The sequence below is a fragment of the Bombina bombina genome, chromosome 4 (assembly GCF_027579735.1).
Source record: "Bombina bombina isolate aBomBom1 chromosome 4, aBomBom1.pri, whole genome shotgun sequence".
Lineage (NCBI taxonomy): Eukaryota > Metazoa > Chordata > Amphibia > Anura > Bombinatoridae > Bombina > Bombina bombina.
In genome coordinates, this window is record NC_069502.1 from 803,530,636 (window position 1) to 803,602,724 (window position 72,089).

Here is a 72,089-nt window from a genome sequence, read left to right on the forward strand (position 1 = left end):
GAGAAACCAGCTTTTACAAAGCACTTGCAAATGGTATCAGCAGAAATAGACTTGCATGCCATAGAAATCCAGTTGACAGCATCAAGGACTGTTATGGACTTGGCAAGCTGGTGTACATTTTGTGTGGTAGAAATGTTTGCAACCAAGGACTGTAGCAATAATTTTCTATAGTGTGTCTTCATCGTGTAGATAACACCTTGGTCCATTGGCTGTGTTACGCTTGTTGTGTTTGCAGGGAACCAGGCTAATTTTACATTGCTAAGTTTCAGATGTGGATGGCAGGTAGCGTTATCCAAAAACAGGATGACTTTATGACCTTCTCTCTTCATTTTTCTGTCAAAAATCTTGAGCCATTCAGACATTAGTTCTGCTGTCATCCAGGCTTTTTTATTTGCACGCCAAATAACGGGAAGCTGTGTAGTGTCTATGTTTTTGAATCAACGTGGCTTTGCTGCCTTACCAATCACAAGAGGCTTCTCCAATCTCCCATCCATGTTTCCACAGAGGAACACCGTCAATCTTTCCTTGGATAACTTTCCTCCTGTGCATTTTTCACGTTTAACAGCCAGAGTTTTTGAAGGTAGCAACCTAAAGAATAGGCCAGTTTCATCGCCATTGTAGATATCTTTTGTAGCGTATGGTTCCTTAAGCATTTTGAGCTTTTCTTCCCATTGGCTAACAGTTTCTTGATCTACATCCTTTGCTTCTCCACATATTTCATTCCATACAATGCAATGCCTCCTTTTAAAACTTTCCAACCAGCCATTAGATGCCTTAAAATCTGTTTTGCCTAATTCTTTGGCTAGTGCGAGGGCTTGTGTTTGTAGTATAGGACCAGAAATTGGTACATTTTTAGAGCATGCGGCTACAAACCATTCCCACAGGAGCTTGTTTAAATCTTCATTTCCAGTTGCCTTCGCTTTCCTCTTCACTTCGCCATTGCCAGCTAACCATTCTTCCATGATTTTCTCTTTATTTTTGATAGCTTCATAAATTTGTGTTTTGCCACACTTAAATTTCTCAACACATTGTTTTACAGACAACTTATCTTTTGTGTAGGCCTCAATCACTTTAACTTTCATAGCAAGAGTAAGAGTGTTGCACTTTCTAGGAGCCATTCTTTGTCACACACCTCTTAAGTTTCCGGGTCCTTCCAACACCCCTTCCGCTTCGTTCCCACACCACTAACGTTTCAGCGTCCTTACAACACCCCTTCCGCTTCCTTCCCACACCACTAACGTTTCTGCATCCTTCTCACATCACTTCCGTGTCAGCGTCTGTTCCAATACCCCTTCCGCTTCCTTCCCACACCACTTAACACCCCTTCCGCTTCCTTCCCACACCACTAACGCTTCTGCATCCTTCTCTCATCACTTCCGTGTCAGCGTCTGTTTCGTCGTCTTGTTCTTACCTCACTTCCGTTCCGCGTTACATTTTCCGGCTTATCCAGGTTTTCCGGCTTATCCAGGTAAGTGAACCAAATGTATGCGTAATTAACACTGTGACCACTTTCCGTTTCCGCGTTGGACAGTTTCCGGCTTATCCAGGTAGTAAAACAATGAAAGTATACACTAAGTGCCGGGACGGAGGGATATTTCCGACATGGACAGGTTTCCGTGTTATACAGGGTCCGTCTTGGACAGGTTTCACTGTATATGTTATGTATAGGAGCTCAATTTTGAGATCTATCTCTCAGTGAGGAGTTTTCAAACTAATGTTTATTGCAGTTTTTATATAGGTGTCTCTTTAGAACCCAATATGTTGTTTTCATCCTTTCAATTTTATGCGCATGGCTGCAATATCATGATCTCTTCTTTAGGAGGAGATTTTCAGTTTGGGTTGTTGCAGCTTGTTTTTGTTCTATGTAAAATATTCATTTACATAGCTGCTTCTTTAGAGCCCAACATGTTTAAATTCATATATACATCTTTAGGTACATGGAGACATTAACCCGATCTCCCTCTTATTGAGGGGATTCTCAGCTAATGCTTGTTGCCGCATGTATCTATTTTATGACAAATACCTTTTATTTGGGTGATTTTTAAGACCCTAATATGTTTATTTTTATGCTCATATATTTTATGATTTATGGGTGTTTTCTCTTTAAAGATCTCGCCTATAAAGTGGAAATTTTTCATCTTGCACATTTTTTTTATTTTAATCAATATAATTTATTCCTGTATGAGATCCTCAATACATCCCTTTTCTCTGATGTTATTGTTTTTATTTTTTATTATGCAATTACTGATCTAGATATATGTAGCTTAGGACTCTCCAGTATACTTTTATACTCTGCAGGACTTTTTTCCTGACAGTATTATATTGGTAATCTATGCTGCTTGGAAACTTGAAGTCAAGAGTTCAGCTGTGGCTGCCTGTTCTTCACAGTGCATTCCTGTTCTCTGATGTATTACAGACATCCCGCCTAAATCAGTGTGTTAGATGTTGCTGTTTTTAACACTCTCTAGGATTATACTTCTGTGTTTCATAACTTTCAGTACCTGTTCTTTTTTTAAGTGACCTCAATTTAACATTTCTGATGTTATTTGTAGACAAGCCTGAGGCTCAGAGGTATCTCTTAGCTGCTCAGCTAAGAGGTCCTGGGTTCATTACCCACTCAGGAAATGGCAGGAGGGACAATGGATAGGGGAATTTATATTTATACTGTCTGTTATTCTCCAGGTTTACCTTCCATGGAAACCTCATTTGTTTCTTCCATTTCCATTTTTATAGATCTGCCTCTGATCTATCCTGAGGGCTCAAGGACCTGGTCGCTGGAGGAGCCCTTCCTTCCTATCATCATTCTGAAATTGTGGGCCATCTTCCATACCAGGTGAGCGTGGCCTCAACTTTGTTCTGTCAGGTCTCTCTTATACTATCAGACAATTTTACCTTTATCATCAGGGAGGAACAAGGAGTTTCTTTGGCCATGAAAGATGTCTCTCCCATCCTTCAATGGCTAGAGGTTCAATTGTCGCATTTCGGCCTTCATATCCCGGTAGTGGACATCTGTGAAGCGGACTACATGATAGACAGACGTTCCTCCCAGGGAGCTCTTCTTCCGGACGCATTCTCCTAGATAACCCTCAGGTGGGGTGTTCTGGAGATAGTCCTCATGACATCGCACTTCTACCTCAAGCTGCACAGATTGGGTCCAGATTGAGAAACTCTGGCAGTGCTGGCGGATGCGTTAACGGTTCCGTAGTTGTTTGATCAGATTTTTCTGTCATACTCTGTTTGCTCCAGCTTGGCTTTGCACTTGGGTTGCAGATCTGGTGAGGATGTTATCCTCCCTCCTTGGAGGTTACTGCTGTGGTAGGACCTTCTACTTCTAGATCCGTTCTTTCTTCAGTTTTTTTCAATTAGGTATTCTAAAGTCTGGCGCACCTATCTCTCCTGGTGCAAGTCGCGAGACTTCCCTTGGCTCGAGGTGACAGTTCCTCGAATTCTGTGGTGTCTCCAAGAGGTTTTGGAGAAAGGTTTGTCAGTTAGTTCTCTAAATGGTCCGATTTCTGCCCTTTCAGTTTTGCTACACAAGAGGTTAACTAATCTTTCAGACGTTCAGTCCTTTGTCCAGGCAAATCTGTTGCTCCTTCTTTGGAGTCTCAGTCTAGTTCTTCGTGTTCTGCAACAGGTTCCGTTTGAACCTATGTTTCTATTGATTTTAAACATTTTCTTGGAAAGTTTTTGTTTTTCTTAGTCTTTCTTCTGCTTGTAGGGTGTGCTATCGTTATCTGCCTAAGTGTGATTCTCCATATCTTATGTTCCATGTGGATAAGGCTGTTCTCCGTACTAAATTGGGTTTTTGTCCTAAGGCGGTCTCTGACCGCAATATCAATCAGGAGATTTATAGTTCCTTCTTTTTGTCCTAATTCTTCTCAGAGGGAATGTCTGCTACTCATCCTGGATGTGGTGAGTGCTTTAAAGTTTTTTCTCCAGGCTACCAGGGATTTTAGGCAACCTCTTCCTTGTTTGAGGTGTACGCCTGTAGGCTCAAGGAGCAAAAAGTCACTGCAACCACCCTTTCCTGTTGGCTGAGGAGTGTCATTTGTTTGACTATTGAGGAAGCCGGACAGCAGCCTCCTGAGAGGATTACGGCTCTCTCTACCTGTGTTGTATCTTCTTCTTGGGCTTTTATGTTTGAAGCTTCTATGAAACAAATCTGTAAGGTGGCTAATTTGTCCTCTTATTTTTCAACAGGCAGCAACGGCTAGAGAGTACTGAAAGTACCTCAGAAAGGTACAGTGATTATAGGAATTCAGAAAGCGCCTTATGAATAGACTCTACCAGGATTCTGATCAATTTTCCTGAGAGTATTTTGTGTATACAGCGCTCAGTGTTTTGTTCTAACTGTGTGTCAGTGCATTTTCAACTCAGCGCATTTGCGTTTCTGATATCTGTGTCGCACTGAATGTTTCTGCGGTCATGTGATGACCAAGCGCAACTGCTTCCTGCTTCAGCGTCATTTCTTAGCGTAGTCAGTTTTTTTCTTTTGTGATCAACGGTGTGAGCAAAACAAAATAACCCCTCTGAGTTATGAGTTATGTAGACACAGACATACCTAATCTTCCTCCTCAAGTGTCCCTGCCCCCTGCGGTTCCACTCAGTCTGCACCTGGGGGAGTATTTCTACCAAGTGATTTTGCAGCGCAGCTTACCTCTGCAGTGTCTGCAACCCTGAGTGCCTTACCTATCTCAGGTAAGAGGAAGAGAAAATGTAAGAATATTTCCTCTAAGTCAGAAATTTCTGATAACCCCAAAGCTGCCTTTGTCTGTTTATCTCTATTATCTGAGGATGGCTATTCTTCAGTAGCTTCTGAGGGCAAAATCTCGGATTCTGAGTCTTCCGTAGTTAGTACAGCGGATTAAGAAGAAGTTAGTTTTAGATTTAAGCTAGAGCACCTCTGCTTACTACTTAAGGAAATTTTGGCTACTCTGGAGGATTCAGAATCTACCGTCGTTAAGACTCCTAAAGTCAATAAACTGAAGAGTTTTTGATGTTATGGCTAGATTAGTAGAAGTAGTTCCTGTTCATATGTCTGACATTATTTCTCAGGAATGGCATAAACCGGTTGTTCCCTTTACCCCAAAAATGTTCCTGTTGCAGACTCTGTGTGGGACCTTTGGCGTACTGTTCCTAAGTTGGATAGGGCTATATCCACTCTAGCTAAAAGAACTATGATTCCTCTAGAGGATGGTACCTCTTTCAAGGACCATATGGACAGGAAGCTGGAAGTGTATTTAAGAAAAAAATGTATTCATTAAGGACTGCTATGGCAGCCAGTTGCTAGCATGGCAGCGGTTGCGGGACCGGTCTCATATTGGTGCAACTCCTTATCTGAAATAATTTTATAGGATACTACTGTGGAAGAGAACAAAGACAGGATCTCAAGGCTTTAAACTGGATAATGCCTTCATATGTGATGCCAATATGCAAGTAGTTTGTTTGAGTGCAAAGACTTCTAGTTTTGCCATTCTATCTCGCAGAGCCCTGTGGCTAAAATCTTGGTCGGCAGATATGGGTTCCAAGTTTATACTTCCATCTCTGCCTTTTAAAGGAAAGTCCTTGTTTGGTCCTGGTCTGGCTGACATCATTTCCATGGTCATGGGTGGAAAGGGAGCCTTTCTTCCCCAGAATAAGAAAATTAGACCTAATGATCTCCAGACTTCTAATTTTCGCAACTGCAAGGGTCAAAATTCCTCTTCTTCTTTCAAAACTGAACAGACCAAGCCCTCCTGGAGTTCCAACCAACCTTGGGATAAGGGAAAGCAGTCCAAGAAGCCTTCTGCTGAGAACAAATCAGCATGGAGGGTTTGCACCCCGATCAGAGTATGGATCAAATAGGGGGGCAGACTGTTCTGTGGGATTTCAGTCTGATATTCCTGTTTCCACCGTTTGCTCTCGAGTTTGCTCTTCCTCGAGTGATATCCGTATCAAACAGGAGCAGGCTTCGTGATTCTAATTGCTCCAGCTTGGCCTCGCAGAATTTGGTTTGCGGATCTGGTGAAGATTGAGGAAAGACCTTCTACTTCAGGGTTTAGATTCTCGGAAGCTGATTGTGTGGAGATTGAACGTCTAGTCAGGCTCGTAAGCTGGTAACTCTCAACATTTACCATAAGGTTTGGCGCACATACCTTTACTGGTGCAAGTCTCTGGGTTTCTCTTGGCATAAGGTGAGCGTTCCCCGCATCCTGTCTTTTCTCCAGGAGGGTCTGGAGAAGGGTTTGTCAGTCAGTTCACTGAAGGGACAGATTTCTGTCCTTTCTGCTCTGTTAAATAAGAATTTGGCCGACTTACCTGATGTTCAATCCTTTGTTCAGGCTCTGGTCAGAATCAGGCCTGTGTTTAAACCTGTTACTCCTCTGTGGAGCCTTAATCTTGTTCTTCGGGTTCTGCAGCCGGCTCTGTTTGAGCCTATGCATTCTGTTGATGATATTAAGTTGTTGTCTTGGAAAGTTTTGTTTTTACTAGCCATTTCTTTTGCTCGTAGAGTCTCAGAGCTTTTGGCTCTACAGTGTGATCCCCGTTATCTTATTTTTCATGCAGATAAGGAGGTCCTTCGTTCTAAATCAGGATTTTTTCCTAAGGTGGTTTCAGACAGCAATATTAATCAGAAAATTGTCACTCCTTCGTTCTGTCCTAATCCTTCTCAGAAAGAACATCTGTTACACAACATGGATGTGGGTTGTGCTCTAAAATTCTACCCCCAGGCTACTAAAGAATTTTGTCAATCTTTTGCCCTTTTTAGTATTTACTGGCAAGCGTAACGGACAGAAGGCTGCGTTCACTACCCTTTCCTTTTGGTTGCTGAGTGTTATTCGGTTGGCTTATAAGACAGCTGGACAACAACCTCCTGAGAGGATAGCGGCTCTTTCAACCAGGGCTGTTTAAATATAAGGCTTTTGTGGAGCAAATTTGCAAGGTTGCATACTTTTTCTACATTTTACAAATTCGATGCTTGTTTTTGCCTCAGCTGAGACTTTCTTTGGGAGAAAGGTTCTTCGAGCGGTGGTGCCCTCAGTTTAGGTCCGCCTGTCTTGTTTTTCCCTCCCTTTCCATTCTGTGACCTCTAGCTTGGGTATTGGTTCCCACTAGTAATTACAATGGATTTGTGGACTCTCCATGCCATTGGAAAGAAAACAAAATTTATGCTTTTACCTGATAAATTATTTTCTGTCCTGGCATGGATAGTCCGACGACCTGCACTTATCTTAATCAAGACGGCTTATTATTTTTTTATTTATTGAATTTTTTTTTCTAAACTTCAGACACCTCTATACCCTTGGTATCTTCTTCTCTTTCCGTATCCCCTTGGCTGAATGTGAAGTGGGAGAGATACTTAAAGCTTTGCTGGGGTGTTCTTTGCCTGCTTCTGATGGCCAGGAGTTGAATTCCCACTAGTAATTAGAATGGATTTGTGGACTCTCCATGGCAGGAAAGAAAATAATTTATATTCTGTAAGCATACATTTTGTTTTTAAACACATTTTGTAAAACTAAGCTATTGGCAGATTTACAAAAGAAAGGTGTTTTATTCCTTAATTGCTATATACTGTTTAGTTGACGTTTTTTTGCTAATATTAGGATAGTGGTCTGTAAGAGATTTTGTGTAAGTGATTCCTATGTGTTTTGCTACATCTGTGCAATATTTGGATCTAAGATCTTCTGAAAATATATTTGTTACATGATTTTATTAGTTTGCTGTAAAATAAATAAATATTCCTAAATGTCTAGTAAACTGCATTAAACATTAGCATTAAGCTAGGGAAAGGTGTAGGGGTCATAGCATGTCCCTTCACTCATTCATAGCAGTGAAAATGTCCTCAAAATATAAATTATGTCATAAATAACTATCATTAATACCATTGTATTTTTTTATCAACAGATGAATTTACAAATTGCAGTAATCCTAGTCTTAGCCATGGTGAAAATTCAGATACTTGTTTCAACCTTCTTCAAAATCAAAGAAACCTGGGACATTTATGTTCTGAATATGGGGAAAGTTTTACCAGGAAATCAAATGTTTTAAGACAACAGAAAATTCATACAGGAGAGAAAGCATTTTCATGTTCTGAATGTGGAAAGTGTTTTGCTGTGAAATCAACTCTTATGACACATCAGAAAATTCATACAGGAGAGAAAAACTTTTCATGTGCTCAATGTGGGAAGCGTTTTTATCTGAAATCGCATCTTATTAGCCATCAGAAAATTCATACAGGAGAAAAAGCCTTTTCATGTGCTCAATGTGGGAAATGTTTTACGCACAAATCAAATCTTATTAGCCATCAGAAAATTCATACAGGAGAAAAGGCATTTTCATGTTCTGAATGTGGGAAATGTTTTAGTCGGAAATTGCATCTTATTGCTCATCAAAAAATTCATACAGGAGATAAAGCATTTTCTTGTTCTGAATGTGAGAAGTGGTTTACTGAGAAATCAAATCTTTTTAGACATCAGAAAATTCATACAGGAGAGAAAGCATTTTCATGTGCTGAATGTGGGAAATGTTTTACTCTGAAATCAACTCTTATTAGCCATCAGAAAATTCATACAGGAGAAAAAGCATTTTCATGTTCTGAATGTGAGAAATGTTTTAGTCGGAAATTGCATCTTATTGCTCATCAAAAAATTCATACAGGAGATAAAACATTTTCTTGTTCTGAATGTGAGAAGTGGTTTACTGAGAAATCAAATCTTTTAAGACATCAGACAATTCATACAGGTGAGAAAGCATTTTCATGTGCTGAATGTGGGAAATGTTTTACTCTGAAATCAACTCTTATTAGACATCAAAAAATTCATACAGGAGAGAATGCATCTCATGCAAGTGGTGAGAGTTCACAATCCATTACTCCTGGGAATTTATCTCTACCACTAAGAGGAGGCAAAGATTCCCAAACCCCAAGGGCCCTATAAAAACCCCTCCCACCTCACACATACCTCGGCTTTTGATTCTTCAGAGAAAGGGGTTTTCAGTCTATGTTGAGGCCCAGTTTCCCCTCAGAGTACAGTGCTTGTCAGAGGGATGTATATGATATGGTATGGTTTGTAATTCTTTTTTCACATCATGACATTTTTGATAAACCTTCCTTAATTAGTTGCAGGGACATGTCTTTTGCTTTCCTTTCCCTAATAGATCTACAATATTCTACTTTTCCATAACCTCTGCTGACATGTTTCAGTACTGTTTTGGCTGTCTGCTGTTTATAATGCTGATGGACGAGTGTCTATTGGTAAGTATTAGTTATTATACATTTAAGACACTTTATAGCTATGTTATGGTTAAATTTGTATATATATATATATATATATATATATATATATGGCCCTGGGACAGAATCCTTTACACTATTCCCTTTCTGTTTTGAGCATATCAGCCTTTTTGGCGTGCTTAGTTTGAATTTCGTGCCTCACATTTAGGTTTATGCGCATCGCAGTTGTGCACGTCCCTTTAGTCTTTCTATATTTTTGCTATTTTATGCACCTTAGTTCTATGCATGTTGGGTTTTGGCACACTAAAATATCTTTTAGCTGTTAGGGTTTTTTTGTGCTCATATTTTTCTCATGCATTGTACCTGTGAGTTTCTTTCAAAAGCTAGTTAGGATGAGGTAAGTGATTTCATTTCTTCAAGAACTTTTTAAGGGCTTATAGTGTTTATTGCATTTCTTTGTCATATGCTATAATGGAGCAGTTGGAATTTGTCTCTAAATCTAACACCTTTCAACCATTAGGTGTGCTTGTAAAAAAGCTGAAGTGCCTTCTCCATCTCATTTATGTGGCTCATGTTTAGAATTGTTAATGCAATCAGACCAACCTAATGTTGTTTCGTTGGGTATTAATTCAACTTCTGTTCATTATAGGAGAATACTGACATAGTTTCACCTGTGAGTTTTTTTTTTTTTATCAAGGCTGCTCTATCGCCTTCAAGCAAGCGTAAAAGGTTAGTTCTGATTTTACCTTCTACAAGTTCTATGTGCCCTGAATCCAGGAATACAGCTATGGCTTCATATGGGGAAGTTTCCTCTGGTGATGAGGAATCTTTATCAGATGTTGAATCTGATATTCCCTCTTTTTTTGTATAAAGTTAATCATATTTGTTCTCTTTTTAATGAGTTTACTTTACTTTAGGGGTTAAAGATCAATAATAAGCCTTATAATCTTTTAAATTCAGTTGTTAATTTCCCTGAGGTCTTCCCTATTCCTGATATCACTGGCATGATTTCTAGGGAATGGTCTAAGCCAGGTAATTTGTTAGTCTTTTTATAGAAGAGCCTTTTTACATGCAGACTATATTCTCATATATTTCTTTTGACAGGAGAGAGTTTGGTTCTGATTTAGATTCTATATCTACTGTAACTGGAGGTAAAGGGGCTTTTCATCCTCAGGACAGAAAGTCTAGAGGGAAATCTAAGGCTTCTAATTATTTTCGTTCCTTTAATCAGAATAGGGAATAAAAGGTTGACTCCTCTGCTCAAAAGCAATGCACCTCTGGTTCAGCCTGGATATCTAGTGCTAACTGGAACAAGTCAAAACAGGGTAAGAAATCTTTCCCTACTACCAAAACTACATGAAGCTGTGGCCCCCGATTCAGATGTTCTGGTAGGGGGCAGATTAATCCACTTTCAGGAAGCTTGGTTTCAGTCTTTCTTTCATGTAATTAGCAAGAGTCCATGAGCTAGTGACGTATGGGATATACATTCCTACCAGGAGGGGAAAAGTTTCCCAAACCTTAAAATACCTATAAATACACCCCTCACCACACCCACAATTCAGTTTTACAAACTTTGCCTCCCATGGAGGTGGTGAAGTAAGTTTGTGCTAGATTCTATGTTGATATGCGCTTCGCAGCAGGCTGAAGCCCGGTTTTCCTCTCAGAGTGCAGTGAATGTCAGAGGGATGTGAAGAGAGTATTGCCTATTTGAATTCAATGATCTTCCTCTAGGGGATCTATTTCATAGGTTCTCTGTTATCGGTTGTAGAGATTTCTTCTCCTACCTCCCTTTTCAGATCGACGATATACTCTTATATACCATTACCTCTACTGATTCTCGTTTCAGTACTGGTTTGGCTATCTACTTTATGTAGATGAGTGTCTTGGGGTCAGTAAGTCTTTTTTCTATTTATGACACTCAAAGCTATGGTTGGGCACTTTATATGTAAAGTTCTAAATATGTGTTTAAACTTATATTTGCCATGATTCAGGATAATCAGTATTCCTTCATTCAGACTGTCAGTTTCATTATTTGGGATAATGCAAATTAATAAATATTTTTTTCTTACCTTGAAAATTTACAATTGACTTTTTTCCCTGCGGGCTGTTAGGCTCGCGGGGGCAGAAAATGCTTCAATTTATTGCGTCATTCTTGGCGCTAACTTTTTTGACGCAAAATTTTGTCATTTCCGGCTCCGTAGTTGACGCCGAAAGTTTGTTCGTAGTTACGTCATTTTTTGACGCTTGTGTGTTCAGACGTTTTTTTAATTTAATGTTATGAATGTTTTTCTTTAGCTATGGTTTGTAATAAGTTATCATGATAAACTTTTACATGCAGAATCCATTAGTATTTATGCTTTATATATTGCTATTCTTTTTATATCTTATGTACAAGATATACTTAGAAATTTATAAGAATATTTTTCTGATTCTATTTTAAAGGCTTTGTCTGACATCCCGCCTTCTAATAAAATTTTTAGGTCTTTTTCAAACTTCTTTTTTAGTTGATGAAGTTTCAAATGACCAACAACATAATGAATTATCCTTCTCTGATGGTGTTTTTTCTCATTCAGAATTTTTCTTCATCAGATATTGACACTAACAAATCTACTTTTTTATTTTTTAATAGAGTACATTTGTTCTTTGTTCAAAAGGTGTTGATTATTTTTGGATATTGAAGTAACTAGTTCTTTTGATTTTAAAGACTAGCTAACATTTAAATTCTACTTATTTATCTTCTGTGGTTTCTTCAGAGGTTTTTTTCCAGTTCCTGATACTAGGGAATGGAATAGGCTGAGAATTTTCTTTTAGTCCTTCTTTAAGGTTTTTAAATTGTATTCTTTGCCGGCAGTTAGTTTTCAGTTTTGAGGAAAGATTCCCCAAGTTAATGGGGCTATCTCTACTCCTGCTAAATATACTATTATTCTTATAGCAAATAGTATTTATTTTTTTCCTTCAGATGGTCGTATCTTATTTAAGGAAAATTATTTTCAGGTACTTTTCTTAGACCTCTAATTTATTTGGCTGATGTTGCAATTGCTTCATCTTTCTGGTTGGATACTTTAAGATCAAGTATCGGATTATGATTTGTTTAGCATTGTTAAAAGGACAAAATCTACTACTCATTTGAAGTTCAGACTAAGTGCTATTGCATTGTCTTGTTATCTTGCATTTGTTGATTGTGCAAGTCCAGTGTGTTGACTGGTCCTTTAACTTGATTAACATGCTAATAATTTAATTTGTGTTGTCATTTTATTAAATATTTTCGCAAATGAGGTTTAATCTATGTCTTTAGCTATTTTAGCTAGAAGAACTTTGTGATTTCAATCTTGGAATGCTAATTTGATTTCTAAAATCCATATTTCTTTTTTTCCAAGATAATCAATTATTTGGTTCATAATTGGATTCAATTCTTTAACTGTTACTCTGGGCTTCAAGATTGAGTTCTAAGACTAAAACTTTAAGCTTATATTAGTTTTCTGTTCTTACTAAGGAACGGAATCCTGAATTCTTCCTCAAGTAACATGTTTATAATTGGAAGTTTTTTTCTTCATACAATTAAGCCTTTTAAAAGTTCAAACTCAGCTCCCCAAATTTGCATGTAGGTGCAGTTCTTATTCCAGCTTGGCTGGTAAGGGGCAGGTTAAGACTTTTTTGAAATTGTTTGGTTCTATTCGGTCCAAACTTCTTAGACTTTGGGTACAGAATAGGTTTCAGAGTAAAACCATCTGTGAGAAGTCTTTTTTCTCTATCATATTCCAGCTATTCCAGTAAGACTAACACTTTCCTGAAGTGTGTTTCAGACCTGTATGTATTGGGTACTTGTGAAGCGCGGCTGGTCACCCGTTGGGGCTTAAGGCGCTGCTCAGACCTGGAGTTTTCTGGGGTATTTATTCCAGTTTCATTTTAGGAACTGGGTTTTGGGGTTTTATTCAAGACTATTCATTGTTCCAAAGATAGAAAATCTTTTTGAATGGTCATATAAGTGTACCAACTTTTAGAATGGTGTTTATATGGTCTATTCTGCCTTTTTGGTCAGTGATGTCATTATTTGTTTACAATAGATACAATAGATGCATATCTTCTTTTGTTTTCATTCAGATTATTTTTCATTTTCTGAGATTCTCTTTTTTTGACAAGCATTACCAATTTGTTGCTTTTCCTTCTGGTCTAGCGACAGCTCTAAGAATCTTTTCAAGGTTCTCAGTGTTCCTTATTTGGACGGTATCGTGGTACTGGCTCAGTATTTTCGTTCTGCAGAATCTCATACGATTCAACTTTGTTGTTTCTTCAAGACATGGTTAGAGGATCTTTTTATCAAAAGCTCCTTAATTCCTCACACAAGGGTCACCTTTTTTAGGTTTCCAGATAGATTGTGTCAATGTTTTTGTCTCTAACAGACAAGTGACAAGTTTATTGGGTTCCGTTTGTCGGAACCTTCAGTCTCTATTATTTCCTTCAAGTTGCTATATATGCATGGAAGTTTTAGGTTTCATGGCTGCAGCATTGGATTCGATTCCCTTTCCTCATTTCATAGGAAACCTTTCCGTTTTTTTATGCTGAATAATGGTGCAGGGATTCTAGGATATCACTTTTTATATCTTTGAATCCTAATGTTTAACTATATTTGATTCGGTGGTTAAGATCACCATCATTTAGTTCTACAGGTCTCTTCGGTTCTTTCAACCTGGACCATGATCTCTACAGATGCGAGTCTTTTAGGTTGGGAGGCTGTCTGAGGATCTCTGTCAGCACAAGGGGTTTGGAAATCTCAGGAGGCGAGATAACCATTTGATATTTTGGAACTCCGTGCATTCCCAGAGTTCTTCAGTTTGGTTTCTTTTTGAAGAAGAGATGTTTATTGTTTTTTCAGACAATGTCACAACTGTGGCGTATGTTAATCATCAGGGTGGGACTATCAGTCTTTAGGCTGTGACAGAGGTTTCTGTGGTCTTTTTCCCAGGTATAAACAATTGGGAAGCGGATTATCTCTCGGCTAGATTTGGAGTTTTGTCGGTAACGACCCGAAAAACTAACGCCGGCTTTTTTCTGGCCGCACCATAAAAATAACTCTGGTATTGAGAGTCCACAGAATGGCTGCGTTAGGCTCCAAAAAAGGAGCGTAGAGCATTTTTAACGCAGCTTCAACTCTCGGTACCAGAGTTGCTTACGCAAGCGGCCAGCCTCAAAAACGTGCTCGTGCACGATTCCCCCATAGGAAACAATGGAGCTGTTTGAGCTGAAAAAAAACCAAACACCTGCAAAAAAGCCGCGTTCAGCTCCTACCGCAGCCCCATTGTTTGCTATGCGGTAACCCTTCCTACGTCTGCACTTAACACTCTAACATGTACCCCGAGTCTAAACACCACTAACCTTACACTTATTAATCCCTAATCTGCTTCCCCCGCTATCGCTGACCCCTGCATATTATTATTAACCCCTAATCTGCCGCTCCGTAAACCACCGCTACTTACATTATCCCTATGTACCCCTAATCTGCTGCCCTAACATCGCCGACCCCTATATTATATTTATTAACCCCTAATCTGCCCCCCACAACGTCGCCTCCACCTGCCTACACTTATTAACCCCTAATCTGCCGACCGGACCTGAGCGCTACTATAATAAAGTTATTAACCCCTAATCCGCCTCACTAACCCTATAATAAATAGTATTAACCCCTAATCTGCCGACTGGAGCTCACCGCTATTCTAATAAATGTATTAACCCCTAAAGCTAAGTCTAACACTAACACCCCCCTAAATTAAATATAATTTACATCTAACGAAATTAATTAACTCTTATTAAATAAATTATTCCTATTTAAAGATAAATACTTACCTGTAAAATAAATCCTAATAAAGCTACAATATAAATTATAATTATATTATAGCTATTTTAGGATTTATATTTATTTTACAGGTAACTTTGTATTTATTTTAACCAGGTACAATAGCTATTAAATAGTTAAGAACTATTTAATAGCTAAAATAGTTAAAATAATTACAAAATTACCTGTAAAATAAATCCCAAACTAAGTTACAATTAAACCTAACACTACACTATCAATAAATTAATTAAATAAACTACCTACAATTACCTACAATTAACCTAACACTACACTATCAATAAATTAATTAAATACAATTCCTACAAATAAATCCAATTAAATAAACTAGCTAAAGTACAAAAAATAAAAAAGAACTAAGTTACAAAAAATAAAAAAATATTTACAAACATAAGAAAAATATTACAACAATTTTAAACTAATTACACCTACTCTAAGCCCCCTAATAAAATAACAAAGCCCCCCAAAATAAAAAAAATGCCCTACCCTATTCTAAATGACTAAAGTTCAAAGCTCTTTAACCTTACCAGCCCTGAACAGGGCCCTTTGCGGGGCATGCCCCAAAGAATTCAGCTCTTTTGCCTGTAAAAAAAAAAACACAACCCCCCCCCAACTTTACAACCCACCACCCACATACCCCTAATCTAACCCAAACCCCCCTTAAATAAACCTAACACTAAGCCCCTGAAGATCTTCCTACCTTATCTTCACCCTGCCAGGTTCACGATCCGTCCTGAAGAGCTCCTCCAATGTCCTGATCCAAGCCCAAGCGGGGGGCTGAAGAGGTCCATGATCCGGCTGAAGTCTTCATCCAAGCGGGAGCTGAAGAGGTCCATGATCTGGATGAAGTCTTCTATCAACTGCATCTTCAATCTTCTTTCTTCCGGATCCATCTTGCAGACCTCCGACGCGGAACATCCTCTTCTCCCGACACCTACTAGCCGAATGACGGTTCCTTTAAGGGACGTCATCCAAGATGGCGTCCCTCGAATTCCGATTGGCTGATAGGATTCTATCAGCCAATCGGAATTAAGGTAGGAATATTCTGATTGGCTGATGGAATCAGCCAATCAGAATCAAGTTCAATCCGATTGGCTGATCCAATCAGCCAATCAGATTGAGCTCGCATTCTATTGGCTGTTCCGATCAGCCAATAGAATGTGAGCTCAATCTGATTGGCTGATCGGATCAGCCAATCGGATTGAACTTGATTCTGATTGGCTGATTCCATCAGCCAATCAGAATATTCCTACCTTAATTCCGATTGGCTGATAGAATCCTATCAGCCAATCGGAATTCGAGGGACGCCATCTTGGATGACGTCCCTTAAAGAAACCGTCATTCGGCTAGTAGGCGTCGGGAGAAGAGGATGTTCCGCGTCGGAGGTCTGCAAGATGGATCCGGAAGAAAGAAGATTGAAGATGCAGTTGATAGAAGACTTCATCCGGATCATGGACCTCTTCAGCTCCCACTTGGATGAAGACTTCATCCGGATCATGGACCTCTTCAGCTCCCGCTTGGATGAACACTTCAGCCGGATCATGGACCTCTTCAGCCCCCCGCTTGGGCTTGGATCAGGACATCGGAGGAGCTCTTCAGGACGGATCGGTGAACCTGGCAGGGTGAAGATAAGGTAGGAAGATCTTCAGGAGCTTAGTGTTAGGTTTATTTAAGGGGGGTTTGGGTTAGATTAGGGGTATGTGGGTGGTGGGTTGTAATGTTGGGGGGGGGGATTGTATGTTTTTTTTTTTACAGGCAAAAGAGCTGAATTCTTTGGGGCATGCCCCGCAAAGGGCCCTGTTCAGGGCTGGTAAGGTTAAAGAGCTTTGAACTTTAGTAATTTAGAATAGGGTAGGGCATTTTTTTATTTTGGGGGGCTTTGTTATTTTATTAGGGGGCTTAGAGTAGGTGTAATTAGTTTAAAATTGTTGTAATATTTTTCTAATGTTTGTAAATATTTTTTTATTTTTTGTAACTTAGTTCTTTTTTATTTTTTGTACTTTAGTTAGTTTATTTAATTGTATTTATTTGTAGGAATTGTATTTAATTAATTTATTGATAGTGTAGTGTTAGGTTAATTGTAGGTAATTGTAGGTAGTTTATTTAATTAATTTATTGATAGTGTAGTGTTAGGTTTAATTGTAACTTAGGTTAGTATTTATTTTACAGGTAATTTTGTAATTATTTTAACTATTTTAGCTATTAAATAGTTCTTAACTATTTAATAGCTATTGTACCTGGTTAAAATAAATACAAAGTTACCTGTAAAATAAATATAAATCCTAAAATAGCTATAATATAATTATAATTTATATTGTAGCTATATTAGGATTTATTTTACAGGTAAGTATTTATCTTTAAATAGGAATAATTTATTTAATAAGAGTTAATTAATTTTGTTAGATGTAAATTATATTTAATTTAGGGGGGTGTTAGTGTTAGGGTTAGACTTAGCTTTAGGGGTTAATACATTTATTAGAGTAGCGGTGAGCTCCAGTCGGCAGATTAGGGGTTAATAATTGAAGTTAGGTGTCGGCGATGTTAGGGAGGGCAGATTAGGGGTTAATACTATTTATTATAGGGTTAGTGAGGCGGATTAGGGGTTAATAACTTTATTATAGTAGCGCTCAGGTCCGGTCGGCAGATTAGGGGTTAATAAGTGTAGGCAGGTGGAGGCGACGTTGAGGGGGGCAGATTAGGGGTTAATAAATATAATACAGGGGTCGGCGGTGTTAGGGGGAGCAGATTAGGGGTACATAAGGATAACGTAGGTGGCGGCGCTTTGCGGTCGGCAGATTAGGGGTTAATAAGTGTAGGCAGGTGGAGGCAACGTTGAGGGGGGCAGATTAGGGGTTAATAAATATAATACAGAGGTCGGCGGTGTTAGGGGGAGCAGATTAGGGGTACATAAGGATAACGTAGGTGGCGGTCGGCAGATTAGGGGTTAAAAACATTTATTCGAGTGTCGGCGATGTGGGGGGACCTCGGTTTAGGGGTACATAGGTAGTTTATGGGTGTTAGTGTACTTTAGAGTACAGTAGTTAAGAGCTTTAGAAACCGGCGTTAGCCCAGAAAGCTCTTAACTACTGACTTTTTTCCTGCCGCTGGAGTTTTGTCGTTAGATGTCTAACGCTCACTTCAGAAACGACTCTAAATACCGGAGTTAGAAAGATCCCATTGAAAAGATAGGATACGCAATTGACGTAAGGGGATCTGCGGTATGGAAAAGTTGCGGCTGAAAAGTGAGTGTTAGACCCTATTTTGAGTGACTCCAATACCGGCGGTAGCCTAAAACCAGCGTTAGGAGTCTCTAACGCTGGTTTTCACGGCTAACGCCAAACTCCAAATCTAGGCCTCTGTTAATCAAGCTTTACATCCGGGAGAATGGTCTCTTTACCCATATATGTTTTTCAATTTTTCAGATGTGAGGGCTTCCAGAAATAGATCTGATGGCATCTCATCTAAATAAGGAACTTCCCAGGGGCCTATTCAGGTCCGGGGATCCTCAGGCGGAAGTAGTGTATGCATTAACACTTCCTTGGAATTATCAATCTGCCTATATTTTTTCATCTCTGGTTCTTCTTTTTAGAGTGATTTTCAAAATCATCAGAGAGCAATCTTTGGTGTGGTTGGTGGCTCCAGCATGGCCACACAGGTTTTGGTATATGGTTCTTGTTCGGATGTCCAGTTGCCAATCTTGGTTACTTCCATTAAGGCCAGACCTTATATCTTAACATTCGTTTTTCTCTTGTAAGGTGTATCCAGTCCATGGATCATCCATTACTTGTGGGATATTCTCATTCCCAACAGGAAGCTGCAAGAGGATCACCCACAGCAGAGCTGTTATATAACTCCACCCCTAACTGCCATATCCAGTCATTCTCTTGCAACTCTCAACAAGCATGGAGGTAGTAAGAGAGAAGTGGTGAAATATAGTTAGTTTTTTCTTCAACAAAAGTTTGTTATTTTTAAATGGTACCGGAGTTGTACTATTTTATCCCAGGCAGTAAATAGAAGAAGAATCTGCCTGTGTTTTCTATGATCTTAGCAGGTTGTAACTAAGATCCATTGCTGTTCTCACATATGACTAAGGAAAGAGGTAACTTCAGCGGGAGAATGGCGTGCAGGTTATCCTGCGATGAGGTATGTGCAGTTATAATTTTTTCTAGAGATGTAAATACTAGAAAATGCTGCTAATACCGGATTTATGTTAGGTAAGCCTGGATACAGTGATTTAATAGCGACTGGTATCATGCTTACTTTCAGAGGTAATACTCTTATATATTTGCAATATAAAACGTTTGCTGGTATGTTTAAGCGTTTTTATATATGTGTTGGTGATAAAACTTTATTGGGGCCTAGTTTTTCCACATGGCTGGCTTAAATTTGCCTTGAAACAGTTTCCTGAGGCTTTCCACTGTTGTAGCATGAGTGGGAGGGGCCTAATTTAGTGCTTTTTTGCGCAGTTAAAATTACAGACTGAGACATCCAGCTTCCTCCAGGAGTCCCCTGAATGCTATAGGACATCTCTAAAGGGCTCAGAGGCTTTCCAAAGTCGTTTATTTGGGAATGTAGGGCCACAGCAGAGCTGTGGCAGTTTGTTGTGACTGTTAAAAAACGTTTTTTGATCCGTTTTTTGAATTAAGGGGTTAATCATCCATTTGCAAGTGGGTGCAATGCTCTGCTAGCTTATTATACACACTGTAAAAATTTCGTTTGATTTACTGCCTTTTTTCACTGTTTTTCAAATTCTGACAAAATTTGTTTCTCTTAAAGGCACAGTACCGTTTTTTATATTTGCTTGTTAACTTGAATTAAAGTGTTTTCCAAGCTTGCTGGTCTCATTGCTAGTCTGTGTAAACATGTCTGACATAGAGGAAACTCCTTGTTCATTATGTTTAAAAGCCATGGTGGAACCCCCTCTTAGAATGTGTACCAAATGTACTGATTTCACTTTAAGCAATAAAGATCATATTCTGTCTTTAAAAAATGTATCACCAGAGGAATCTGACGAGGGGGAAGTTATGCCGACTAACTCTCCCCACGTGTCAGCTCCTTTGACTCCCGCTCAAGGGACTCACGCTCAAATGGCGCCAAGTACATCCAGGGCGCCCATAGCGTTTACTTTAAAAGACATGGCGGCAGTCATGGATAATACACTGTCAGCGGTATTAGCCAGACTACCTGAGTTTAGAGGAAAGCGAGATAGCTCTGGAGTTAGACTAAATACAGAGCATACTGACGCTTTAAGAACCATATCTGATACTGCCTCACAATATGCAGAAGCTGAGGAAGGAGAGCTTCAGTCTGTGGGTGATGTTTCTGACTCGGGGAAGATGTTGCAACCTGATTCTGATATTTCTACATTTAAATTTAAGCTTGAACACCTCCGCGTGTTACTGAGGGAGGTTTTAGCTGCTCTGAATGACTGTGATACAATTGCAGTGCCAGAGAAATTGAGTAGACTGGATAAATACTATGCAGTGCCGGTGTGTACTGATGTTTCTTTCATGTAATTAGCAAGAGTCCATGAGCTAGTGACGTATGGGATATACATTCCTACCAGGAGGGGCAAAGTTTCCCAAACCTTAAAATGCCTATAAATACACCCCTCACCACACCCACAATTCAGTTTTACAAACTTTGCCTCCCGTGGAGGTGGTGAAGTAAGTTTGTGCTTAAGATTCTTAGTTGATATGCGCTTCGCAACAGGTTGAATCCCGGTTTTCCTCTCAGAGTACAGCGGATGTCAGAGGGATGTGAAGAGAGTATTGCCTATTTGAATACAATGGTCTACCTCTAGGGGATCTATTTCATAGGTTCTCTGTTATCGGTCGTAGAGATTTCTTCTCCTACCTCCCTTTTCAGATCGACGATATACTCTTATATACCATTACCTCTACTGATTCTCGTTTCAGTACTAGTTTGGCTATCTGCTATATGTAGAGGAGTGTCCTGGGGTAAGTAAGTCTTATTTTTTGTGACACTCTACGCTATGGTTGGGCACTTTATATGTAAAGTTCTAAATATATGTCTATAAACTTATATTTCTCCAACATAGGTGTGTCCGGTCCACGGCGTCATCCTTACTTGTGGGATATTCTCTTCCCCAACAGGAAATGGCAAAGAGCCCAGCAAAGCTGGTCACATGATCCCTCCTAGGCTCCGCCTACCCCAGTCATTCTCTTTGCCGTTGTACAGGCAACATCTCCACGGAGATGGCTTAGAGTTTTTTAGTGTTTAACTGTAGTTTTTATTATTCAATCAAGAGTTTGTTATTTTAAAATAGTGCTGGTATGTACTATTTACTCAGAAACAGAAAAGAGATGAAGATTTCTGTTTGTATGAGGAAAATGATTTTAGCACCGTAACTAAAATCCATGGCTGTTCCACACAGGACTGTTGAGAGCAATTAACTTCAGTTGGGGGAACAGTGTGCAGTCTCTTACTGCTTGAGGTATGACACATTCTAACAAGACGATGTAATGCTGGAAGCTGTCATTTTCCCTATGGGATCCGGTAAGCCATGTTTATTAAGATAGTAAATAAGGGCTTCACAAGGGCTTATTAAGACTGTAGACTTTTTCTGGGCTAAATCGATTCATTATTAACACATATTTAGCCTTGAGGAATCATTTATTCTGGGTATTTTGATATGATTATATCGGCAGGCACTGTTTTAGACACCTTATTCTTTAGGGGCTTTCCCTAATCATAGTCAGAGCCTCATTTTCGCGCCGGTATGGCGCACTTGTTTTTGAGGACAGCATGGCATGCAGCTGCATGTGTGTGGAGCTCTGATACATAGAAAAGTCTTTCTGATGGCATCATTTGGTATCGTATTCCCCTTTGGGCTTGGTTGGGTCTCAGCAAAGCAGATTCCAGGGACTGTAAAGGGGTTAAATATAAAAACGGCTCCGGTTCCGTTATTTTAAGGGTTAAAGCTTCCAAATTTGGTGTGCAATACTTTTAAGGCTTTAAGACACTGTGGTGAAATTTTGGTGAATTTTGAACAATTCCTTCATACTTTTTCGCAATTGCAATAATAAAGTGTGTTTAGTTTAAAATTTAAAGTGACAGTAACGGTTTTATTTTAAAACGTTTTTTGTGCTTTGTTATCAAGTTTATGCCTGTTTAACATGTCTGAACTACCAGATAGATTGTGTTCTGACTGTGGGGAAACCAAGGTTCCTTCTCATTTAACTATATGTATTTTATGTCATAAAAAAATTTAGTAAAAATGATGCCCAAGATGATTCCTCAAGTGAGGGGAGTAAGCATGGTACTGCATCATCCCCTCCTTCGTCTACACCAGTCTTGCCCATACAGGAGGCCCCTAGTACATCTAGTGCGCCAATACTCCTTACTATGCAACATTTAACGGCTGTAATGGATAATTCTATCAAAAACATTTTAGCCAATATGCCCACTTATCAGCGAAAGCGCGACTGCTCTGTTTTAGAAAATTCTGTAGAGCATGAGAACGCTGATGATATGGTTTCTGAAGGGCCCCTACACCAGTCTGAGGGGGCCAGGGAGGTTTTGTCTGAGGGAGAAATTTCAGATTCAGGAAACATTTCTCAACAAGCTGAACCTGATGTGATTACTTTTAAATTTAAGTTGGAACATCTCCGCGCTCTGCTTAAGGAGGTGTTATCCAATTTGGATGATTGTGATTATCTGGTCATTCCAGAACCACTATGTAAAATGGAAAAGTTCTTAGAGGCCCCGGGGCCCCCCGAAGCTTTTCCTATATCCAAGCGGGTGGCGTACATTGTTAGTAAAGAATGGGACAGGCCCGGTATACCTTTAGTACCTCCCCCCATATTTATAAAATTGTTTTCCTATAGTCGACCCCAGAAAGGACTGATGGCAGACAGTCCCCAAGGTCGAGGGGGCGGTTTCTACTCTACACAAGCGCGCCACTATACCCATAGAAGATAGTTGTGCTTTCCAAGATCCTATGGATAAAAAATTAGAAGGTCTGCTAAAGATGTTTGTTCAGCAAGGTTCCCTTCTACAACCAATTGCATGCATTGTCCCTGTCACTGCAGCCGCGTGTTTCTAGTTTGATGAGCTAGGAAAGGCGATTATTAGTAATTCTTCTTCTTATGAGGAGATTATGGACAGAATTCGTGCTCTTAAATTGGCTAATTCTTTCTCCCTAGACGCCACCTTGCAATTGGCTAGGTTAGCGGCGAAAAAATTCTGGGTTTGCTATTGTGGCGCAGAGCGCTTTGGTTAAAATCTTGGTCAGCGGATGCGTCTTCCAAGAACAAATTGCTTGACATTCCTTTCAAGGGGAAAACACTCTTTGGCCCTGACTTGAAAGAGATTATCTCTGATATCACTGGGGGCAAGGGCCACGCCCTTCCTCAGGATAGGTCTTTTCAAGACCAAAAATAAACCTAAGTTTCGTCCCTTTCGCAGAAACGGATCAGCCCCAAGGGCTACGTCCTCTAAGCAGGAAGGTAATACTTCTCAAGCCAATCCAGCCTGGAGACCTATGCAAGGCTGGAGCAAAGGAAAGCAGGCCAGGAAACCTGCCACTGCTACCAAGACAGCATGAAATGCGGGCCCCCGATCCGGGACCGGATCTGGTGGGGGGCAGACTCTCTCTCTTCGCTCAGGCTTGGGAAAGAGATGTTCTGGATCCTTGGGCGCTAGAAATAGTCTCCCAAGGTTATTCTCTGGAGTTCAAGGGGCTTCCTCCAAGGGGGAGGTTCCACAGGTCTCAGTTGTCTTCAGACCACATAAGAAGACAGGCATTCTTACATTGGGTAGAAGACCTGCTAAAAATGGGAGTGATTCATCCTGTTCCATTAGGAGAACAAGGGATGGGGTTCTACTCCAATCTGTTCATAGTTCCCAAAAAAGAGGGAACGTTCAGACCAATCTTAGATCTCAAGATCTTGAACAAGTTTCTCAAGGTTCCATCGTTCAAGATGGAAACCATTCGAACACTTCTTCCTTCCATCCAGGAAGGTCAATTCATGACCAAGGTGGATTTCAAGGATGCGTATCTACATATTCCTATCCACAAGGAACATCATCGGTTCCTAAGGTTTGCATTCCTGGACAAGCATTTCCAGTTCGTGGCATTTTCTTTCGGATTAGCCACTGCTCCTAGGATTTTCTCATAGGTACTAGGGTCCCTTCTGGCGGTGCTAAGACCAAGGGGCATTGCTGTAGTACCTTACTTGGACGACATTCTGATTCGAGCGTCGTCCCTTCCTCAAGTAAAGGCTCACACGGACATTGTCCTGGCCTTTCTCAGATCTCACGGATGGAAAGTGAACGTGGAAAAGAGTTCTCTTTCTCCGTCAACGAGGGTTCCCTTCTTGGGAACTATAATAGACTCCTTAGAAATGAGGATTTTTCTGACAGAAGCCAGAAAAACAAAACTTCTAGACTATTGTCGGATACTTCATTCCGTTCCTCTTCCTTCCATAGCGCAGTGCATGGAAGTGATAGGTTTGATGGTAGCGGCAATGGACATAGTTCCTTTTGTGCGCATTCATCTAAGACCATTACAACTGTTCATGCTCAGTCAGTGGAATGGGGACTATTCAGACTTGTCTCCGAAGATACAAGCAAATCAGAGGACCAGAGACTCATTCCGTTGGTGGCTGTCCCTGGACAACCTGTCACAAGGGATGACCTTCCGCAGACCAGAGTGGGTCATTGTCACGACCAACGCCAGTCTGATGGGCTGGGGCGCGGTCTGGGGATCCCTGAAAGCTCAGGGTCTTTGGTCTCGGGTAGAATCTCTTCTACCGATAAATATTCTGGAACTGAGAGCGATATTCAATGCTCTCAAAGCTTGGCCTCAGCTAGCGAGGGCCAAGTTCATACATCAACCATCAGGGGGGCACAAGGAGTTCCCTAGCGATGGAAGAAGTGACCAAAATCATTCTATGGGCGGAGTCTCACTCCTGCCACCTGTCTGCTATCCACATCCCAGGAGTGGAAAATTGGGAAGCGGATTTTCTGAGTCGTCAGACATTGCATCCGGGGGAGTGGGAACTCCATCCGGAAATCTTTGCCCAAGTCACTCAACCGTGGGGCATTCCAGACATGGATCTGATGGCCTCTCGTCAGAACTTCAGAGTTCCTTACTACGGATACAGATCCAGGGATCCCAAGGCGGCTCTAGTGGATGCACTAGTAGCACCTTGGACCTTCAAACTAGCTTATGTGTTCCCGCCGTTTCCTCTCATCCCCAGGCTGGTAGCCAGGATCAATCAGGAGAGGGCGTCGGTGATTTTGATAGCTCCTGCGTGGCCACGCAGGACTTGGTATGCAGATCTGGTGAATATGTCATCGGTTCCACCATGGAAGCTACCTTTGAGAGACCTTCTTGTTCTAGGTCCGTTCGACCCATTCCAGCTGACTGCTTGGAGATTGAACGCTTGATCTTATCAAAGCGAGGGTTCTCAGATTCTGTTATTAATACTCTTGTTCAGGCCTGAAAGCCTGTAACCAGAAAAATTACCACATAATTTGGTATATCTGTTGGTGTGAATCTGCAGGATTCCCTTGGGACAAGGTTAAGATTCCTAAGAGTCTATCCTTCCTTCGAGAAGGATTGGAAAAAGGATTATCTGCAAGTTCCTGGATGGGACAGATTTCTGCCTTGTCTGTGTTACTTCACAAAAAGCTGGCAGCTGTGCCAGATGTTCTAGCCTTTGTTCAGGCTCTGGTTAGAATCAAGCCTGTTTACAAAATTTTGACTCCTCCTTGGAGTCTCAACCTAGTTCTTTCAGTTCTTCAGGGGGTTCCGTTTGAACCCTTACATTCCGTTGATATTAAGTTATTATCTTGGAAAGTTTTGTTTTTGGTTGCAATTTCTTCTGCTAGAAGAGTTTCAGAATTATCTGCTCTGCAGTGTTCTTCTCCTTATCTGGTGTTCCATGCAGATAAGGTGGTTTTGCGTACTAAACCTGGTTTTCTTCCAAAAGTTGTTTCTAACAAAAACATTAACCAGGAGATAGTTGTGCCTTCTTTGTGTCCTAATCCAGTTTCAAAGAAGGAACGTTTGTTGCACAACTTGGATGTAGTTCGTGCTCTCAAATTTTACTTAGCAGCTACTAAGGATTTCAGACAAACTTTGTCTTTGTTTGTTGTTTATTCTGGTAAACGGAGAGGTCAAAAAGCAACTTCTACCTCTCTCTCCTTCTGGATTAAAAGCATTATCCGATTGGCTTATGAGACTGCCGGACGGCAGCCTCCTGAAAGAATCACAGCTCACTCCACTAGGGCTGTGGCTTCCACATGGGCCTTCAAGAACGAGGCTTCTGTTGATCAGATATGTAAGGCAGCGACTTGGTCTTCACTGCACACTTTTTCTAAATTTTACAAATTTGATACTTTTGCTTCTTCTGAGGCTATTTTTGGGAGAAAGGTTTTGCAAGCCGTGGTGCCTTCCATTTAGGTGACCTGATTTGCTCCCTCCCTTCATCCGTGTCCTAAAGCTTTGGTATTGGTTCCCACAAGTAAGGATGACGCCGTGGACCGGACACACCTATGTTGGAGAAAACAGAATTTATGTTTACCTGATAAATTACTTTCTCCAACGGTGTGTCCGGTCCACGGCCCGCCCTGGTTTTTTTTTTAATCAGGTCTGATAATTTATTTTCTTTAACTACAGTCACCACGGTAACATATGGTTTCTCCTATGCAAATATTCCTCCTTAACGTCGGTCGAATGACTGGGGTAGGCGGAGCCTAGGAGGGATCATGTGACCAGCTTTGCTGGGCTCTTTGCCATTTCCTGTTGGGGAAGAGAATATCCCACAAGTAAGGATGACGCCGTGGACCGGACACACCGTTGGAGAAAGTAATTTATCAGGTAAACATAAATTCTGTTTTGCCTTGATTCAGGATAATCAGTATTCCTTTTCAATACAGACTGTCAGTTTCATTATTGGGATAATGCATTTAATTATTTTTTCTTACCTTGAAAAATTTTATTTGACCATTTTTCCTGCATGCTGTTAGGCTCCCGGGGGCAGAAAATGTTTCTTTTTATAACGTCATTTTTTGGCGCAAACTTTTTTGGCGCTAAAAATTTTGTCATTTCCGGCGCCGTAATTTACGCCGGAAGTTGTATTCTGTTACGCATGCGTATTCAGACATTTTTTTTGCGCCAAAAAAATGTAGGCGTCTTTTTTACTCTCATTATTTAAACATTTCTTTTGCATTGCTTGTGGTTTCTAGAAGCTTATTATTTTGCATTCTTTCCCATTCCTGAAATTGTCATTTAAGAAATTTGATAATTTTGCTTTATATGTTGTTTTTTCCATTACATATTGCAAGATGTCTCACCCTGATCCTGGATCTCAGTCCACTAGTGGACAGGTGCTGCCTGATGCTGGTTCTACCAAAGTTAAGTGCATATGTTGTAAACTTGTGGTAACTGTTCCTCCAGCTGTAGTTTGTGAAAGCTGTCATGATAAACTTTCCAATGCAGATTGTGTTTCCATTAGTAATAATCCTTTACCTGTTGTTGTTCCTTCAACATCTATTGTTCAGGATGTTCCTGTTAATGTAAAATAATTTGTTTCTAATTCTATTAGGAAGGCTCTGTCTGTTATTCCTCCTTCCAGTAAACGTAAAAGGTCTTTCAAAATTTCTCACATTTCAGATAAATTTTTAGGTGACCGCCATCATTCTGACTTATCTGTTTCTGATGAGGTTTTTTCCGGTTCAGAAGATTCTACCACAGATATTGATACTGATAAATCTTCATATTTATTTAAAATGGAGTTTATTCATTCGATGGGGCTATCTCTACTTTTGCCAAACGTACTGCTATTCCTACAGCAGATAGCACTTCGTTTAAAGATCCTTTAGATAGGAAAATTGAATCTTTTTTGAGAAAAGCTTATTTATGTTCAGGTAATCTACTTAGACCTGCTATCTCTTTGGCTGATGTTGCTGCTGCTTCAACTTTCTGGTTGGAGGCTTTAACGCAACAAGTGACAGATCATAATACATATAGCATTGTTAAGCTTCTTGAACATGCTAATAACTTTGTCTGTGATGCCATTTTTGATATCATTAGAGTTGATGTCCGGTATATGTCTTTAGCTATTTTAGCTAGAAGAGCTTTATGGCTTAAATCCTGGAATGTAGATATGACTTCTAAGTCAACTTTGCTTTCTCTCTCTTTCCAAGGTAATAAGTTGTTTGGTTCTCAGTTGGATTCTATAATTTCAACTGTTACTGGGGGAAAGGGAGCCTTTTTGCCTCAGGGCAAAAAATCTAGAGGTAATTACAGGGCTGCTAATCGTTTTCGTTCTTTTCGTCAGAATAAGGAGCAGAAGCCCGATCCTTCCCCTAAAGGAACAGTTTCCGGTTGGAAACCTAATCCAGTCTGGAATAAATCCAAGCCTTCTAGAAAGTCAAAACCAGCTCCTAAATCCGCATGAAGGTGCGGCCCTCATTCCAGCACGATTTTTCAAAGATGTTTGGATCAATTCGATTCACAATCTTTGGATTCAGAACATTGTTTCGCAAGGGTACAGAATAGGTTTCAAGGTAAGACCGCCTGTGAGAAGATTTTTTCTCTCACGCATTCCAGTGAAGGCTCAGGCGTTTCTGAAATGTGTTTCAGACCTAGAGTTAGCTGGGGTAATTATACCAGTTCCAGTTCTGGAACAGGGTCTGGGGTTTTATTCAAATCTATTCATCGTACCAAAGAAAGAGAATTCTTTCAGACCAGTTCTGGACCTAAAAATATTGAATCGTTATGTAAGGATACCAACATTCAAAATGGTGACTGTAAGAACTATTCTGCCTTTTGTTCAGCAAGGGCATTATATGTCTACAATAGACTTACAGGATGCATACCTGCATATTCCAATTCATCCAGATCACTATCAGTTTCTGAGATTCTCTTTTCTAGACAAGCATTACCAGTTTATTGCTCTTCCATTTGGTCTAGCAACAGCGCCAAGGATCTTTTTCGAAGGTTCTCGGTGCCCTTCTCTCTGTAATCAGAGAACAGGTTATTGCGGTATTTCCTTATTTGGACGATATCTTGGTACTTGCTCAGTCTTCACATTCTGCAGAATCTCATACGAATCAACTCATGTTGTTTCTTCAAAGACATGGTTGGAGGATCAATTTGCCAAAGAGTTCCTTGATTCCTCAGACAAGGGTAACCTTTTTAGGTTTCCAAATAGATTCAGTGTCCATGACTTTGTCTCTAACAGAAAAGAGACGTCTGAAATTGGTTTCAGCCTGTCGAAACCTTCAGTCTCAATTGTTCCCTTCGGTAGCATTATGCATGGAGATTTTAGGTCTCATGACTGCTGCATCGGACGCGATCCCTTTTGCTCGTTTTCACACGAGACCACTACAGATTTGTATGCTGAACCAGTGGTGCAGGGATTATACAAGGATATCACAAATAATATCCTTAAATCCCAATGTTCGATCATCTCTAACTTGGTGGATGGATCAGCATCGTTTAGTTCAAGGGGCCTCTTTTGTTCGTCCAACCTGGACTGTGATCTCAACAGATGCGAGTCTATCAGGTTGGGAAGCTGTATGGGGATCTCTGACAGCGCAAGGGGTTTGGGAATCTCAGGAGGCGAGATTACCAATCAACATTTTGGAACTCCGTGCGATTTTCAGAGCTCTTCAGTTTTGGCCTCTTCTGAAGAGAGAATCGTTTATTTGTTTTCAAACAGACAATGTCACGACCGTGGCATATGTCAATCATCAAGGTGGGACTCACAGTCCTCTAGCTATGAAAGAAGTATCTCGGATACTTGTATGGGCGGAATCCAGCTCCTGTCTAATTTCTGCGGTTCACATCCCAGGTGTAGACAATTGGGAAGCGGATTATCTCAGTCGCCAGACGTTACATCCGGGCGAATGGTCTCTTCATCCAGAGGTTTTTCTTCAGATTGTTCAAATCTGGGGTCTTCCAGAAATAGATCCGATGGCCTCTCATCTGAACAAGAAACTTCCCAGGTATCTGTCCAGATCCCGGGATCCTCAGGCGGAAGCAGTGGATGCGTTGTCACTTCCTTGGAATTATCATCCTGCTTATATCTTTCCGCCTCTAGTTTTTCTTCCAAAAGTAATCTCCAAAATTCTAATGGAGCGTTCTTTTGTACTGCTGGTGGCTCCAGCATGGCCACACAGGTTTTGGTTTGCGGATCTTGTTCGGATGGCCAGTTGCCAACCTTGGATACTTCCGTTAAGACCAGACCTTCTATCTCAAGGCCCATTTTTCCATCAGGATCTCAAATCATTAAATTTGAAGGTATGGAGATTGAACGCTTGATTCTCAGTCATAGAGGTTTCTCTGACTCAGTGATTAACACTATGTTACAGGCTCGTAAATCCATCTCTAAGAAGATTTATTATCGAGTTTGGAAGACTTACATCTCTTGGTGTTCTTCTCATAAATTCTCCTGGCATTCTTTCAGAATTCCTAGAATTTTACAATTTCTTCAGGATGGTTTGGATAAAGGTTTGTCTGCAAGTTCTTTGAAGGGACAAATCTCTGCTCTTTCTGTTCTTTTTCACAGAAAGATTGCTAATCTTCCTGATATTCATTGTTTTGTACAGGCTTTGGCTCGTATCAAACCTGTCATTAAGTCGATCTCTCCTCCTTGGAGTCTTAATTTGGTTTTGAAAGCCTTGCAGGCTCCTCCATTTGAGCCTATGCGTTCTTTGGACATTAAACTACTTTCTTGGAAAGTGTTATTCCTTTTGGTTATCTCTTCTGCTAGAAGAGTTTCTGAGTTATCTGCTCTTTCTTGTGAATCTCCTTTTCTGATTTTTCATCAGGATAAGGCGGTGTTACGGACTTCTTTTCAATTTTTACCTAAGGTTGTGAATTCTAACAACATTAGTAGAGAAATTGTTGTTCCTTCATTGTGTCCTAATCCTAAGAATTCTAAGGAAAGATCGTTACATTCTTTGGATGTAGTTAGAGCTTTGAAATACTATGTTGAAACTACTAAAGATTTTAGGAAGACTTTGTTTATTTGTTATCTTTTCTGGTTCCAGAAAAGGTCAGAAGGCTTCCGCCATTTCTTTGGCGTCTTGGTTAAAGTCTTTGATTCATCATGCTTATGTGGAGTCGGGTAAGTCTCCGCCTCAAAGGATTACGGCTCATTCTACTAGGTCAGTTTCTACTTCCTGGGCTTTTAGGAATGAAGCTTCTGTTGATCAGATTTGCAAAGCAGCAACTTGGTCTTCTTTGCATACTTTTACTAAATTCTACCATTTTGATGTGTTTTCTTCTTCTGAAGCAGTTTTTGGTAGAAAAGTACTTCAGGCAGCTGTTTCTGTTTGATTCGTCTGCTTATAATTTCAGTTTTTTTCATTATAAAGATTAAAACTTTTGATTTGGGTTGTGGATTATTTTTTCAGTGGAATTGGCTGTCTTTATTTTATCCCTCCCTCTCTATTGACTCTTGCGTGGAAGTTCCACATCTTGGGTATCTGCTATCCCATACGTCACTAGCTCATGGACTCTTGCTAATTACATGAAAGAAAACATAATTTATGTAAGAACTTAACTGATAAATTAATTTCTTTCATATTAGCAAGAGTCCATGAGACCCACTCTTTTTTTGTGGTGGTTATGATTTTTTTGTATAAAGCACAATTATTCCAATTCCTTATTTTTTGATGCTTTCGCTCCTTTCTTATCACCCCACTTCTTGGCTATTCGTTAAACTGAATTGTGGGTGTGGTAAGGGGTGTATTTATAGGCATTTTAAGGTTTGGAAAACTTTGCCCCTCCTGGTAGGAATGTATATCCCATACGTCACTAGCTCATGGACTCTTGCTAATATGAAAGAAATGAATTTATCAGGTAAGTTCTTACATAAATTATGTTTTTTCCAATACCTTAAAGGTTTACAGAAATTATTACTAAGGAATGGGATAGACCAGGTGTGCCGTTCTCTCCCCCTCCTATTTTTAGGAAAATGTTTCCAATAGACACCACCACACGGGACTTATGGCAGACAGTCCCTAAGGTGGAGGGAGCAGTTTCTACTCTAGCAAAGCGTACTACTATCCCTGTCGAGGACAGTTGTGCTTTTTTAGATCCAATGGATAAAAAGTTAGAGGGTTACCTTAAGAAAATGTTTATTCAACAAGGTTTTATCCTACAGCCCCTTGCATGCATTGCTCCTGTCACTGCTGCTGCGGCATTCTAGTTTGAGTCTCTGGAAGAGGCTTTGCAGGTAGCGACTCCATGGGATGACATACTTGACAAGCTTAGAGCACTTAAGCTAGCCAATTCTTTTGTTTCTGATGCCATTGTTCATTTGACTAAACTAACGGCTAAGAATTCTGGTTTTGCCTTCCAGGCACGCAGGGCGCTATGGCTTAAATCATTGTCAGCTGACGTTACTTCAAAGTCTAAGCTGCTTAACATTCCCTTCAAGGGGCAGACCCTATTCGGGCCTGGTTTGAAGGAGATTATTGCTGATATCACTGGAGGAAAAGGTCATGCCCTTGCTCAGGATAGGTCCAAATCAAGGGCCAAACAGTCTAATTTTCGTGCCTTTCGAAACTTCAAGGCAGGAGCGGCATCAACTTCCTCTAATGCAAAATAAGAGGGAACTTTTGCTCAGTCCAAGACGGTCTGGAGACCTAACCAGACCTGGAACAAAGGTAAGCAGTCCAAAAAGCCTGCTGCTGCCTCTAAGACAGCATGAAGGAACGGCCCCCTATCCGGTAACGGATCTAGTAGGGGGCAGACTTTCACTCTTCGCCCAGGCGTGGGCAAGAGATGTCCAGGATCCTTGGGCGTTGGAAATTATATCCCAGGGATATCTTTTGGACTTCAAAGCTTCCCCCCCAAAAGGGAGATTTCACCTTTCACAATTATCTGCAAACCAGATAAAGAGAGAGGCATTCTTACACTGTGTACGAGGCCTCCTAGTTATGGGAGTGATCCATCCAGTTCCAAAGGAGGAACAGGGACAGGGATTTTACTCAAATCTGTTTGTGGTTCCCAAAAAAAGACGGAACCTTCAGACCAATTTTGGATCTAAAGATCTTAAACAAATTCCTCAGAGTTCCATCATTCAAGATGGAAACTATTCGTACCATCCTACCTATGATCCAGGAGGGTCAATATATGACTGCAGTGGATTTAAAGGATGCTTATCTTCACATTCCGATTCACAAAGATCATCATCGGTTTCTCAGGTTTGCCTTTCTAGACAGGCATTACCAGTTTGTAGCTCTTCCCTTTGGATTAGCTACAGCCCCAAGAATTTTTACGAAGGTTCTGGGGTCGCTTCTGGCGGTCCTTTGGCCGTGGGGCATAGCAGTGGCCCCTTATTTAGACGACATCCTGATACAGGCGTCAAACTTCCAAATTGCCAAGTCTCATACGGACATAGTACTGGCATTTCTGAGGTCACATGGGTGGAAAGTGAATGAGGAAAAGAGTTCTCTATCCCCCCTCACAAGAGTTTCCTTCCTAGGGACTCTGATAGATTCTGTAGAAATGAAAATTTACCTGACGGAGTCCAGGTTATGAAAACTTCTAAATTCCTGCCGTGTTCTTCATTCCATTCCGCGCCCTTCGGTGGCTCAGTGCATGGAAGAAATCGGCTTAATGGTAGCGGCAATGGACATAGTGCCGTTTGCACGCCTACATCTCAGACTGCTGCAACTCTGCATGCTCAGTCAGTGGAATGGCGATTACACAGATTTGTCCCCTCTACTAAATCTGGATCAAGAGACCAGGGATTCTCTTCTCTGGTGGCTATCTCGGGTCCATCTGTCCAAAGGTAGGACCTTTCGCAGGCCAGATTGGACAATTGTAACGACAGATGCCAGCCTTCTAGGTTGGGGTGCAGTCTGGAACTCCCTGAAGGCTCAGGGATCGTGGACTCAGGAGGAGACACTCCTTCCAATAAATATTCTGGAGCTGAGAGCAATATTCAATGCTCTTCAGGCTTGGCCTCAGTTAGCAACTCTGAGGTTCATCAGATTTCAGTCGGACAACATCACGACTGTGGCTTACATCAACCATCAAGGGGGAACAAGGAGTTCGCTAGCGATGTTAGAAGTCTCAAAGATAATTCGCTGGGCAGAGATTCACTCTTGCCACCTATCGGCTATCCATATCCCACGTGTAGAGAACTGGGAGGCGGATTTTCTAAGTCGTCAGACTTTTCATCCGGGGGAGTGGGAACTCCATCCGGAGGTATTTGCACAATTGATTCATCGTTGGGGCAAACCAGAACTGGATCTCATGGCGTCTCGCCAGAACAACAAGCTTCCTTGTTACGGATCCAGGTCCAGGGATCCGGAGGCGACGCTGATAGATGATCTAGCAGCGCCTTGGTCTTTCAACCTGGCTTATGTGTTTCCACCGTTTCCTCTGCTCCCTCGACTGATTGCCAAGATCAAGCAGGAGAGAGCATCGGTGATCTTGATAGCGCCTGCGTGGCCACGCAGGACCTGGTATGCAGATCTAGTGGACATGTCATCCTTTCCACCTTGGACTCTGCCGTTAAGACAAGACCTTCTACTACAAGGTTCTTTCAATCATCCAAATCTAATTTCTCTGAGACTGCCTGGAGATTGAACGCTTGATTTTATCAAAGCGTGGCTTCTCCGAGTCAGTCATTGATACCTTAATACAGGCATGAAAGCCTGTCACCAGGAAAATTTGCCATAAGATATGGCATAGATATCTTTATTGGTGTGAATCCAAGGGTTAGGATTCCCAGGATATTATCCTTTCTCCAAGAAGGTTTGGAAAAAAGGATTGTCGGCTAGTTCTTTAAAAGGACAGATTTCTGCCCTGTCTATTCTTTTGCACAAGCGTCTGGCAGATGTTCCAGACGTTCAGGCATTTTGTCAGGCTTTAGTTAGAAACAAGCCTGTATTTAAACCTGTTGCTCCGCCATGGAGCTTAAATCTGGTTCTTAAAGTTCTTCAAAGAGTTCCGTTTGAACCTCTTCAGTCCATAGATATCAAACTCTTATCTTGGAAAGTTCTTTTTTTGGTGGCGATTTCCTCGGCTCGTAGAGTCTCTGAGTTATCTGCTTTACAATGTGATTCTCCTTATCTGATCCTGCGTACCAAACCTGGGTTTTTACCTAAGGTGGTATCTAATAAGAATATCAATCAAGAGATTGTTGTTCCATCTTTGTGTCCTAATCCTTCTTCAAAGAAGGAGCGTCTATTACACAATCTGGACGTGGTTCGTGCTTTAAAGTTTTACTTACAAGCTACTAAAGATTTTCTTCAAACATCTGCTTTGTTTGTTGTCTACTCTGGACAGAGGAGAGGCCAAAAGGCTTCGGCAACCTCTCTTTCTTTTTGGTTAAGAAGCATAATCCGCTTAGCTTATGAGACTGCTGGCCAGCAGCCTCCTGAAAGGATTACAGCTCATTCTACTAGAGCTGTGGCTTCCACATGGACCTTTAAAAATGAGGCTTCTGTTGAACAGATTTGCAAGGCGGCGACTTGGTCTTCGCTTCATACCTTTTCAAAATGCTACAAATTTGATACTTTTGCTTCTTCGGAGGCTATTTTTGGGAGAAAGGTTTTGCAGGCAGTGGTACCTTCCGTTTAAGTACCTGCCTTGTCCCTCCCTTCATCCGTGTACTTTAGCTTTGGTATTGGTATCCCACAAGTAATGGATGATCCGTGGACTGGATACACCTTACAAGAGAAAACATAATTTATGCTTACCTGATAAATTTATTTCTCTTGTGGTGTATCCAGTCCACGGCCCGCCCTGTCATTTTAAGGCAGGTAATTTTTAAATTTAAACTACAGTCACCACTGCACCCTATGGTTTCTCATTTCTCTGCTTGTTTTCGGTCGAATGACTGGATATGGCAGTTAGGGGTGGAACTATATAACAGCTCTGCTGTGGGTGATCCTCTTGCAACTTCCTGTTGGGAATGAGAATATCCCACAAGTAATGGATGATCCGTGGACTGGATACACCACAAGAGAAATAAATTTATCAGGTAAGCATAAATTATGTTTTTTATCAGGAATTCAAATTATTAATTTGATGGTATGAAAATTTAACGTTTAGTATAGAAGTTTCTCTGACTCAGTGATTAATACTATGATGCAGGCTCGTAAATCTGTGTCTAGTAGGATTTATTATCGAGTTTGGAAGATTTACATCTCATGATGCTCTTCTTAGGAATTCTCTTGGCATTCTTTTAGAATTCCTGGGATTTTATAGTTTCTTCAGAAGGTTTTGTCTGCATGTTCCTTGAAAGGACAAATCTCTGCTTTTCCTGTGCTGTTTCACAGTAAGAATTGCTAAATCTTTCTGATATTCATTGTTTTGTTCAAGCTTTGGTTCGTATCAAGCCTGTCATTAAGCCAATTTCTCCTCCTTGGAGTCTTAATTTGGTTCTGAAGGCTTTACAGGCTCTTCTGTTTGAGCATATGCTTTCGTTGGACATTAATTACTTTCATGGAAAGTATTGTTTTTTTAGACATCTCTTCAGCTAGAACAGTTTCTGCGCTCTCTCTTCTTTCTTGTGAATCTCCTTTTTCTGATTTTTCATCAGGATAAGGTGGTTTTTGCTGTCCTCATTTCAATTTTTACCTAAAGTTGTGAATTCTAACAACATTAGTAGAGGAATTATTGTCCCTTCCTTGTGTCCTAATCCTAAGAATTCTTTGGTAAGATTCTTACATTCTTTGGATGTGGTAAGATTTTTAAAATATTATGTTGAAGCTACTCAGACAGACTTCTAGTCTATTTGTTATCTTTTCTGGTTTTAGGAAAGGTCAGAAGGCTTCTGCCATTTCTTTGGCATCTTGGTTAAGCTTTTGATTCATCATGCTTATTTGGAGTCGGGTGAATCCCCGCCTCTGAGGATTATGGCTCATTCTACTAGGTCAGTTTCTACTTCCTGGACTTTTAAGAATGAAGCTTCTGTTGATCAGATTTGCAAAGCAATGACTTGGTCTTCTTTGCATACTTTTACTAAATTCTACCATTTTGATGTTTTCTCTTCTTCAGAAGCAGTTTTTGGTAGAATAGTACTTCAGGCAGCTGTTTCAGTTTGATTCTTCTGCTTATATTTCAGTTTTTTTCATTATAAAAATTGAAACTTTTGATTTGGGTAGTGGATTAATTTTTTCAGCGGAATTGGCTGTCTTTATTTTATCCCTCCCTCTCTAGTGACTCTTGCGTGGAAGTTCCACATCTTGGGTATCTGCTATCCCATACGTCACTAGCTCATGGACTCTTGCTAATTACATGAAAGAAAACATAATTTATGTAAGAACATACCTGATAAATTCATTTCTTTCATATTAGCAAGAGTCCATGAGGCCCACCCTTTTTGTGGTGGTTGTGATTTTTTTGTATAAAGCACAATTATTCCAATTCCTTATTTTTGATGCTTTCGCTCCTTTCTTATCATCCCACTTCTTGGCTATTCGTTAAACTGAATTGTGGGTGTGGTGAGGGGTGTATTTATAAGCATTTTAAGGTTTGGGAAACTTTGCCCCTCCTGGTAGGAATGTATATCCCATACGTCACTAGCTCATTGACTCTTGCTAATATGAAAGAAATTAATTTATCAGGTAAGTTCTTACATAAATGATGCTTTTCCAGATCCCTGGGTTCTAAATATAGTTTCTCAGGGATATCAAATAGGATTCAGAACAAGGCCTACCAGAAAAAGTTTTTTTCTGTCCAATGTTGGAAGGAATCCTGTAAAAGCTCAGGCTTTTTTCAAGTGTGTCTCAGATCTGAAAGCTATGAGACTTATTGTTCCAGTTCCTTTGAAGGAACAGTTAATTAAATTTTATTCAAATCTCTTTATTGTTTCAAAGAAGGAAGGTACTTTCAAACCAGTTCTGGATCTGAAAATCCTAAAGAAATTTGTAAGGATTCCATCTTTCAAGATGGAAACTTTTCTGCCTTTCGTTCTGCAAGGTCGGTTTATGTCCACAATAGATTTAAAGGATGCTTACTTTCATGTTCCTATTCACAAAAAAACATTTCCAGTTTCTGGGGTTTACATTTCTGGACATGCATTTTCAGTTTTGTTGCTCTACCATTTGGTCTGGCTACAGCTCCAAGAATATTCACAAAGGTTCTGATTGCCCTTTTGTGTGTGATCAGGTCTCTGGTTTCTAGCTTCATCTTTTCCTTTAGCAGAATCTCACACCAACTGATTCTTTTTGTTTCTTCAACAGCATGGTTGGAGGATCAATTTTCCAAGAAGTTTTTTAGTTCCTCAGACAAAGGTATATTTTTGGGTTTTCAAATAGTTTGTCTCCATGAATCTTTCTCTAACAGAGCAGATAAAGGTTAAAATTGGTGTCAGCTTGTCTGAAACTTTAGTCTCTCTCGCTTACTTTGGTTGCTCTTTGTATGGAACTCCTAGGTCTCATGGTTGCAGCTTCAGGTAAAATCCCATTTGCCCGTTTTCACGATGCCTTTTCAGCTTTGTATGCTGCGTCAATGGTGCAGAGATTATACTCAGCTGTTTTAAAGGATATTTTTGGATCCCAGTACAAGTCAGTCTCTAACTTGGTGACTGAATCATTAGTTTATTATTCAGGGGGCTTATTTTGCTCATCCTACCTTGACTGTGATCACTACAGATGCAAGTCTCTCAAGCTTGGGAGCTGTTTGGGATCCTTGGGAGGCGAGGTTACCAATCAATGTTCTAGAACTCTGCTAATTTCATGGCTCTTCAAACTTGGCCTTGGTTGAAAGGGGAGTCTCATCTCCTTTTCCAGACAGACAATGTCACAGCAGTAGCTTATGTCAATTATCAGGGGGGATATCACTGTTCCCTAGCAATGATTGAGGTGTTTCAAATTCTCTCATGTGGAAAAACCAAGTCTTGTCTATTCTCTTTGATTCATATTCCACGGGTGAACAACTGGGAGGCAGGCTTTCTCAGTCGTCAATCTCTACATTCAGGGAAATGGTCTCTTCACTAGGATGTGTTCAATCAGAATATGGATCGTTGAGGTCTCCCAGAGATAGATCTGATGGTCTCCCGTTTGTACAACAGACTTCATAGGTACTTTGAGAGGTCATTGCAGTATTTGTGGCTCTGGTTCAGATGTCCAGCTGCCCTTTTAGGCCTCTGTCATTGTGGTCAGACCTTCTGTCTCAATGTCCATTTTGTCCTTATACATACAGGTTTTCTAAGTTCTGTGATTGAAACCTTGATTCAGACCCGTAAGCCGGTAACTAGAAGAATCTATCACAAGTTCTGGAAAGCCTTTATTTTTTGGTGTATAGATCATTGTTTTTTCCTAGCATTGTTTGAGAATTACCAGGTTTTTTCTTTAGTTGCAAAATGGTGTGGATAAGGGCCTATCTGCCAGTTCTCTGAAGGGGCAGATTTCTGCTCTTTTAGTTTTGCTCTCCTCAATGGAATCTTAACTTGGTGTTGAGAGTTTTGCAGGCTCCTTCTTTTTGAAACTATGCATAAAATGGATATTAAAAAAGTGTTTTTTCTTTTGGCTATTTTTCTTCCTAATGGGAAAGAGTCCACAGCCGCATTCATTACTTATCGGAAATAAGAACCTGGCCACCAGGAGGAGGCAAAGACCCACCAGCCTAAAGGCATAAATACTCCTCCCACTTTCCCTATCCCCCAGTCATTTATTTGCCTTTCATCCTAGGAGGTTGGCAGAGATGTGTCAAAAGTTTTCTTTTAAAAATTATTTTACTTTTATTTTTTTTAATATGTCTCTTATGGAGGGTGCTACCCTTTAACATGGGACGGGAGTTTTACGTAGTCCTGTCAGTCTCTCATGGAGGCATGGGCAAAAGTGAGAGTCCGGAGATGCAGTGGGAGCTTCCCCTGTGACACCATCCCGACTCGTATTCACAACTCCTTTTTCAGCACTTGGCATTGCCAAACTTTGTTTCGCTACATGCAGTCTTCTCTCAAGTCCATGATGGAGGCGAAGCTACTATTCGTCACACTTGAAGGGTCGTGTTTCTGTTCCACGGCGTAGATTTCGGTAAGATCGTTTCATTTTATTCCATTATCTGTAATGTGATTATTATGACACACCTTCTGCTCTGATCTGGGAATCATGGGATAATTCCTCCTTAGGATGGATTAGTGAACGGGGAAGGGTTTGTTTTTCTCATGTTTCTTTTATGATTCAACCTGCTTGTGTATGTGCATAGGGCTCTGCGGCCGAGACATGCCTATGTGGCACATATTGGCTTGTTTTTTCGGTTGTTGTTTACTTGGCCTAGAACTATACCTTTGGGTTATGCCTATTTTGTTCAGACTTGCTTTACTTTTCTGTGGGCCTACTTTTGCCGCCCTTAAGAGGCGTGCTTTTTTGTTTGGAATTTCGCGGGGCATCTGGTGACCGGGCGCGTATTTACGCCTGGGTGGGTCCTCTTCGCCATCCGCATTTCTGACTGTGTGGCGACGGTGCAAAGAGTCTGCTCCGCTGAGGTCTGGTCATAGGAGGTGGTGAGTGCCCCGAGTCATTGTGGTTGTCAGGTGCCAGTCGTTTTGTTTTTCCAATCTCTGTTTATTTTGTGCAGTCTTAAGCCATGGAGGATTCCAGTGCCGGGACTATTTTTTTATCCGATTCTGAGTCGTCCTCGAATGAGGATTGTAATTCTGAATCGTCCTCAGATGAGGACCGTAATTTGGCCCTGTTATCACAAGTCTGCCAATCCTTGTCTCTCGTGCCTGGATAGTTTGCCGGGTCCCTCGGGCTCGGCTCCTCAGGAGGTGCCTTCCCAATCGCATTCTTCTTTTATTTTTGAGGTCCCCGATGTTAATGTCCCCTCCGCGCAGGGTGGATTGTTTCCCCCAGAGATGGCGGGACATTTTCGATTTAATATTTTAATGGCGCTGATTCGCTTGCAGTTATGTGCCTTCTTATTCCGGCTTTCAGACCATGAATGGCACTATAATATTCCCCCTGGGGTGTTTGTTCCCCCTTGCTATGCATTCCGTTATAGGATTGTGCGGCTGCGGGTTCTATTACACGACTTTTTGACCTATTGGAGGATCCTTTCCTTTATGGTCCAAGGACTTCTCAGGTCTAGCAAGGTCCTTTCAGATAGGCTAGTGGGGATGTGTTTCTCCCTGGCTGGTCTACTGTGAGCTTTCCCAGTTTTTTTTTTCTGGAGGTTACGGTTTCCATCTGGCAGGTCCTGCGGACACATAGTTCCTTCTGGGCGGATGCCTGCGGGTGCCCTTGTGTTTCTTTTATCTGGTCCAGATTATTTTTCTTTCTGTTTTCCCTATGGCAATTCTGGGATTGCTTGATTTAAATTCGTCTATGGAAGTTGTTCCCGGATTTTTTTCTGGAGTGTTTTGTGTGACCTGTTACTTGTTAGTGACGCATGTTGCGCCTGGCTGGTTCGGCGGGACCTACTGATTCTCTTGTTCAGTTATTTGTTTTATACACAAAAATAGTTCCACTGTTCTTCTGGACCTTCGGGTCTAGATGTCGGAAACGCTTGGGCTGGCACGTGTCAGTCCGCACCCGTCGTCGGGACCGATAGTATCCCACCATGTCTTTTCACATCCCCGATCCAAGGGGTGTGGTCCTTACCGTGTGGAGCGGTTGTGCCTTTTTGAGCTACTGTTGATGGTTCTCTTAGAGTCCTTGCCATCATGTAGTTTAGGCTGTCATGCGGAGTTGGCCTATGCCCTCTACCTCCGCCCCTGGGAGCTTTTTAGGCTCTGATGGGATTTTGGTTTAACTCCTCCGGTGTTGTCACTGGTGTCCTGGTCGTCCTTATCGCCCCTTGGGGGTTTGGGCTTGTGGTGGGCTCTGTTCTGGGAGTGCTGTGCCTTGGGGCTACCGATTTTAGTTTTTTTTTTTTCCCCTAATGGACTTGTGTTGCGGGTGTTTTCCACAGTATCTCTTGTGTCCTTCTTGGATTTTGATTTGAGGTTCTTTTTCCTTGTTGAGATAGCCTGCCAGCTATTCTGGCTTGGGGCGCTGACTTATGGAAGTCTGGTTTCCTCCCTTTTTAATTCTGTCGTGAATCTTGGGGGAGTGTCTAAAGTTCGGACAGTCTAGCTCTTTGTCCTATCCGTATGTCCCTCTTCTGCCCCTGGGATTTGGGGTTGGGTCAGGATGGGTCCTATGTCTCCCTTTCAGGGAGTCTGAGGTAATTTTGGTTTGATACATTTTCGGAGGATGGGCATTGGGCCTTTTGTTAAGGGGTTCCCTTTTCCTATTCCTCTTTTGTATCTAGGTCTAGGCCTAGCTCAGTTTGACCTCTCTTTCCCTTTTGTCTCTGCCTTCTGCAAACTTGTCACGGCGCATGGGTTGGGCTTGTTGATCGACTTGCTGCTTGTGTTAAGAGGGCTTGAGCGGTTGCTCTCAATTTTGGCCTTTTTCTTGGGCTCTGGGAGGTCTGTATTCCCTTCTATCCTAGGATTTGGGCTGGTCACTCAACTCTTTCCGTGCCTGTACAATCTTTTGTAGATGGTTAAGTGTCCTGGGGACACGTGCTCCCTGTCTCGCATTTTTCTGAGGGACTCTTGTCTCTCTTGGATTAGCTTTGCTGCCTAGTAAGCGGAAGGTTTGCTGTTGGGAAACAGCTGCAGTTAGTTTACCTCATCTGCTGACAAGCTATTGAGCCTAGGTGGCCTAGTGGTTAACTCATCTGTCTAGCAAGCTGCAGTTCTTGAGTTTGTACTCAGCTACGATTAATTGCTATTTTCTATCTGATACCTGTGGGCTTGCCCTTAGGGATTTTGTCCTCAGGTCTCCGGTTTTTCCTGGGGTCTGGTCGCTTTTCTCAGGCGTGCCTGGTGGTCCTGCCCTTCCTTTTGTGTAGGAGCGGGGTTTTGTTGGTCAGCTTTGCTACCCAGCTTGCAGAAGGTTGCTGTTGTCTCCAGGGCAACTGTTGTTCCTTGAACGCTAGCATGCCTTTAAGGTCCCTTGTGAGGTGTTTTTCCTAAACCTCTGGGGAAGTTGAATCCTTTGGATCTCTTTGTTCAGAAAGTTTGATTCAGGAAGGATGTTCCGCTGCTCTGCGGCCTATAGTGATGTAGTGTTGGTCTGCACAGTTTCAGTTGCGCAGGAGCCGGATGTTTTCATATCCGTTTTTGTATGGGGGCTCTGCTTATTATTGCGCCACTAGTTTTCATCATCTTTTCCTGTCTTTCTCCTGAGCTTCTCTGGCTATGGAAATTTTTCCTTGCTTATGACGGGCGTCCTCAGTCTCTTGTGGCCTGGGGTGTGGGACTTGGTCTGTTTTCCCCTCCTCGCTGGGGTGGGGATTTTTCCTTCATGTCCTTTGGTGACGCATGTGCATGTTGTCTTGATGCTTTTGCGTTTGCTGATCCTTGAGATTTGTTTGTTTCTCTTCTGGTCCTTTCTTGACTTTGCATATAATATAATAATAGGGTGTAGCCTACTGAGTGGCTCCGGGTGGTCTCCTTTGTCACCCTGGACGTTGTTTCATTTCTTCTGTCTTGTATCTTCCCTCTGGGAATTTTTAGTCAGGGTCCCTCGCTTGGTTGAGGAGCTGCAACGGGGTTTTTGCCCCTGACAGATGCTGTCCTAGAGGTGACTGCTCTCGGTTGGGCCCACTCGTGGTCCTATCTAGGTTCTTTGGACTGTTGGTAGATTTGTGTTTCTGGGACCGCTTTTTTTCAAAATGTTTGTTGATCCCTGTTTTGGACGAACTGGGACTTTGTTTTCTTGGGATTTTGTTTTTTAGGTTGGTGCCTTTCTTGGTCCGCCTCCTACCCTCCCGTTTTGGCATTCTGTGTCCTCTTTGGCTTGGGTATAAATTTCCCATAAGTAATGAATGCGGCAGTGGACTTCTTCCCATTAGGAAGAAAAACCTAAATTATGCTTACCTGATAATTTCCTTTTCTTCCGTGGGAAAGAGTCCACAGCCCCCCGCCCGTTTTTTGGGGCGTTGTTGTTTTTTATCTTCTGGCACCCTTTCACCTTGATGCTTCTTCTACTGTTCCTTGTTCCTCGACTAATTGACTGGAGGATAGGGGAAGTGGAAGGGGTATTTATGCCTTTTGGCTGGTGGGTCTTTGCCTCCTCCTGGTGGCCAGGTTCTTATTTTCCATAAGTAATGAATGCGGCTGTGGACTCTTTCCCACAGAAGAAAAGGAAATTATCAGGTAAGCATAATTTATGTTTTTGTCTGCTAGAAGAGTTATCTGCTCTTTCTGTTTAATCTCCTTATCTGATTTTACATCAGGATAATGCTGTTTAACAAACTTCATTTGATTTTTTTTTTTTTTTTGCCTAAGGTTGTTATTACAGGCAAAATTAGCATAGAGATTGTTGTTCCTTCTTTGTGTCTTAATCCTAAGAATGCTTCAGAGAGATCTTTGCATTCTTTGGATGTTGTTAGGGCATTGGAATATTACATTGATGATACTAAGGACTTTAGACAGACTTCTATTTTTTTCATTCTTTTTTTCTGGTCTTAGGAAGGGTTAGAAAGCTTCTGCTGTTTTTTTGCCTCTTGGTTGAAATTTTTGATTCACAAGGCTTACTTTGATGCTGGTCAGCCTCCACCTCAGTGGATTACTGCTAATTCTATTAGGTCAGTTGCCACTTCTCGGCTTTCAAGAATGAGGCTTCAGTTGATCAGAATTGCACAGCAGCTACTTGGTCTTCTTTGCATACTTTTACAAAATTCTACCATTTTGATGTTTTTGCTTCTTCTGAAGGAGCCTTTGTTAGAAAGGTTTTTCAGGTGGCTGCCTCAGTTTGATGTTTTTGCCTACATTAAAAAAAGTTTTTTGGGGCTATGGATTTAATTTCTCAGTGACAAAAGTTTTTTGTTTTTTTTAATCCCTTCCTTTATGTTATTACTCAAGGACTCCACAACTTGGACATTAGTTCACAGGAGTAATGAATAGTGGAATGAAAGAAAATTAATTTCTTTCATAGTGGTGAGAGTCCATGCTCCTTTTACGGCTCTTATTCCTTTTTCTTACCTCACTTTGCTTGGCTATACATTAGACTGAGGTATGTGAAAGGTGGGAAGGTTTATTTAGGACTCTTGGGGTTTGTAAATCTTTTCCTCTTCCTGGTGGTAGGGAGGAGTGGTTTCTATTCAGGCAAGCATACATTATGTTTTTATATCCATTTAAATGGATATTAAACACTTTGAGATGGTAATATAAAATGATAAACTGTATACATAAAAAAACTCTGCAATATTCATTCATTATTTATTTTGTCCCCTTTTCCTGTAATTTCATTCTTAAATTGTATTTTTTTTAGTTCCTGAAACAGTACCTGTTAGAAATAGAAATATAGAACATTGTTATTCTACACAGCCATTGGCTGCACACTCTAATGACCTATTTATAACTGTCCCTAATTGGCCACAGCAGAAAAAGAAGCATAAAGGGACAGTCAACACCAGAATTTTTGTTGTTTTAAAAGATAGATAATACCTTTATTACCCATTCCCCAGTTTTGCATAACCAACACAGTTATAATAATAAATGTTTTACCTCTGTAATTACCTTGTATCTATACCTCTGCAAACTGCCCCCTTATTTCAGTTATTTTGACAGACTTGCATTTTAGCCAATCAGTGCTCACTCCTGGGTAACTTCACGTGCATGAGCTCAATGTTATCTAAATGAAACACATGAACTAACGCCCTCTAGTAGTGAAAAACTAAAAATGCATTGATTTGAGGCGACCTGCAAGGTCTAAGAAATTAGCATATGAACCTTCCTAGGTTTAGCTTTCAACTAAGAATACCAAGAGAATATGGCAAAATTGATTATAAAAGTACATTGGAAAGTTGTTTAAAATTACATGCCCTATTTGGATTATGAGGTTTTTTTGGACTTGATTGTCCCTTTAAGTTACAACTTAGCAGCACCCATTGCTTTATAGACACTAAAAGTTTACACATATTGTATCAATATTTAAACAACTTATGAAACTTTTTAAAAAAATACATCTATAGTGGATATAAAAAGTCTACACACCCCTGTTAAAATGTCAGGTTTCTGTTATGTAAAAAAATGAGACAAAGATAAATCATTTCAGAACTTTTTCCACCTTTAATGTGACCTATAAACTGTACAACTTGATTGAAAAGCAAACTGAAATCTTTTAGGTAAAGGGAAATAAAAATAAAAAACTAAAATAATATGGTTGCATAAGTGTGAACACCCTTAAACTAATACTTTATTGAAGCACCTTTTGATTTTATTACAGCACTCTTTTTGGGTATGAGTTTCAGCATGGCACATCTTGATTTGGCAATATTTGCCCACTCTTCTTTGCAAAAACACTCTAAATCTGTCAGAATCTGAGGGCATCTCCTGTGCACAGCCCTCTTCAGATCACCCCACAGATTTTGAATTGGATTCAGGTCTGGGCTCTGGCTGGGTGGGCCATTCTAAAACTTTAATCTTCTTCTGGGGAAGCCATTCCTTTGTTGATTTGGATGTATGCTTTGGGTCGTTGTCATGCTGAAAGATGAAGTTCCTCTTCATGTTCAGCTTTCTAGCAGAAGCCTGAAGGTTTTGTGCCAATATTGTCTGGTATTTGGAACTGTTCATTATTCCCTCTACCTTGACTAAGGCCCCAGTTCCAGCTGAAGAAAAACAGCCCCAAAGCATGATGCTGACACCACCATGCTTCACTGTGGTTATGGTGTTCTTTTGGTGATATGCAGTGTTGTTTTTGCGCCAAACATATCTTTTGGAATTATTGCCAAAAAGTTCAACTGTTGTTTCATCAGACCAGAACCCCTTTTGCAACATGCTTTTGGGAAACTTCAGATGTGTTTTTGCAAAATTTAGCCGGGCTTGGATGTTTTTTTTTGTAAGAAAAGGCTTCCGTCTTGCCGCTCTACCCCATAGCCCAGACAAATGAAGAATACAGGCGATTGTTGTCACATGTACCACACAGCCAGTACTTGCCAGATATTCCTGCAGCTCCTTCAATGTTACTGTAGGCCTCTTAGCAGCCTCCCAGACCAGTTTTCTTCTCGTCTTTTAATCAATTTTGGAGGGACATCCCGTTCTTGGTAATGTCACTGTTGCACCATATTTTCTTCACTTGATGATGACTGTCTTCACTGTGTTCCATGGTATATCTAATGCCTTGGAAATTATTTTGTACCCTTCTCCTGGCTGATACCTTTTAACAATGAGATCCCTCTGATGCTTTAGAAGCTCTCTGCGGACCATGGCTTTTGCTGTAGGATGCAACTAACAAAATGTCAGGAAAGACCTACTAGAACAGCTGAACTTTATTTGGGGTTAATCAGAGGCACTTTAGATGATGACAGGTGTGTACTGACTCCTATTTAACATTATTTTGAATGTGATTGCTTAATTCTGAACACAGCTACATCCTCAGTTATAAAAGGGTGTTCACACTTATGCAACCATATTATTTTAGGTTTTTATTTCCCTTTACCTAAAAGATTTCAGTTTGTTTTTCAATTGAGTTGTACAGTTTATAGGTCACATTAAAGGTGGAAAAAGTTCTGAAATGATTTATCTTTGTCTCATTTTTTTACATCACAGAAACCTGACATTTTAACAGGGGTGTGTAGACTTTTTATATCCACTGTACATGCTATTCTCAGACTATTTTTTTATTTGAATGCATCATTCTATCTAGCATTTATTTAGGGCCAGCACTAAATATCACTTTCATGAATGTGCGCTGGTATTACAAGTTGTCAGCAATGCGAGCGCATGCTTCCAAAGGCTTCAATGGGAGCCTCATTCTGATGCTGTCCCACTCCCGACAACTTTACCCCCAAAATACTGCCTAGTGCAGTTATTTTATTAAAAAATAAAGCTGCGCTATCTTTATTTTATTTTTTTTATCAAATAAACTACACTGTATTTCTCCAACATAGGTGTGTCCGGTCCACGGCGTCATCCTTACTTGTGGGATATTCTCTTCCCCAACAGGAAATGGCAAAGAGCCCAGCAAAGCTGGTCACATGATCCCTCCTAGGCTCCGCCTTCCCCAGTCATTCTCTTTGCCGTTGTACAGGCAACATCTCCACGGAGATGGCTTAGAGTTTTTTAGTGTTTAACTGTAGTTTTTATTATTCAATCAAGAGTTTGTTATTTTAAAATAGTGCTGGTATGTACTATTTACTCTGAAACAGAAAAGAGATGAAGATTTCTGTTTGTAAGAGGAAAATGATTTTAGCAACCGTTACTAAAATCGATGGCTGTTCCACGCAGGACTGTTGAGAGGAATTAACTTCAGTTGGGGGAACAGTGAGCAGACTTTTGCTGCTTGAGGTATGACACATTCTAACAAGACGATGTAATGCTGGAAGCTGTCATTTTCCCTATGGGATCCGGTAAGCCATTTTTATTACAGAAAGAAAAAAAGGGCTTCACAAGGGCTTTCTAAGACTGTAGACATTTTCTGGGCTAAATCGATTTATATTTTATACTCCATAGCCTTGAGGAATTATTTTAATCTTGGGAATTATGTAAAATAACCGGCAGGCACTGTATTGGACACCTTATTCTCTAGGGGCTTTCCCTAATCATAGGCAGAGTCTCATTTTCGCGCCTGTATTGCGCACTTGTTTTTGAGAAGCATGACATGCAGATGCATGTGTGAGGAGCTCTGATACATAGAAAAGACTTTCTGAAGGCGTCATTTGGTATCGTATTCCCCTTTGGGCTTGGTTGGGTCTCAGCAAAGCAGATACCAGGGACTGTAAAGGGGTTAAATATAAAAACGGCTCCGGTTCCGTTATTTTAAGGGTTAAAGCTTCCAAATTTGGTGTGCAATACTTTTAAGGCTTTATGACACTGTGGTGAAATTTTGGTGAATTTTGAACAATTCCTTCATACTTTTTCGCAATTGCAGTAATAAAGTGAGTTCAGTTTAAAATTTAAAGTGACAGTAACGGTTTATTTTAAAACGTTTTTTGTACTTTGTTATCAAGTTTTTGCCTGTTTAACATGTCTGAACTACCAGATAGACTGTGTTCTGAATGTGGGGAAGCCAAGGTTCCTTCTCATTTAAATAGATGTGATTTATGTGACACAAAATTTAGAGAAAATGATGCCCAAGATGATTCCTCAAGTGAGGGGAGTAAGCATGGTACTGCATCATCCCCTCCTTCGTCTACACCAGTCTTGCCCACACAGGAGGCCCCTAGTACATCTAGCGCGCCAATACTCCTTACTATGCAACAATTAACGGCTGTAATGGATAATTCTATCAAAAACATTTTAGCCAAAATGCCCACTTATCAGCGAAAGCGCGACTGCTCTGTTTTAGAAAATACTGAAGAGCATGAGGACGCTGATGATATTGGTTCTGAAGGGCCCCTACACCAGTCTGAGGGGGCCAGGGAGGTTTTGTCTGAGGGAGAAATTTCAGATTCAGGGAAAATTTCTCAACAAGCTGAACCTGATGTGATTACATTTAAATTTAAATTGGAACATCTCCGCGCTCTGCTTAAGGAGGTGTTATCCACTCTGGATGATTGTGAAAATTTGGTCATTCCAGAGAAACTATGTAAAATGGACAAGTTCCTAGAGGTCCCGGGGCCCCCCGAAGCTTTTCCTATACCCAAGCGGGTGGCGGACATTGTAAATAAAGAATGGGAAAGGCCCGGTATACCTTTCGTCCCTCCCCCCATATTTAAAAAATTGTTTCCTATGGTCGACCCCAGAAAGGACTTATGGCAGACAGTCCCCAAGGTCGAGGGGGCGGTTTCTACTCTAAACAAACGCACCACTATACCCATAGAAGATAGTTGTGCTTTCAAAGATCCTATGGATAAAAAATTAGAAGGTTTGCTTAAAAAGATGTTTGTTCAGCAAGGTTACCTTCTACAACCAATTTCATGCATTGTTCCTGTCACTACAGCCGCGTGTTTCTGGTTCGATGAGCTAGAAAAGGCGGTCAATAATAATTCTTCTTATGAGGAGATTATGGACAGAATTCGTGCTCTCAAATTGGCTAATTCTTTCACCCTAGACTTTGCAATTGGCTAGGTTAGCGGCGAAAAATTCTGGTTTGCTATTGTGGCGCGCAGAGCGCTTTGGTTAAAATCTTGGTCAGCGGATGCGTCTTCCAAGAACAAATTGCTTAACATTCCTTTCAAGGGGAAAACGCTGTTTGGCCCTGACTTGAAAGAGATTATCTCTGATATCACTGGGGGCAAGGGCCACGCCCTTCCTCAGGATAGGTCTTTCAAGGCCAAAAATAAACCTAATTTTCGTCCCTTTCGCAGAAACGGACCAGCCCAAAGTGCTACGTCCTCTAAGCAAGAGGGTAATACTTCTCAAGCCAAGCCAGCCTGGAGACCAATGCAAGGCTGGAACAAAGGAAAGCAGGCCAAGAAACCTGCCACTGCTACCAAGACAGCATGAGATGTTGGCCCCCGATCCGGGACCGGATCTGGTGGGGGGCAGACTCTCTCTCTTCGCTCAGGCTTGGGCAAGAGATGTTCTGGATCCTTGGGCGCTAGAAATAGTCTCCCAAGGTTATCTTCTGGAATTCAAGGGGCTTCCCCCAAGGGGGAGGTTCCACAGGTCTCAATTGTCTTCAGACCACATAAAAAAACAGGCATTCTTACATTGTGTAGAAGACCTGTTAAAAATGGGAGTGATTCATCCTGTTCCATTAGGAGAACAAGGGATGGGGTTCTACTCCAATCTGTTCGTAGTTCCCAAAAAAGAGGGAACATTCAGACCAATCTTAGATCTCAAGATCCTAAACAAGTTTCTCAAGGTTCCATCGTTCAAAATGGAAACCATTCGAACTATTCTTCCTTCCATCCAGGAAGGTCAATTCATGACCACGGTGGATTTAAAGGATGCGTATCTACATATTCCTATCCACAAGGAACATCATCGGTTCCTAAGGTTCGCATTCCTGGACAAGCATTACCAGTTTGTGGCACTTCCGTTCGGATTAGCCACTGCTCCAAGGATTTTCACAAAGGTACTAGGGTCCCTTCTAGCGGTGCTAAGACCAAGGGGCATTGCAGTAGTACCTTACTTGGACGACATTCTGATTCAAGCGTCGTCCCTTCCTCAAGCAAAGGCTCACACGGACATTGTCCTGGCCTTTCTCAGATCTCACGGGTGGAAAGTGAACGCAGAAAAAAGTTCTCTGTCTCCGTCAACAAGGGTTCCCTTTTTGGGAACAATAATAGACTCCTTAGAAATGAGGATTTTTCTGACAGAGGCCAGAAAATCAAAACTTCTGAACTCTTGTCAAATACTTCATTCTGTTCCTCTTCCTTCCATAGCGCAGTGCATGGAAGTAATAGGTTTGATGGTAGCGGCAATGGACATAGTTCCTTTTGCACGCATTCATCTAAGACCATTACAACTGTGCATGCTCAGTCAGTGGAATGGGGACTATACAGACTTGTCTCCGACGATACAAGTAAATCAGAGGACCAGAGATTCACTCCGTTGGTGGCTGTCCCTGGACAACCTGTCACAGGGGATGAGCTTCCGCAGACCAGAGTGGGTCATTGTCACGACCGACGCCAGTCTGGTGGGCTGGGGCGCGGTCTGGGGACCCCTGAAAGCTCAGGGTCTTTGGTCTCGGGAAGAATCTCTTCTACCGATAAATATTCTGGAACTGAGAGCGATACTCAATGCTCTCAAGGCTTGGCCTCAGCTAGCAAAGGCCAAGTTCATACGGTTTCAATCAGACAACATGACGACTGTTGCGTACATCAACCATCAGGGGGGAACAAGGAGTTCCCTGGCGATGGAAGAAGTGACCAAAATCATTCAATGGGCGGAGACTCACTCCTGCCACTTGTCTGCAATCCACATCCCAGGAGTGGAAAATTGGGAAGCGGATTTTCTGAGTCGTCAGACATTTCATCCGGGGGAGTGGGAACTCCATCCGGAAATCTTTGCCCAAATCACTCAATTGTGGGGCATTCCAGACATGGATCTGATGGCCTCTCGTCAGAACTTCAAGGTTCCTTGCTACGGGTCCAGATCCAGGGATCCCAAGGCGACTCTAGTAGATGCACTAGTAGCACCTTGGACCTTCAAACTAGCTTATGTATTCCCGCCGTTTCCTCTCATCCCCAGGCTGGTAGCCAGGATCAATCAGGAGAGAGCATCGGTGATCTTGATAGCTCCTGCGTGGCCACGCAGGACTTGGTATGCAGACCTGGTGAATATGTCATCGGCTCCACCATGGAAGCTACCTTTGAGACGAGACCTTCTTGTTCAGGGTCCGTTCGAACATCCGAACCTGGTCTCACTCCAACTGACTGCTTGGAGATTGAACGCTTGATCTTATCAAAGCGAGGGTTCTCAGATTCTGTCATTGATACTCTTGTTCAGGCCAGAAAGCCTGTAACTAGAAAAATTTACCACAAAATATGGAAAAAATATATCTGTTGGTGTGAATCTAAAGGATTCCCTTGGGACAAGGTAAAAATTCCTAAGATTCTATCCTTCCTTCAAGAAGGTTTGGAGAAAGGATTATCTGCTAGTTCCTTGAAGGGACAGATTTCTGCCTTGTCTGTGTTACTTCACAAAAAGCTGGCAGCTGTGCCAGATGTTCAAGCCTTTGTTCAGGCTCTGGTTAGAATCAAGCCTGTTTACAAACCTTTGACTCCTCCTTGGAGTCTCAATTTAGTTCTTTCAGTTCTTCAGGGGGTTCCGTTTGAACCCTTACATTCCGTTGATATTAAGTTATTATCTTGGAAAGTTTTGTTTTTGGTTGCAATTTCTTCTGCTAGAAGAGTTTCAGAATTATCTGCTCTGCAGTGTTCTCCTCCTTATCTGGTGTTCCATGCAGATAAGGTGGTTTTACGTTCTAAACCTGGTTTTCTTCCGAAAGTTGTTTCTAACAAAAACATTAACCAGGAGATAGTCGTGCCTTCTTTGTGTCCGAATCCAGTTTCAAAGAAGGAACGTCTGTTGCACAATTTGGATGTTGTTCGTGCTCTAAAATTCTATTTAGATGCTACAAAGGATTTTAGACAAACATCTTCCTTGTTTGTTGTTTATTCTGGTAAAAGGAGAGGTCAAAAAGCAACTTCTACCTCTCTCTCTTTTTGGATTAAAAGCATCATCAGATTGGCTTATGAGACTGCCGGACGGCAGCCTCCTGACAGAATCACAGCTCATTCCACTAGGGCTGTGGCTTCCACATGGGCCTTCAAGAACGAGGCTTCTGTTGATCAGATATGTAAGGCAGCGACTTGGTCTTCACTGCACACTTTTACTAAATTTTACAAGTTTGATACTTTTGCTTCTTCTGAGGCTATTTTTGGGAGAAAGGTTTTGCAAGCCGTGGTGCCTTCCATCTAGGTGACCTGATTTGCTCCCTCCCTTCATCCGTGTCCTAAAGCTTTGGTATTGGTTCCCACAAGTAAGGATGACGCCGTGGACCGGACACACCTATGTTGGAGAAAACAGAATTTATGTTTACCTGATAAATTACTTTCTCCAACGGTGTGTCCGGTCCACGGCCCGCCCTGGTTTTTTAATCAGGTCTGATAATTTATTTTCTTTAACTACAGTCACCACGGTATCATATGGTTTCTCCTATGCAAATATTCCTCCTTTACGTCGGTCGAATGACTGGGGAAGGCGGAGCCTAGGAGGGATCATGTGACCAGCTTTGCTGGGCTCTTTGCCATTTCCTGTTGGGGAAGAGAATATCCCACAAGTAAGGATGACGCCGTGGACCGGACACACCGTTGGAGAAAGTAATTTATCAGGTAAACATAAATTCTGTTTTTGGGTCACATTTCATAAAATTAACCAGAGATCTGGTCCCTAGTAATGGCTGGTTCATTATCGCTCGTTTGCGGGCACGTGATAATTTAGAGCTCCACTTGTAATTTAGCCCTTAGTGTTTAATGCACATTTAAGTAGATATGAGGTGGCCAAGTTTTTTGTTGTTTTCATTCCTAGGGTTCTAGGGTCCCTATATAGGTTTAAATAGTCAGGTGGGTTCACATGGTATCACTAATATGTTTATTAACTTGAGTCTAGGTTTGTAGGAGGGAGCCCCTATGTGTTGATCAAAGTTATATAAATATACGCAAAGGCCCTTCTTTGTATATTGATAAACTATTCTTTGAAATGTAGGTACTGTTGAGTGCATTATAGTCAAGTGATCACAGAGGTGACACCATATCACTAGCTTGAACTTAAATTGACCAGTTGTATAGCTGTACAGGGTGAGCCCCTACATTAACATCAGAAGTACAAGAGGCCCCCAAAAGTCCTTGTCAGGATGAGCATAGCCCCCTGGCTGCATAAAATGCTAAGTGCAGAAATATAACAAAATACTTTTTTTTATTTTTTATTTTCAATCTATACAATATCTTGTTGTATGAAGTTGTGAACAACTGAAACAATGCAGTAGAAATGTTATGATATGATGTAATTTTTTGTGTGCTTTTTTTATTTATTTGAAAAAAGTATAATAATAATAAAAAAGGAAAAATGCTGAATTCTAAATGTTTTACTTATTTTTGATAGGCTCTCTAATTCAATTATAGATCTACAAAGGTTATGATTATGAAAAAATAAATAGCCTTTGCTGTAGATTTTGCATTTCATGATATATATACATAAAATAATGGCAGTTTGAATCTGCAGGGTCTGCTGAAATAAAATCAATATATAGTTTGGTTAGTTTTTTCCCTAAAAAATTACTTCCAGTAGTGCTTAAATGTGAGCAGCATCTTGATTTGTTTAGTTACAAGTATAAAACTACTTTGCAACATGCTCTCATTGTTTATTCTGTTCCCTCTTTCTCTTGTTAAGTGTATCCAGTCCACGGATCATCCATTACTTGGGGGATATTCTCCTTCCCAACAGGAAGTTGCAAGAGGATCACCCACAGCAGAGCTGCTATATAGCTCCTCCCCTCACTGCCATATCCAGTCATTCTCTTGCAACTCTCAACAAAGATGGATGTAGTAAGAGGAGAGTGGTGTATTATAGTTAGTTTTTTAACTTCAATCAAAAGTTTGTTATTTTTAAATAATGGTACCGGAGTGTACTGTTTCATCTCAGGCAGCATTAGAAGAAGAATCTGCCTGTGATTTCTATGATCTTAGCAGAAGTAACTAAGATCCACTGCCGTTCTCACACATTCTGAGGAGTGAGGTAACTTCAGAGGGGGAATGGCGTGCAGGTTTTCCTGCAATAAGGTATGTGCAGTTAACATATTTCTAGGGATGGAATTTGCTAGAAAAATGCTGCTGATACCGGATTAATGTAAGTTAAGCCTTAAATGCTATGATAGCGACTGGTATCAGGCTTATTAACAGAGATACATACTCTTATAAAAGTGTAATATAAAACGTTTGCTGGCATGTTAATCGTTTTTATATATGTTTGGTGACAAAACTTATTGGGGCCTAGTTTTTTTCCACATGGCTGGCTTGATTTTTGCCTAGAAACAGTTTCCTGAGGCTTTCCACTGTTGTAATATGAGTGGGAGGGGCCTATTTTAGCGCTTTTCTGCGCAGCTAGAATTACAGACTGAGACACTCAGCTTCCTTCTGCATGATACAGGACATCTCTGAAGGGCTCAAAAGGCTTCAAAAGTCGTGTTTGAGGAGGGTAACAACCACAGTAGACTGTGGCAGTTTGTTGTGACTGTGTTTAAAAAGTTTTTGTCATTTATTATTCCGTTTTTGGTATTAAGGGGTTAATCATCCATTTGCAAGTGGGTGCAATGCTCTGCTGACTTGTTACATACACTGTAAAAATTTCGTTAGTGTAACTGCCTTTTTCACTGTTATTTCAAATTTTGTCAAAATTTGTTTCTCTTAAAGGCACAGTAATATTTTTTATATTGCTTGTTAACTTGCTTTAAAGTGTTTTCCAAGCTTGCTAGTCTCATTGCTAGTCTGTACAAACATGTCTGAAACAGAGTATACTTGTTCATTATGTTTAAAAGCCATGGTGGAGCCCCATAGGAGAATGTGTACTAAATGTATTGATTTCACCTTAAACAGTAAAGATCAGTCTTTATCTATAAAAGAATTGTCACCAGAGGGGTCTGTCGAGGGGGAAGTTATGCCGACTAACTCTCCCCACGTGTCGGACCCTTCGCCTCCCGCTCAAGGGACGCTCGCTAATATGGCGCCAAGTACATCAGGGACGCCCATAGCGATTACTTTGCAGGACATGGCTGCAATCATGAATAATACCCTGTCAGAGGTATTATCCAGATTGCCTGAATTGAGAGGCAAGCGCGATAGCTCTGGGATTAGACGAGATACAGAGCGCGTAGATGCTGTAAGAGCCATGTCTGATACTGCGTCACAATATGCAGAACCTGAGGACGGAGAGCTTCAGTCTGTGGGTGACGTCTCTGAGTCAGGGAGACCTGATTCAGAGATTTCTAATTTTAAATTTAAGCTTGAGAACCTCCGTGTATTGCTTGGGGAGGTATTAGCTGCTCTGAATGACTGTGACACAATTGCAGTACCAGAGAAATTGTGTAGGCTGGATAAATACTATGCAGTGCCGGTGAGTACTGATGTTTTCCCAATACCTAAAAGGCTTACAGAAATTATTAATAAGGAGTGGGATAGACCCGGTGTGCCCTTTTCCCCACCTCCTATATTCAGAAAAATGTTTCCAATAGATGCCACTACACGGGACTTATGGCAGACAGTCCCTAAGGTGGAGGGAGCAGTTTCTACTTTAGCAAAGCGTACCACTATCCCGGGTTGAGGATAGTTGTGCTTTTTCAGATCCAATGGATAAAAAATTAGAGGGTTACCTTAAGAAAATGTTTATTCAACAAGGTTTTATTTTACAGCCTCTTGCATGCATTGCTCCTGTCACTGCTGCGGCGACGTTCTGGTTTGAGGCCCTGGAAGAGGCCATCCATACAGCTCCATTGACTGAAATTATTGACAAGCTTAGAACTCTTAAGCTAGCTAACTCATTTGTTTCTGATGCCATTGTTCATTTGACTAAACTAACGGCTAAGAATTCCGGATTCGCCATCCAGGCGCGTAGGGCGCTATGGCTCAAATCCTGGTCAGCTGATGTGACTTCAAAGTCTAAATTACTCAACATTCCTTTCAAGGGGCAGACCTTATTCGGGCCTGGTTTGAAAGAAATTATTTCTGACATTACTGGAGGTAAGGGTCATACCCTTCGTCAGGACAGGGCCAAATCAAGGGCCAAACAGTCTAATTTTCGTGCCTTTCGAAATTTCAAGGCAGGTGCAGCATCAACTTCCTCTGCTTCAAAACAAGAGGGAACTTTTGCTCAATCCAAGCAGGCCTGGAAACCTAACCAGTCCTGGAACAAGGGCAAGCAGGCCAGAAAGGCTGCTGCTGCCTCCAAGACAGCATGAAGGAACGGCCCCCTATCCGGCAACGGATCTAGTAGGGGCAGACTCTCTCTTCACCCAGGCGTGGGCAAGAGATGTTCAGGATCCCTGGGCGTTGGAGATCATATCTCAGGGATATCTTCTGGACTTCAAAGCTTCTCCTACACAAGGGAGATTTCACCTTTCAAGATTATCTGCAAACCAGATAAAGAAAGAGGCATTCCTAAGCTGCGTACAAGACCTCCTTGTAATGGGAGTGATCCATCCAGTTCCGCGGACGGAACAAGGACAGGGGTTTTATTCAAATCTGTGGTTCCCAAAAAAGAGGGAACCTTCAGACCAATTTTGGATCTAAAGATCCTAAACAAATTCCTCAGAGTTCCGTCATTCAAGATGGAAACTATTCGAACCATTTTACCCATGATCCTTTCTAGACAGGCATTACCAATTTGTAGCTCTTCCATTCGGGTTGGCTACAGCCCCAAGAATTTTTACAAAGGTTCTGGGCTCACTTCTGGCGGTCCTAAGGCCGCGAGGCATAGCGGTGGCTCCTTACCTAGACGACATCCTGATACAGGCGTCAAGCTTTCAAATTGCCAAATCTCATACAGAGATAGTTCAAGTAATCGAAATTATTGGGTTTCTCACAGCGCCTCTCCTATATCCTACTAGCTCCCCAGAAAAAGTAAGACACCTAGTTTGTCTTAAAGTTCTGAGAAATGGTATAGGTATGATCTAGGGAGCGCCTCACAATGGGCAGGGATATTAGAATAACACTAAACTGATGTGTGTGGTATGATACAGATTTAATAAAAAATGTTAAAAGATTACACTGTGTTAAAATTACTCAACACAACAATATATCAATTTTCATCAATTAAAATCACAAAAATACAGAAAAATGTTCATGGATCCATGATTACAATGCAAGATTAAAATACAAATAAATTACAAGTTAAATGAAAACCACATAACCGTAGTAGAAAAACATGCAGTCCTAAATGGTTAAAATAGACTGCTAAATGGATTGTTCCTAATTGATTAGTACGGCTGGCAGTCCCAAAAATGGCAGTCTTAAATGCTGGTCTGACAATATAAGTGATAAAATAAATAAAACACTTATGTTAAACAGTATATTGTGTATCCAAATACGGTGAAAAGAAAATTGGGTTCCAGGATGTGGGTTAATGTTCCAGGTCCCTTATGGGTGATCCAACCTTTAGTAGGTATATCCTATAGGTAGTGATGTGAAGGTGTCCAAGAAGGGGATGAAAAGGTGTACTTTAAAAATATAACAAAAATATAACAAAAAAATGCAACAAAAATATCAACAAAATATGGTGTCCTTGAAGTGTAGCAAAAAATAAAAAGTCTGGAAAAAATTTAGTGAAAAAAGAAAATTGGTGAAAAAATTAGTGGAAAAAGTTGTTTAACAGTAATTTAATCCTTGAATAATAATGAAGTGTTTGTTCAGATATCCTAAATCCAAAAAATATAAAAATATATGTAAAAAGGATTCCCAGTGTACCTGTGGAATACAAAAAACAAATAGTGCAATAATGCTAAAATAATCCTATACTAAATGAAATGAGGCTTACCATCAATAGCCAACGCGTTTCGGCCCTTCCTTGGGCCTTTCTCAAGACTGTATTGTGGTAAGCACTGTTAAGCCTCCTTTTATGTTGTGGTGTACCAATCAAGCTATTTTTGCGCCAAAATATTGAACCTTTGAACCGGAAGTGTTAGTTTCCCATTCAAATAGATCAGTTACAATTGTATTAATTCCTATTTGTGTTTATTTCTGTTGGAATTAAAAATGGTTCTTTGCTTAATGTGTTCTTATTCCCCTTGTGTGTTGTTTTAATTATATCAGGTTAGTGGGGTTTGATTTGCAAATCGCCGAAACCGGAAGTGTACATTATATGTTGGTATCACTTTCGGTTCACGGTGTAATGCCGGTGTCTTTCCTATTTTGTTTAAGCATTCGTATCATTGGCAACTTTCCAACAGGCCCTGAGAGCTTGAGATACACTCCAAAAACCGCATGAAACTGTATTAGTCTTCATGTTGAGCAGAATCGCCGAAACCGGAAGTGTGCGCTCCGCGCCAGTGTCACTTCCGGTAGGCGATACACAGCTGACACCATTCTCTATCAACTAGAGTCATCGCCCTCGTTATGAGTGACTGTCCATCAGGCTCTTCTGTAGTTTGGAATGTGTCTTACATTCTCAAACATTGTGTCCGTTATTGTCTCAATGGATTATCATTGATATGTAATACCGGATGTGACATAATATCCGGAAGCGGTTTTTCGGTTCATACTAAAAGTGCTAAAAGTTCAATCTACATACTAACAATGGGGCTAAAATCCAAATGAATAAATAAATTTACAATACCAAAATTTCTATAAAAAGTATAAACAATCCATACAGATAATATACCATATAAAATTTCTATGAAATTATATAGAATTGTCTAACTACTAAAATCATACAGCTATTACACAACAAATACATAATAGCAAGGGACTGAAAATAATGGAAGAATTAGTTTAAATGTTCCTGATGTTGTTTTAAGACAAGATTCTTATAGGGCTACATATGTAATGAGTGGCCCATATGTATGCAACTTATAAGTCTGTGTAGTTCACTTTAATTATTCTGATGAGTTAAATCAGATATTAGGGGGTTAGGAATGTGTTCCAAAAATTAAACTAAAGAGGTCTCAGAAATCACTATTCTGGTACAAAGCCTTATTATGTCAAATAGAATTGGATTAGACATGATCATAAAAAAGTGCTAGTAATCCTAGATTCAAACTTAAAACGATCAAACATAACCTCACTAAGGAACAATTGTCAACCATAAAGTCCCTCGAGAAAAATCATGATCTGGTCATCAAACCAGCTGATAAAGGAGGAGGTTTGGTAATCTTAGATAAGACGGACTACAACCAGGAATGTGATAGGATTCTTCAAGACAGAAAGACCTATGAAAAACTCGGGAACAATCCAGTTGAAGGCTACAAGAAGGAGCTAGACAGAATTTTGGGGGAGGCAAGGAAAAACGGAATATTGAATGGCAAAGAATACCAATACCTGAGTATTAAACACCCAATTACTCCCGTTTTCTATTACCTCCCCAAGATACATAAGTCTATTGAAAAACCGCCAGGAAGACCAATCATATCAGGGATAGGTTCCCTAACGATTAACCTATCAGAATATGTGGATAAGCAACTTCAACAGCATGTAATGAAACTCCCCTCGTACCTGAGAGACTCAACTCAAATCCTGAATATACTTGAGAATATAGAATAGAAAAGCCACTACATCCTAGCCACTTGCGATGTGACATCTCTTTATACGAGCATCCCACATGAGGGAGGCTTAGAAGCCATAGACTTCTATTTGACAAGGGACCCGGACATGCCCACAATACACAAGAATTTTATCTTAGATGGCATCAACTACATACTGACCCACAATTATTTTTATAACCAAGGAATCTACTACAACCAAATATGCGGGAGAGCAATGGGGACCAGGTTCGCGCCTAGATATGCGAATTTATACATGGGCCGATGGGAACGAATCTTTTGGGAATCGTGCCCAGCTAGCGCGGACCTGGTCCTATAACAGAGGTATATAGACGATATCCTGCTAATTTGGAAAGGATCTATGGAAGACCTCCTATATACAATCAAGATCATGAATGACAACACATATAACCTCAAGTTCACATACGAATTGAGTATGAAAGAAATTACATTCTTGGACTTAAAAATCGAAGTAATTGATGGTAAACTTGAGACATCAACTCACTTCAAGCAGGTAGACTGCAATAATTATATCCACCAAGACAGCTGCCATCATCCCAATTGGAAATCCAACATACCAAAGGGTCAAATGCTCAGATTAAAGAAGAACTGCTCCAATCCGGAGAAATGGGAACAGCAAGTCATACTGATGAAAGAGAGGTTCCTCGAAAGAGGATATGATAATGAAAGCCTGGAGAAAAATATATCAGAGGTCAGGATTAAAGACAGAAAAGATCTCTTACAATATAAAAGAAAAGAGAACCAAGTGATGTGGGATGATGAAACATTAAACATTCCTTTTATAACGAAGTATAGTTCTAACAGACACATTATAGAAAAAATCATAAAGAAACATTGGGCGATTTTGAAAGATGATGATATACTTGGCGAGAGGCTCCCAACAACACCCAAATTCGTTTATCGAAAACTAGATAACCTAAAGAGCATTCTTTCACCAAGCATACCAAAGACTCCTAAGATGAAAACAAGGGACATACAAGGCAGAGACATTAAGGGCTTTTATCCATGCCCAAGCTGTAAGGCATGTGAAAGAGGTGTAAAAACTAACAAATTCACTGCACATAACACTAAAATGGATTATTCCATAAGAGACCATATAAGATGTAGTAGTAAGGGGGTCATATATCTTATCGAATGTAGTTGCAGTCTCCAATACATTGGACAGACCTCAAGACCCCTAAAAGATCGAATCAGGGAACATCTGTTACAGATTAAGCATAAAAGCATGGACACACCACTGTATAAACATTTTACCAAAAAGCATTCTGGTAACAAGAAAGACTTCAGATATTGTGGTATCCAACTGGTAAATCCCAGTTGGAGAGGGGGAGACCAAGAGAAAAGACTTCTCATAGAAGAATCCAGATGGATCTTCAATTTAGACTGCCTTTATCCCAGGGGTCTTAACAATAAGGAGGATCTATCACATTTATTTAATTTAAAGTAAATATGCTCAGAAATGTAGAATAGGAAATAGAGATCGATTATTAACATGTATCTTCATACTAGTATAATAGATGATCGTCTCCCAAACAAGAGCACAATCCCCAATTAGACCCCCTCCTCTAAACAAAAACCACAAAGACCTAGACTACCCTGAAAGATCATTTTTTATATATCTTTTTTTATATATCCTTTTTTATATATCCTTTTATATATATCTTTTATATGTTTTAAATATCTATATTTTTAATAGCCCAATTCTTCAGCCCAATTTCTGTATACTGATAGCCATCTCCAAAGTGCTTATATTATTTTACTTTTATAGAGTGGAGTAATTGACCATGGAAGTATCATCTAAGTCATTATATATATCATGTATCCCTATATATCATAGAACCGAATCTAGGATTACTAGCACTTTTTTATGATCATGTCTAATCCAATTCTATTTGACATAATAAGGCTTCGTACCAGAATAGTGATTTCTGAGACCTCTTTAGTTTAATTTTTGGAACACATTCCTAACCCCCTAATATCTGATTTGACTCATCAGAATAATTAAAGTGAACTACACAGACTTATAAGTTGCATACATATGGGCCACTCATTACATATGTAGCCCTATAAGAATCTTGTCTTAAAACAACATCAGGAACATTTAAACTAATTCTTTCATTATTTTCAGTCCCTTGCTATTATGTATTTGTTGTGTAATAGCTGTATGATTTTAGTAGTTAGACAATTCTATATAATTTCATAGAAATTTTATATGGTATATTATCTGTATGGATTGTTTATACTTTTTATAGAAATTTTGGTATTGTAAATTTATTTATTCATTTGGATTTTAGCCCCATTGTTAGTATGTAGATTGAACTTTTAGTATGAACCGAAAAAACCGCTTCCGGATATTATGTCACATCCGGTATTACATATCAATGATAATCCATTGAGACAATAACGGACACAATGTTTGAGAATGTAAGACACATTCCAAACTACAGAAGAGCCTGATGGACAGTCACTCATAACGAGGGCGATGACTCTAGTTGATAGAGAATGGTGTCGGCTGTGTATCGCCTACCGGAAGTGACACTGGCGTGGAGAGCACACTTCCGGTTTCGGCAATTCTGCTCAACATGAAGACTAATACAGTTTAATGCGGTTTTTGGAGTGTATGTCAAGCTCTCAGGGCCTGTTGGAAAGTTGCCAATGATACGAATGCTTAAACAAAATAGGAAAGACACCGGCATTACACCGCGAACCAGAAGTGATACCAACATATAATGTACACTTCCGGTTTCGGCGATTTGCAAATCAAACCCCACTAACCTGATATAATTAAAACAACACACAAGGGGAATAAGAACACATTAAGCAAAAAACCATTTTTAATTGCAACAGAAATAAACACAAATAGGAATTAATACAATTGTAACTGATCTATTTGAATGGGAAACTAACACTTCCGGTTCAAAGGTTCAATATTTTGGCGCAAAAATAGCGCATTTTGATTGGTACACCACAACATAAAAGGAGGCTTAACAGTGCTTACCACAATACAGTCTTGAGAAAGGCCCAAGGAAGGGCCAAAACGCGTTGGCTATTGATGGTAAGCCTCATTTCATTTAGTATAGGATTATTTTAGCATTATTGCACTATTTGTTTTTCTCCAACATAGGTGTGTCCGGTCCACGGCGTCATCCTTACTTGTGGGATATTCTCCTCCCCAACAGGAAATGGCAAAGAGCCCAGCAAAGCTGGTCATATGATCCCTCCTAGGCTCCGCCTACCCCAGTCATTCTCTTTGCCGTTGCACAGGCAACATCTCCACGGAGATGGCTAAGAGTTTTTTGGTGTTTAAATGTAGTTTTTATTCTTCAATCAAGTGTTTGTTATTTTAAAATAGTGCTGGTATGTACTATTTACTCTGAAACAGAAAAGAGAAGAAGATTTCTGTTTGTGAGAGGAAGATGATTTTAGCAAACGTTACTAAAATCGATTGCTGTTTCCACACAGGACTGTTGAGATGAAGTAACTTCAGTTGGGGGAAGCAGTTGGCAGACTTTTCTGCCTGAGGTATGATGGCCACATTTCTAACACGACTTGGTAATGCTGGAAGGCTGTCATTTTCCCTATGGGGACCGGTAAGCCATTTTCTTAGATTAAGTATGAGAATAAAGGCTTTATAAGGGCTTAAAAAACTGGTAGACATTTTTCTGGGCTAAAACGATTACTTGCTAAGCATATTTGACAGATTATAGCGCTTTATAATTATTATAATCTTGGGGATTGTTGTTAAAAAAACGGCAGGCAGTGTATGAACACCTTTTTCAGATGGGGGCCTTTCTCTAGTCATAGGCAGAGCCTCATTTTCGCGCCACTAATGCGCAGTTGTTTTTGGAAGGCAAGGCATGCAGATGCATGTGTGAGGAGCTAAGATACACTGAAAAAGCTTACAGAAGGCGTCATTTGGTATCGTATTCCCCTCTGGGCTTGGTTGGGTCTCAGCAAAGCAGATTCCTGGGACTGTATAGGGGTTAAATATAGAAACGGCTCCGGTTCCGTTATTTTAAGGGTTAAAGCTTTTCAAATTTGGTGTGCAATACTTTTAAGACACTGTGGTGAAATTTTGGTGAATTTTGAACAATTGCTTCATACTTTTTCGCATATTCAGTAATAAAGTGTGTTCTGTTTAAAATTTAAAGTGACAGTAACGGTTTTATTTTAAAACGTTTTTTGTGCTTTGTTGACAAGTTTAAGCCTGTTTAACATGTCTGAACCATCAGATAAACAATGTTCTATATGTATGAAAGCCAAGGTGTCTCCCCATTTAAATATATGTGATAATTGTGACATGGTGTCCAAACAAAGTAGGGACAATGATGCCACAGATAATAATAGTGCCCAAGATGATTCTTCAGATGAGGGGAGTAAGCATGGTACTGCATCACCCCCTTCTGTGTCTACACCAGTTTTGCCCACACAAGAGGCCCCTAGTACATCTAGTGCGCCAATACTTATTACTATGCAACAATTAACGGCTGTTATGGATAATTCTATTGCGAATATTTTATCTAAAATGCCTACTTATCAAAGAAAGCGCGATTGCTCTGTTTTAAACACTGAAGAGCAAGAGGACGCTGATGATAACGCTTCTGACATACCCTCACACCAATCTGAAGGGGCCAGGAGGGAGGTTTTGTCTGAGGGAGAAATTTCAGATTCAGGGAAAATTTCTCAACAAGCTGAACCTGATGTTGTAACATTTAAATTTAAATTAGAACATCTCCGCGCACTGCTTAAGGAGGTTTTATCTACTCTGGATGATTGTGACAATTTGGTCATTCCAGAGAAATTATGTAAGATGGATAAGTTCCTAGAGGTTCCGGTTCCCCCCGATGTTTTTCCTATACCCAAGCGGGTGGCGGATATAGTAAACAAGGAATGGGAAAGGCCCGGCATACCTTTTGTGCCTCCCCCTATATTTAAGAAATTATTTCCTATAGTCGACCCCAGAAAGGACTTATGGCAGACAGTCCCTAAGGTCGAGGGGGCGGTCTCTACTCTAAACAAACGCACTACTATTCCCATAGAAGATAGTTGTGCTTTTAAAGATCCTATGGATAAAAAATTAGAGGGTTTGCTTAAAAAAATGTTTGTTCAGCAAGGTTACCTTCTTCAACCAATTTCATGCATTGTTCCTGTCACTACGGCAGCGTGTTTCTGGTTCGAAGAACTAGAAAAGTCGCTCGATAAGAATCTTCGTATGAGGAGATTATGGGCAGAGTTCACGCACTTAAATTGGCTAACTCTTTTATTCTAGATGCCGCTTTGCAATTAGCGAGATTAGCGGCGAAAAATTCGGGGTTTGCTATCGTGGCGCGCAGAGCGCTCTGGCTGAAGTCTTGGTCAGCGGATGTGTCTTCCAAGACAAAATTACTTAACATCCCTTTCAAGGGCAAAACACTGTTTGGGCCCGATTTGAAAGAGATTATTTCAGACATCACCGGAGGAAAGGGCCACGCCCTTCCTCAGGATAGGTCTTTTAAGGCTAGAAATAAGCCTAATTTTCGTCCCTTTCGCAGAAACTGACCAGCCTCTACTTCTACATCCTCTAAGCAAGAGGGTAATACTTCTCAACCCAAACCAGCCTGGAGACCGATGCAAGGCTGGAACAAGGGTAAGCAGGCCAAGAAGCCTGCCACTGCTACCAAAACAGCATGAAGGGATGGCCCCCGATCCGGGACCGGATCTGGTGGGGGGCAGACTTTCTCTCTTTGCTCAGGCCTGGGCAAGAGATGTTCAGGATCCTTGGGCACTAGAAATAGTTTCTCAAGGTTATCTCCTGGAATTCAAGGAACTACCCCCAAGGGGAAGGTTCCACAGGTCTCAATTATCTTCAAACCAAATAAAAAGACAGGCATTCTTACATTGTGTAGAAGACCTGTTAAGGATGGGAGTAATTCATCCAGTTCCAATAAGAGAACAAGGGATGGGGTTTTACTCCAACCTGTTCATAGTTCCCAAAAAAGAGGGAACGTTCAGACCAATTCTAGATCTCAAAATCCTAAACAAATTTCTCAAGGTCCCATCGTTCAAAATGGAAACCATTCGAACGATCCTTCCTACCATCCAGGAAGGTCAATTCATGACCACAGTGGATTTAAAGGATGCGTACCTCCATATTCCCATCCACAAGGAACATCATCAGTTCCTAAGGTTCGCTTTTCTGGACAAGCATTACCAGTTTGTGGCACTTCCATTCGGGTTAGCCACTGCTCCGAGAATTTTCACAAAGGTACTAGGGTCCCTTCTAGCGGTTCTAAGACCAAGGGGCATTGCAGTAGTACCGTACTTGGACGACATCCTGATTCAAGCGTCGTCTCTGTCAAAGGCAAAGGCTCATACGGACATCGTCCTAGCCTTTCTCAGATCTCACGGATGGAAAGTAAACATAGAAAAAAGTTCTCTTTCCCCGTCAACAAGAGTTCCCTTCTTGGGAACAATAATAGACTCCTTAGAAATGAGAATTTTTCTGACAGAGGTCAGAAAATCAAAACTTCTAAGCTCTTGTCAAGTTCTTCATTCTGTTCTTCGTCCTTCCATAGCGCAGTGCATGGAAGTAATAGGATTGATGGTTGCAGCAATGGACATAGTTCCTTTTGCACGAATTCATCTAAGACCATTACAACTGTGCATGCTCAGACAGTGGAATGGGGATTATACAGACTTGTCTCCGACGATTCAAGTAGATCAAAGGACCAGAGATTCACTCCGTTGGTGGCTAATCCTGGACAATCTGTCACAGGGAATGAGTTTCCGCAGACCAGAGTGGGTCATTGTCACGACCGACGCCAGTCTGGTGGGCTGGGGCGCGGTCTGGGAACCCCTGAAAGCTCAGGGTCTATGGTCTCGGGAAGAATCTCTTCTCCCGATAAACATTCTGGAACTGAGAGCGATATTCAATGCTCTCAAAGCTTGGCCTCATCTAGCAAAGGCCAAATTCATAAGGTTTCAGTCAGACAACATGACGACAGTTGCTTATATCAACCATCAGGGGGGAACAAGGAGTTCCCTGGCGATGGAGGAAGTGACCAAGATAATTCAATGGGCGGAGGATCACTCCTGCCACTTATCTGCAATCCACATCCCAGGAGTGGAAAATTGGGAAGCGGATTTTCTGAGTCGTCAGACATTCCATCCGGGGGAGTGGGAACTCCACCCGGAAATCTTTGCCCAAATAACTCAATTATGGGGCATTCCAGACATGGATCTGATGGCGTCTCGCCAGAACTTCAAGGTTCCTTGTTACGGGTCCAGATCCAGGGATCCCAAGGCGACTCTAGTAGATGCACTAGTAGCACCTTGGACCTTCAACCTAGCTTATGTTTTCCCACCGTTTCCTCTCATTCCCAGGCTGATAGCCAGGATCAACCAGGAGAGGGCTTCGGTGATCTTGATAGCCCCTGCGTGGCCACGCAGGACTTGGTATGCAGACCTGGTGAATATGTCATCGGCTCCACCATGGAAGCTACCTTTGAGACAGGACCTTCTTGTTCAAGGTCCATTCGAACATCCGAATCTGGTTTCTCTCCAACTGACTGCTTGGAGATTGAACGCTTGATTTTATCAAAGCGTGGGTTTTCAGATTCTGTAATAGATACTCTTATTCAGGCTAGAAAGCCTGTAACTAGAAAGATTTACCATAAGATATGGAAAAAATATATCTATTGGTGTGAATCTAAAGGATTCCCATGGAACAAGATAAAAATTCCTAGGATTTTATCCTTTCTACAAGAGGGTTTGGAGAAGGGATTATCTGCAAGTTCTCTGAAGGGACAGATTTCTGCGTTATCTGTTTTACTTCACAAAAGGCTGGCAGCTGTGCCAGACGATCAGGCGTTTGTTCAGGCTCTGGTTAGAATCAAGCCTGTTTACAGACCTTTGACTCCTCCCTGGAGTCTCAATCTAGTTCTTTCAGTTCTTCAAGGGGTTCCGTTTGAACCCTTACATTCCGTAGATATTAAGTTATTATCTTGGAAAGTTTTGTTTTTGGTTGCAATTTCTTCTGCTAGAAGAGTTTCAGAGTTATCTGCTCTGCAGTGTTCTCCACCCTATCTGGTGTTCCATGCAGATAAGGTGGTTTTGCGTACTAAGCCTGGTTTTCTTCCGAAAGTTGTTTCCAACAAGAATATTAACCAGGAGATAGTTGTACCTTCTTTGTGCCCGAATCCAGTTTCAAAGAAGGAACGTTAGTTACACAATTTGGACGTAGTCCGTGCTCTAAAATTCTATTTAGAGGCCACTAAAGATTTCAGACAAACTTCTTCTTTGTTTGTTGTTTATTCTGGTAAAAGGAGAGGTCAAAAAGCAACTTCTACCTCTCTTTCTTTTTGGCTTAAAAGCATTATCCGATTGGCTTATGAGACTGCCGGACGGCAGCCTCCTGAAAGAATCACGGCTCACTCCACTAGGGCTGTGGCTTCCACATGGGCCTTCAAGAACGAGGCTTCTGTTGACCAGATATGTAAGGCAGCGACTTGGTCTTCTCTGCACACTTTTGCCAAATTTTACAAATTTGATACTTTTGCTTCTTCGGAGGCTATTTTTGGGAGAAAGGTTTTGCAAGCCGTGGTGCCTTCCATTTAGGTGACCTGATTTGCTCCCTCCCTTCATCCGTGTCCTAAAGCTTTGGTATTGGTTCCCACAAGTAAGGATGACGCCGTGGACCGGACACACCTATGTTGGAGAAAACAGAATTTATGCTTACCTGATAAATTACTTTCTCCAACGGTGTGTCTGGTCCACGGCCCGCCCTGGTTTTTTTAATCAGGTCTGATGAATTATTTTCTCTAACTACAGTCACCACGGTATCATATGGTTTCTCCTATGCATATTTCCTCCTGTACGTCGGTCGAATGACTGGGGTAGGCGGAGCCTAGGAGGGATCATATGACCAGCTTTGCTGGGCTCTTTGCCATTTCCTGTTGGGGAGGAGAATATCCCACAAGTAAGGATGACGCCGTGGACCGGACACACCGTTGGAGAAAGTAATTTATCAGGTAAGCATAAATTCTGTTTTTGTATTCCACAGGTACACTGGGAATCCTTTTTACATATATTTTTATATTTTTTTGGATTTAGGATATCTGAACAAACACTTCATTATTATTCAAGGATTAAATTACTGTTAAACAACTTTTTCCACTAATTTTTTCACCAATTTTCTTTTTTCACTAAATTTTTTCCAGACTTTTTATTTTTTGCTACACTTCAAGGACACCATATTTTGTTGATATTTTTGTTGCATTTTTTTGTTATATTTTTGTTATATTTTTAAAGTACACCTTTTCATCCCCTTCTTGGACACCTTCACATCACTACCTATAGGATATACCTACTAAAGGTTGGATCACCCATAAGGGACCTGGAACATTAACCCACATCCTGGAACCCAATTTTCTTTTCACCGTATTTGGATACACAATATACTGTTTAACATAAGTGTTTTATTTATTTTATCACTTATATTGTCAGACCAGCATTTAAGACTGCCATTTTTGGGACTGCCAGCCATACTAATCAATTAGGAACAATCCATTTAGCAGTCTATTTTAACCATTTAGGACTGCACGTTTTTCTACTACGGTTATATGGTTTTCATTTAACTTGTAATTTATTTGTATTTTAATCTTGCATTGTAATCATGGATCCATGAACATTTTTCTGTATTTTTGTGATTTTAATTGATGAAAATTGATATATTGTTGTGTTGAGTAATTTTAACACAGTGTAATCTTTTAACATTTTTTATTAAATCTGTATCATACCACACACATCAGTTTAGTGTTATTCTAATATCCCTGCCCATTGTGAGGCGCTCCCTAGATCATACCTATACCATAGTTCAAGTAATCGGCTTAATGGTAGCGGCGATGGACATAGTGCCATTTGCGCGCCTGCATCTCAGACCGCTGCAATTATGCATGCTCAGTCAGTGGAATGGGGATTACACAGATTTGTCCCCTCTACTAAATCTGGATCAGGAAACCAGAGATTCTCTTCTCTGGTGGTTATCTCGGGTCCATCTGTCCAAGGGTATGACCTTTTGCAGACCAGATTGGACAATTGTAACAACAGATGCCAGCCTTCTAGGCTGGGGTGCAGTCTGAAACTCCCTGAAGGCTCAGGGTTCATGGACTCAGGAGGAGAAACTCCTCCCAATAAATATTCTGGAGTTAAAAGCAATATTCAATGCTCTTCTAGCTTGGCCTCAGTTAGCAACACTGAGGTTCATCAGATTTCAGTCGGACAACATCACGACTGTGGCTTACATCAACCATCAAGGGGGAACCAGGAGTTCCCTAGCGATGTCAGAAGTCTCCAAGATAATTCGCTGGGCAGAGACTCACTCTTGCCACCTGTCAGCGATCCATATCCCAGGTGTAGAGAACTGGGAGGCGGATTTTCTAAGTCGTCAGACTTTTCATCCGGGGGAGTGGGAACTCCATCCGGAGGTGTTTGCTCAATTGGTTCTCCGTTGGGGCAAACCAGAATTGGATCTCATGGCGTCTCGCCAGAACGCCAAGCTTCCTTGTTACGGATCCAGGTCCAGGGACCCAGAAGCGGCACTGATAGATGCTCTAGCAGCACCTTGGTTCTTCAACCTGGCTTATGTGTTTCCACCGTTTCCTCTGCTCCTTCGTCTGATTGCCAAAATCAAACAGGAGAGAGCATCAGTGATATTGATAGCGCCTGCGTGGCCACGCAGGACCTGGTATGCAGACCTAGTGGACATGTCATCCTTTCCACCATGGACTCTGCCTCTGAGACAAGACCTTCTAATACAAGGTCCTTTCAATCATCCGAATCTACTTTCTCTGAGACTGACTTCATGGAGATTGAACGCTTGATCCTATCAAAGCATGGCTTCTCCGAGTCAGTAATTGATACCTTAATACAGGCACGAAAGCCTGTCACCAGGAAAATTTACCACAAGATATGGCGTAAATATCTTCATTGGTGTGAATCCAAGAATTACTCATGGAGTAGGGTTAGGATTCCTAGGATATTGTCCTTCCTCCAAGAGGGTTTGGACAAAGGATTATCAGCTAGTTCTTTAAAGGGACGATTTCTGCTCTGTCTATTCTTTTACACAAATTTCTGGCAGAAGTTCCAGACGTTCAGGCATTTTGTCAGGCTTTAGTTAGAATTAAGCCTGTGTTTAAACCTGTTGCTCCTCCATGGAGCTTAAACTTGGTTCTTAAAGTTCTTCAAGGGGTTCCGTTTGAACCCCTTCATTCTATTGATATCAAACTTCTATCATGGAAAGTTCTTTTTTTGATGGCTATTTCCTCGGCTCGAAGATTCTCTGAGTTATCTGCCTTACATTGTGATTCTCCTTATCTGATTTTTCATTCAGATAAAGTTGTTATGAGTACAAAACCTGGGTTTTTACCTAAGGTGGTTTCTAAC